At 34.1% G+C, this 68,997-nt stretch overlaps 5 protein-coding genes and 1 long non-coding RNA gene across 15 annotated transcripts; 3 read left to right on the forward strand and 3 right to left on the reverse strand.

Moving 5' to 3' along the window:
• Window positions 1-360: 360 nt before the first annotated feature.
• LOC11431193 (probable E3 ubiquitin-protein ligase HIP1) lies at window positions 361-9,448 on the forward strand. Of its 7 annotated transcripts, none has more exons than XM_039827598.1 (9): window positions 1,830-1,875; window positions 2,212-5,615; window positions 5,731-5,917; window positions 6,550-6,720; window positions 6,840-7,592; window positions 7,676-8,079; window positions 8,343-8,411; window positions 8,539-8,673; window positions 9,110-9,448. In XM_039827598.1, exons 4-9 carry the CDS (start codon window positions 6,621-6,623, stop codon window positions 9,245-9,247), a joined length of 1,599 nt encoding a protein of 532 aa, XP_039683532.1. In that variant the 5' UTR covers window positions 1,830-1,875; window positions 2,212-5,615; window positions 5,731-5,917; window positions 6,550-6,620; the 3' UTR covers window positions 9,248-9,448. The 7 variants fall into 7 exon arrangements, with proteins under 7 accessions (XP_024634330.1, XP_003590495.2, XP_039683534.1 ...); XM_039827595.1 differs by lacking the exon at window positions 1,830-1,875 and having other exon boundaries at window positions 1,882-4,503; window positions 4,583-5,615; XM_024778562.2 differs by lacking the exons at window positions 2,212-5,615; window positions 5,731-5,917 and adding an exon at window positions 361-561 and having other exon boundaries at window positions 1,829-1,875.
• Window positions 9,449-18,523: 9,075 nt separating this feature from the next.
• LOC11425603 (nuclear pore complex protein NUP98B) lies at window positions 18,524-23,390 on the forward strand. Of its 2 annotated transcripts, none has more exons than XM_039827603.1 (5): window positions 18,524-18,605; window positions 19,182-19,526; window positions 22,402-22,601; window positions 22,731-22,865; window positions 23,044-23,390. In XM_039827603.1, the coding sequence occupies exons 1-5, from the start codon at window positions 18,587-18,589 to the stop codon at window positions 23,179-23,181; spliced, it is 837 nt and encodes a 278-aa protein (XP_039683537.1). In that variant the 5' UTR covers window positions 18,524-18,586; the 3' UTR covers window positions 23,182-23,390. The 2 variants fall into 2 exon arrangements, with proteins under 2 accessions (XP_039683537.1, XP_024634339.1); XM_024778571.2 differs by lacking the exon at window positions 18,524-18,605 and adding an exon at window positions 21,714-21,974 and having other exon boundaries at window positions 19,383-21,622.
• Window positions 23,391-24,837: 1,447 nt separating this feature from the next.
• Window positions 24,838-28,122, reverse strand: LOC120576919 (uncharacterized). 3 transcript variants are annotated; one of them, XM_039827605.1, is made up of 6 exons: window positions 27,886-28,122; window positions 27,394-27,441; window positions 27,190-27,311; window positions 26,431-26,539; window positions 25,925-26,108; window positions 24,838-25,255 (listed from the first exon to the last, which is right to left on the reverse strand). In XM_039827605.1, exons 2-5 carry the CDS (start codon window positions 27,436-27,438, stop codon window positions 26,007-26,009), a joined length of 378 nt encoding a protein of 125 aa, XP_039683539.1. In that variant the 5' UTR covers window positions 27,439-27,441; window positions 27,886-28,122; the 3' UTR covers window positions 24,838-25,255; window positions 25,925-26,006. The 3 variants fall into 3 exon arrangements, 1 of the variants encoding a protein (XP_039683539.1); XR_005643023.1 differs by lacking the exon at window positions 26,431-26,539; XR_005643024.1 differs by lacking the exons at window positions 26,431-26,539; window positions 27,394-27,441 and having other exon boundaries at window positions 27,190-27,332; window positions 27,886-28,121.
• Window positions 28,123-30,708: 2,586 nt separating this feature from the next.
• Window positions 30,709-31,552, reverse strand: LOC120576196 (uncharacterized). Its single transcript, XR_005642297.1, has 2 exons — window positions 31,233-31,552; window positions 30,709-31,138 (listed from the first exon to the last, which is right to left on the reverse strand). It is a non-coding gene; the product is annotated as an uncharacterized lncRNA (long non-coding RNA).
• An 11,534-nt stretch (window positions 31,553-43,086) lies between these two features.
• LOC11434140 (albumin-2) lies at window positions 43,087-43,755 on the forward strand. Its single transcript, XM_003590457.3, has one exon. The coding sequence runs from the start codon at window positions 43,087-43,089 to the stop codon at window positions 43,753-43,755; it is 669 nt and encodes a 222-aa protein (XP_003590505.1).
• Window positions 43,756-45,549: 1,794 nt separating this feature from the next.
• LOC112418602 (uncharacterized) lies at window positions 45,550-46,087 on the reverse strand. The gene is made up of 2 exons (XM_024775017.2): window positions 46,056-46,087; window positions 45,550-46,009 (listed from the first exon to the last, which is right to left on the reverse strand). Exons 1-2 carry the CDS (start codon window positions 46,085-46,087, stop codon window positions 45,550-45,552), a joined length of 492 nt encoding a protein of 163 aa, XP_024630785.1.
• Between the last annotated feature and the right edge of the window lie 22,910 nt (window positions 46,088-68,997).

The raw sequence follows: 68,997 nt of genomic DNA on the forward strand, positions 1-68,997 counted from the left end.
TTTTCGTTTTAGTCTTTTAAAAAAATTTCTTCAAGTTTTAGTGTTCCAAAAAAAATTTATATTCACTTTTGGTCCCTCATTTAAAGTAAACTCAACGTAGAATTCATATTTTTGAATAAATTTTGCAGAAAAATGTATAATATTATAAGAATCTCTAAAAAAAGAAAAAAGAATTTTTAACAAAAACATGAATTAAATATGAATTTTTATATTTTTTGCGGTAAAAAATTCGTATTTAATTCATGTTTTATTAAAATGAAAAATATTGAAATTGGAAGTTGAGTTTGTTGGACCATCTGATTTGGATTAAACGATTGTCGCGTGATTGCGTGCTTCCCTTGCACAGTAAATGCATGAATGCGCGTGCTTCCCTTGCACAGTAAATGCATGAATGCGCGTGCTTCTCCCATTGTTTTCTTATTTATTTCTGTTACAAAATTCCACACCTTCATTCTTCTTCTTCTCCTCCTCCACCTGCAACTACAATCTCGCTGCGACTGTTTCCGGCGGCGTATGAGCGATCGTCGCTTCACCGGCACCGGACCTTAACCGATTCCCAAGGCACGTTTTTCTACCCGATTCCATCTCATTTTTCCAAATACCTTTGATTCTAATGGATGATCGAACTTTTACTAGCTCATTTTCGTTCATTTTTCTAATCCTACCGTTGATTATTCATGATGTATGCATCATCATCCTCTCCAATGCGTGTCTGTTTTGTTTTCCTTTTCATTTTTTGCAGTTTTGATCATACTTTTTCCTTGCTAGCAATGATTTCACTAATATTTGTTTCGTTTTTCAATTTTGGATTTCCTATGTGAAGTTATGCGGTTTATGAATTTGATTTTAGATTATAGTTCATTTTTGTTCTTTCTGAACATAATTTACAATCTCATAACATGAAGCAGTGAAATAGACATCAACACGACGGCACTGATACAACCGTAAGAATTTGAAAAGAAAAAAAAAAAAAATGAAATAACGTGTCTGACACCGGTACACCTTCCAAGTTCCGTCAGAAATGTCGGTGCTACACATATATCAAATGTCTAGTAGAAATGGTGGAAATACATGGTTAATCTTAACAAAATCACACGTACTATTTTATTTTAAGGAATAAAAGTAACTATTGAAACATGGGAAATAAAGTTTATATATAAATTGGTCAAATCTGGTATGATTACCGACACCTCTGATTGGATTTGTGTCTGGTGGTGAGGCATGGACACATGTGATTACATTCTATCATTTCATTTTTTCAAATTATTACTGATGTCGGTGTTAGTATTGTGTTTGGTGTCAATGCTTATAGATAATGTGTGCAAGTTGTAACTGTGTACCCTTCGGTGTACCTCTATAACCAAATCGCTCTTATATTATAAATTTATAATCTGGCTGTTATTTGAAAGAGTTCCTTTTTTTTTTTATGGATTCCATGTTTGATGTCCCTCGTAAGGTCTTAGATTTAGTTTTGTTTATCATTGTCATGCTCTTTAAGCCCTTTTCTGTGTTGGAATGGATTCTTGTTAGTTATTAATATTATAAAATGTACAGTTTGTTGAGTATGTAGTTCATATACTAACAACGAGTTTGATTCTCTGTCCAGAGTTCAGACCTCGTGAAAAGAAGCGAAAATATTTTACTATTCTGTTGTTCAGCTTTATCTCATTTCTCTTGTCTATCTATACATGCTGTTTATTTCGATATTTTGCTCTCAAACAATAGTAATTACATATCACATGCATTACGGTTTGGTATATTGGTTTCTCTGGCATGTATTGTTTCTCTGGTTTGGTATATTTAGGTTTAGACGTTTTTTATCATGCAGGTTTCTTTTTGCTATTGGTGAATATATGCTTACATCCGCATGTACCGGTGAGATATGTTTGCATTGGAAATTCTTCTTCATTGTCTAGCTTCCTTTCCTTTTACAATTTATACTTGGGTCAAAGTTTTAGTTATACGACGCCTCATACCTTTGGGTTCATATTAGAATGATAAAACAGCAGTATTGTTATTTATATTATGCCAGTAACAACCTGTTTTTACCTGGAATCAGCACTGTATAGGTTATGGAAGTGACCAAATTTCTTCATTTGGCCTCTTTATTATATTAACTGAGTTACAGATGATGTTGCAGCAGAAACTATTAAATCTTAATTTATGGGGTGATCGCAGAACTGATTACTTTGACATGTTCTGTTTTGTCAGGATTTATTAGCCTAATGATGTGCTGCCGTTGTGGATTGTTATAAACCAAATTCTATATAGGAAGGAGAAAGTGTATTGGTACCAAAGATCCTCCTTTAATTGGGATAAAGATTTATGTAGGGTTTTTTCAACTAGAATATGGCCATCATATCAAATTCATATGGTATGCTTAGTGAAATGGCCTATAAATTATGTTGAGGATTTAGCGGCAATAGATCTCACATTCCAATCTTTAGTGAAGAAAGATGTCTGTGTTATTGTTACTAGCAATCTAGAGAAGGGTGTGTTACTAGCAATATAGGGAAGGGTGAATAAATTTTTTTTTTGTTAAGGTCCTCCTAAAAGAGGCTCTGAGATGCAGAGTTGTAGATGATTGTAAACCTTGATAGTAATTTCCCTATGACATTGATTTGTAATTATAATATTATTATTCTTTTTCTGTCTTATCTCTCTGGTTTTATTACTTGATATAGCATCCTTAGATATTCTTGTTGTTTTCTAATTTCATTTTTTCAGATATTATCTCTTCCATATATAAATACATACAATCTCATCTTTACCCAAAAAAAAAGTAATCTGTACAATATCATTGTATATTTTCAATATAATTCAGAAAATTTCAGGCTGGTACTAGAGCTTTCTGGTTGACCCCCTTTCAGTTTTCTTCTTCCTCAAGTGTTGTCAGTTTTTAGGTGTTCAGTCGTTTTGAATTTGGACAGTAGAATAATACAAGATTATTCAATCTTTATTATCCCTCCATTTGCCTTAGATCCCACTGACAGCCATCCCTACAAGCACCATCACCAGAGCATGTTTTATTTTTGGATTCTACAATGCTCTCATTACTTGGATTGGTGCGTGTTTGATGATGTTTTATTTTGATTTTGATCCTGTGGATTTGTTGACAGTGAAGCCATTCAATAACCAGGTGTTGGTTCCACTTATATTCCTAAATGTCGAGAAATGAATGGAAACTAGTGTCAAGTTGTTAATAGCATAGCCAGAAAGCTGAACTTTCTGCCCTTTGCTTTACCCAGTTATTGGGGTGGAAAATTTTCTTTTTATTGGTGGAAAATTTCTTCTTTGTTTGAGCATATTCATCCTAATTTTTTTTATTGTTGTGTCGAAATGGATCTTTTTAAGGCAAACCTCAATAATTTCTTTTCATGTACAATTGGATATTGAACATGCTTTGATTGTTAATATTCCAGTAAAATGCAGTTTTTATTTTTTATTTTTTATGTGGAATTGGTCATGCTATTCAGTTTGAATTTTTTCATCATATTCTTAATTTTAAACTTTTTAAAATATATTGAACTTTTTGTCCAATGTAAAATCAACATACCACATGATTACAGTCTAAAATAGACAGATTCAGAAATGTGCTAGTATAAAGAAAGTACTTGCATATTATAATTTAATCGCAAACTTTCTATTTCAGAAGTGTGTGTGTGTGTGTGTGTGTGTGTGTATTATGACTATCTATAGCTAATTATTTGTCTTAGTCTTCAATCATAATTCATTATTTTGTAAGATACCTATGTAGACAGAGTGATAACTATTTGCCATCAATGATGTGACAAGTTGGAATTAACTGATTGAGGCTAAGCAAACCTTTCTTGAACAAATCAGTTTGACTTATACTATGGTACAATAAAGTAGAGCCTTGGCGCAATAGTTAGAGTTGCTGCCATACAAACAGAGATTACAGATTTCAGCCGTGGAGTCAGTCTCTTGCTAATGCAAGGTAAGACTGCATAAAATGGATCCATAATGGGTCTGGACCCTGCCCTTGATGGAGCTTAATTTTAGCATCAAACAATAGAAGAAAAAATGGTATATTATGGTAAAGTATTCTCTATTGTGGTAATATTGCTTTCTATTTTTAGTAGAATTTTTTTGGACTTTCATGTGCTTTTTTAAAAGATTAACATGGTTAGTTTTTGTGGTTTTACCAACAAGTTTACCTGATAGCTTTTCTGATAAGGTTTTCATCCTTAGTATAAAAAAGAACTGTCAGGTTTGTTTTGTAAGCATAGCTGACTTCACAATATGCTTTTCCCCGGTCATTCTCCGCTTCAATAACAAATTGTCTTTGTAGTTTAATTATTCTGGGTGCATTGGATTTACTTAAATTTTTTGTTGAATTTTCTCTTAACTAATTACAAGGTGCATAAGGGAGTTTGCCCTTTTTGTGCCTGATTGTGGGCATAGTTGATTATCTTTTTCAAGTGCAGGAATAGAATAGCAAATGATAATACCTGCTGAGTGATTCTTTGTAAACCTGGCCAGGTGAGTCTGTTGTTGAGTCATCCTATTTCTAACCGTTCCTCTTTTTATGTGGTATCTAAGCTCTGTCTCCTACATACAGTGAGCTAGAGTAAGGAAACATCATCCATCTAATTTAAGTATCCACCTTATCAACTGTTCTCCTTTGCATGGGTTTACCACTTCCTTTTTTTCCCCATCTTCATTTTCTTACCTCATACTGAATTGTGATCTTCAACACTAAGCCCTTACCTTTCCGCCTGAGTTTTGGATGTACTTACGGAACACATCCAAGATTGAGCACCAAGATGCATGCTGTTTGCAGATGATATCATTCTACTTGTAGAGATGAGGGAAGAATTAAATGGGAGGTTGGAGACTTGGAGACAAGTCTTAGAAACATATGACTTTTGCCTGAGTAGAAGCAAGACAAAGTATATGGGATATAGTTTTAGCAAGAGGCGAAGCGTTTCTAGCCTAGAGGTGAAAGTTGGAGATCATAGCATACCACAAGTTACACAGTTTAAATATCTTGGGTCTATGTTACAAAACAATGGAGAAATAGAAGGAGGTGTAAACCATCGAATCCGAGCTGGGTGGTTGAAATTGAGGAGTGCCTCAGGTGTTTTATGTGATGCGAAACTAGACTTAGGTGGTTTCGGCATGTCGGGAGAAGACTTGTGGATTCTGTAGTAAGGACAGTAGATCAAATGGAGGGGAGTCAAATCCCTAGAAGTAGGGGAAGACCTAAAAAAACTATAACAGAAACTATTAAGAAGGATCTAGAGATTAATGAGTTGGAGAAAGACATGGTTTTTGATAGACCACTATGGCGTCGTTTGATTCATGTAGCCGACCCCACTTAGTGATCTTCCAAGGCTTGGTTGTTGTTGTATACTGAACTGTGATCTTCCTTTGTGAGTGGAGAGTCACATTCTATGAGTTTGGCTTCAAGTGATTAGACTTGGTGGGTTTAGAAGATTACGAGTGGCATCTCTTTAGTGTTTTACAGGCTAGTTTCTGTCGATTTATTGTGAATTCCTTAGCTTTATTCTGATTCACCTGATATGTAACCTTCACCTTTCATGCAATTTGGTGGTACTTGGAACAGTAACAAAGATAATATAGTTTATCCTGTAAGTATTGGTCTATTGTCTAATTATACACATCATCATGATATACATTGCGATCATATATCACATAGTTACCTATTATTTACCCTTTCGATCTTTTCTTTGGTATTCTTTGCAGCAGGACATGAAATCTCAAGCTAGGTGGTCTTCTTCTGTAGGTCTTAAACCTTTTTCCCTATAAAGGATTGAATGGCTAATGATGAAAACTGATGAATAATATATCGGTAATCTAAGGACTTTATCTATTCATGTAGACATGTGGAAGTTCTAGTGGTGGTTGTATATGCTCCAAGTGGAGGAGGAAGGTCAGGCTAGGTGTAACTGTAGGAGTACTTTTGCTCTATTGCTAGTAAAACTGTTTATACCAAAAATGCTGCCTTACAAGACCATCTGAATTATCTCCAGGATTCAAACTCATTACTTTCGATTGCTGATTATGATAATAATCATAATAAATTTTTATAAAGGTTTAATTATTTGAGTTGTGACTTCCAAGTTTTGGTTCTAGTTCTAGTTATAGTTCATTTTGCTTCTGCTTGCATAAACACATCTGTTGTTTTCTCCCCTTTTTCCCTCATTGTAAATATCTTCAAACGACTAGTAAGTGAGGTTCATTCTCAAGTATCTCCAAATGACTAGTAAGTGAGGTTCATTCTCACTTGAAGTGTTTAAATTGACTTTGGCATCCAGCAAAGTATTTTGACGACACAACTTGCAGTGTTTACAGTATATTTTGACATGACAATGGGGGGGGGGGGGGGGGGGGGGGCACTGCAGTTTCAATTCAATGGATCAGAATTAGAATAAATTATATACAATACAAAAACTTAGTATTTATTTCACTGTTGTGCTAATTTTCTTGCTGAATTTATGGGTAACTTCTGGTCTCTTACAAATGTTAATGCAGTTTGATTTCAGATGCTCTTTTGCCTTGCAGGTTGTAAGTAATTTGCTAGTCTAACTTCACACACTGTCTATTTTGAATCCTGAGATCGCAACCAGTAGGATATGGGGCATAGACATTTTTATAGTGCATCTCCAATGTTTGAGAGTGATCCTGACCAGAACTGGAATCATATGCAAACTCAACAACATTATATGCACCTTGGTATTGTTACTGTAGCCAAATTTCTCTTGTGTTTTTGGTTCATTTCCTACATTTCAATGGTAAATATTTTATTTTTCTCTCATCAATGCCATATTGATTTGATTAGTTATCTATTGCAGGTAGGAGTGGCACTTCAGATAGTGGTTCTTTTTGTTACCCTTTGGAAAATATGTCCACAGATAGCATTTCTTTTCCATCTCATTGGAACTCTGCAGCAAGGTCAAATGGATATGCATCATCAAGTTTAAACACTGAAGCACTCCGTCATCAATCATATGCATCAGGAACTTCTCACAATCATTTTCTGCATTCATCAAGTGCTGGAACTTCCTTCGAAGTGTCTGGAAATTATGTACCCCAACCTTCTAATTCTAATTATCAGAGACAATCATTTCCTGATGTAGATGGTGGTTTTACTCATCGTACACTAACAAGTGGATGGGGGTCTCACAAGAGGAAGGGCCCTGGAGTTCCTTCAATCTATGAGAGTGGCAGTACAAGCAGACATGTCAATGCAGGAAGTGCATCTGATCTTCCTTCATCTTCAGAATCACGTCCAGAGAAGCCATACATGGATTCTCAATATATGCCTTGGGATCATGTTTCTATGACCCCTTCATTTGGAGGTAGTGGCCTTCCAATAAGGGGTGAGGGTTCTTCAAGGAATGTGAGGCGTCGTTTTGGATTTGATTTGGAATCAAACCCGCAAAGAACCCAATTGTGGAGTAATTATCCTCACAACTCATACCCTACTGGCATGCCAATTAACCATTCTGGACCAGTTGATCTTTCAAGTCAAACTTCTAGCAATTGGAAAAGGGATTGGTGCCAAACGAGTATAAATCCTGCTCATGGAAGGGTATTACCATCAGGTTTGTTTTTAGTTAAAATTAGTAGAAACACTCTTACATTCTCCTTTACTTTATGTTAATGTGATTGTTGAATTAAAATGCAGATTCAAGTGGTTTTTTTAGCCACGAGACAAGTCATTTTCTTGTTGGAAGGCATTCTAGTAATGCTCCTGTAGATGTGGACCATAATGATTTTGGTACAAGAAGAAACCCCCCTGCTCCTCAAATTTTTCAGAATAATCCGACTCAAACTACGTGGGGAGTTCATGGTAACTATTCTCAAAGACCCATCACAACTTTTAGCGCTTCTTCAAGCTTTTGCCTGGGACATGCGGCACCTTCAGAAGATGGATTGCATATACTGGCTGAAAGTGGCTCTGCTGTAGATCCATGGCCGTTAAGCTCTGTTGGTTGGCAGAGTAGTGATAGGAATGGGACAAGGATGTATAGTGATAGATATTGCTCACTGTCTGACGAGGCTGGTCGCAGTGATCAATTTTTTCGTGAGGTATCTATATCTCAATTCTCTGAAGTTCTATTCTTGTGTTTTCCGTCTTAGCCATACCATTAAATTGAAATGTTCAGCTAGCTAGCAAAATTTAGGCATGTTTGTTCCAATTTATGAACTGGATTAATTGTGATGCTCATGATTATCAGCAAGATTGTTGATTTCTGGCTTTATAACTACTGCCAGACTTTTTTAGTGGTATACAAATCAAATCTGGTTTTATTGTTCTTACGGGTTTCATGATTGTTGATTGTGCTTCACAGTACGGTTCTCCTAATATACATGATCAGCATAGGGACATGAGGATGGACATAGACAACATGAGCTATGAGGTAATTATTTTTGTTTCATGTGTTTTTTTTTTTGAAGAGTTTTGTTTCATGTGTTATAAATTATAATTAATGATATTTCTTTCTAATATTTGTTTATTATTTGGATTTGGATGCTTTAATCAACCAGGAACTACTTGCACTTGGAGAAAGGATCGGCAATGTCGGCACAGGATTATCTGAGGGTTTGATTTCTAAGTATTTGACAAAAACATTGTATTGTTCAGCTGAGCAAAGTCAAGAAGGAACTTGTGCAATTTGTCTGGTATACTTCCATTTGCCATGCAGAATAAACAATACATCCATATTTTGTCACTGAACATTCAATATAAACTATTTAAACAATCATTCCACATAAAAATGTTTTTTTGTTTGTTTAAAATAAGATAAATCTTGAGTGTCCAAGGATTTGTGTGTTAAAGTTGGTTTGGTACTTCCATTTTTTGGTGGAAATGGGTAGGACAAAGCTTGATGCGAAATTTCTTTTTTCTTTTCCTGTTGTGTAGAGTCAAACAGTATTTTTGGTAATTGATTTCTGTTTATACGTCATCTTACTATCTGAGGTTGCTTTGTTATATTATATGCAACTTTGACATCTTTTACCAACTGTATTGTTTTTTAACCTTTGAAAACCTTGGGGTGCTTTTGGATGGTAAATTGGTAATAGTCCGGTGCTTACTGATCTTCACTGAAAATTACAGGTAGAATACAAGAACATGGACGATGTTGGGACAATGAAAACTTGTGGACACAACTACCATGTGAGCTGCATTAGAAAGTGGTTATCTATGAAGAACATGTGTCCCATATGCAAAGCTTCTGCTTTGACTGATGAGTGATAACATGATGGGTAAATAATTTGTTCATTCAACTTTAGTTTATTGAATTGTACATATGTTTGGATAATCCTCAAAACGATGGAAACAAACTTCTTTCTGAATATATGTTGGAACAGGAGTTCAACTCTGTTAATAGATTCGATGGTTTTGGCTTCAGTCTCAACCACATGAAATGGTTGAAATTATTGCGCTTTCTTATTATTTTACTCCCTATAACTCTACCTGTTGAATCAAACATTTTTTCCCCCTCCAATCAAACACTATGTTAAATTCTCCTATGTTGTTCAAAACCTCATTATTTATCCCATGTCTTGAAGTGTACAAGTACAAGCATGTGAAGTTGCTCAAGAACTTTTTAGGACCAAACCAACAAAATCAGGAAGCAAAATAGGCAGTTCGGATGATTTTCATTGCTGATATGAAATTTCGATAGAGAAATTGGATATAGCTAATCAGGCAGTAGTGAAGTGAGATATGTGGTTCATGGTGGACCATTTGTTATTCACCATCAAGATCTAACCGAGCGCCCTGTACACATTATCCATTCCAAACTCTTTCCACAGCACCTCTTCCACTCTCCATCCACCAAAACATCACCACAAACACAAGGGCACCACCACAAGAAGAGTTAACACATGCCCCACAAAATCTAGCTTCATTCGGCTATTTGTCAGGTAATGTGTGATTTTTCCCATGTATGTGGCGCCCCACGTTGACTCACTTTTTCCTATCCTGAATCATTTCTGTTTTCCTAATCCAGACAGGCATCATGGCCTCAAATCATGCCCCCGTGAAGATAGCCGCTTTAGTTAGTGGCCCTATACGAGCAAAACACTGAATTGTCAAGTTCCACGTGCCTTTGAATGGTCCCAACCTCCTATAAAATTCGTGAACCTTAGTAAACTTGATAAAGAATCGCTTATCACTCATTTGACTGTTTTTAATTCTGCTATTTTTAGGTGTAAACTTCAGGGTTCATTTGCTATATGTACCAAATAATATAAATTCATTTGGTTTTCCTCATTCAATCATGTTATTTTTTTATATAAGATTAGATCAATCATGTTGGCTTGATCTTAGTAATGTTATCTACATGACATGTAAGAAAATTGTTCTTTGATCATTATAACAAAACATATTTATAAAATAGATCAAACAAACCATTATGATAGAACACTATGACGTCATTTGATCCATGTAGCCGACCCCACTTAGTGGGATAAGACTTGGTTGTTGTTGTAGATCAAACAAACCATTATACTTCAAAGGCTTAAATATGTGTTTCGTCCCTGCAAATAGGGCTCGTTTGAATTTTCGTCCCTATACTTACTAATCCTCCCAAACCTTCCCTGCAATTACTAATCATTTGACTTTTGGTCCTAATTACATCTAAATGCTTACGTGGCACGTGATTAGTGACTCTTTTACCCTTAATGATCCAAGACATAAGTAAAACGACCATAATGCCCTTGATTTCTTTCTTCTTCTTTCTTCCCTCTCTCTTCTTCTCACCCGTTCTTCTTTCCTTCACCAACACCAACACCAGATATAATTCCACCACCACCACCAACATCATCGAACTCTTCAATCAACACAACCAACATCGTCTATCTCTTCCATCACTAACACTCAGATCGCTGTCGTCGTCGATGCAGATAGAATCACTAGTCAGCTTTGAATCCTAAGCATAAGAAATTGTCTCTTGTTCGTAGCTTCCATTACCAACTTCTGCTGTGACCTTCGTGAGCACCGCCGCACAGGTTTACGGTTCCACCGTCAATAGAATTGATTCCCACATGAAGGAATTTTCTGAAAATATTGTTGTTGTTGTTCTATGATGTTTTGTTTGAAAATAAATTAGTGAGTGGAAATGTAAAGTTTCGTTTGCAGCCATGGAATGAAAAAAAAAAACCAAAAATGAAGGAATAATGGAAATAGATTTGGGTTGAAAGAATGAATGAAGGATGTTGGGTTTGTTGTTATATAGAATGAAGGAAATTTGGAAGAAGCAGAGCGCAATGATGAAGAAGGGAAGAAGAAAAAAATCGAACAGTGAGGTGGAAATGGGAGTGGGTGGGTGGTGGTGGTGGTTGTGGTGAAGCGGAAGGAGAGGGAGGGGGAGAGGAAGAAGAGAAGGAGAATGAAGGAAGAAGATAGGGGTCAGTTGGTAATTTTGCACATGTCTGGAAACAATAAGGGCAAAAAGGTCAATTTACCTGATATTTGTTGATTCACCCACTAATGACATGCCACGTCAGTATTCAAACGAGATTAGGATGAAAATTCAAATGATTTAATATTTGCAGAGGTAAAATGGAAGGATTAGTAAGTTCAGGGATGAAATTTCAAATGCCCTATATTTACAGAACGAAATGCATATTTAAGCCTACTTCAAATTTGTCAATTTTTTTAATAGGATGTTGGGTAATTTGATCATTTTTCTGTCAATGAATTTTTGAGGAGTTAGGAAAAGAATGGCATTTGCTATATGGCAGTGGAAATAGTCACTAGATTTGCTTTAACAAATCAATAAACCAACCATTTTTTTATTGATGGTCGGAGTCGGTTAAGAGAATTTTAACAATTTTCTGGAATTCATTTCATACTTCGGTTTAAAGTGTGCTCCAAATCAATAGAAGAAAAAAAAAACGGGTCAGGACTCTGCCCTTGGTGGAGCTTACTTTTAGCATCAAACAATAGCAAACAAAAAATGGTTCATTAAAGGGAAAGGTATCCGTTCATGTACCTCTTTAAAAGATTAAACAGGGTTAGTTTCTGTGATATTACCAATAATTTTACCTTATAGCTTTTCTGATAAGGTATTCATCCTTGTATAAAAAAAGAACCTTCAGGTTTGATTCTTAGCATAGCTGACTCCACAATAAGCTTCTTCCTGCTAGTTTTCCACTTCAATGACAATTTGTCTTCCTAGTTTATTATTTAGCTGCTACATAGAATTTACTGAAACTCTTTGTTTAGTTTTGTCTTTCCTACTTTAGAAGTCACATAAGGGTGTTTGCTCCTTTTGTTCTCATGCTTCTCTTTAATTTTGTGCTTGGTTGCCAAGGGTATAACATTTTTTAGTAAATTGACAAATTTTTTAGTTAATCAAACATGATACTTGATCATGTTTGATTCAACAGTAATGTAGCTCTCATCTTTCATGCAAATTGGTGTTAATTGGAATAGTAACAGTCTAACAGATAATATCGGAAACTCGCCCAAACCAGTTATAATAATTTGAGGAAATGATTCAACGGTAGTTTTTCTGGGTAAATGGTAATTTTTTGAAAATACTATGAGTATTTAACTATTATGTTGCATTCTTCTTGCGGCGAACATTTTCTATTCCAAAATATTATTAGTTCTTAAGTCATAAACTGCATTATATCATTGTTGGAGCTAATAGTTTCTATTTCAAAACACTATGAGTACTTAGACTGCAATATTCTTCGTTGGAGCTAACAATTTCTATTTCAAAACACTGAATATTTACACTGCATTCTTTTTTCGTTGCGGCTAACAATTTCTATTCACAACACTGAATATTTAACTCATAGGCTATGCCTCTCATCGTTGCAGCGAACATTTTCTATTTAAAAATACAGAGTACTTAACTCATAAGTTGCATTATCTCTTCCTTGCAGTGAACAATTTTTATTTCAAATCACTATGAGTACTTAACACATAAGTTGGATTCTCTCTTCGTTGTAGTTCACGAAAATCGTCTTTAATTACTATCAACCCTCAACTTATAGGTTGCGTTGTCTTTTCGTTACATCGAGCAACTTACATTCAATCTCTTACATCAATAAAAATTTCACTTTAAGTATTCGAAATCAAGTATTTTACATCAATAAAAATTTCAACAACAATCACAACTGTATTTCATCTCAAATGTTTCATAATTTCAAACAAACTATCAGCTCAAAGAAATTATAATTATAGCTTGAGATAGACAACTAACAACATAAGTGCTAAGGTATAAAAACAAACTGAAATCAACAATAGTCTGCATCAAGTGTTACAGGATATGTATGTCTATCACTGCCGGTACTACACACAATCCTGTCATATAATTCTTAATTGGTTAAAATCTCCCCTGCATATTCACTGACAAAGGATCCCTTGGGGAAATATTCTAGTGTTCTAACGCCCCAGCTCTTTCCTTCTTGAGTCAAGAACACCTGAAGAATAAAAGATAAGAAGGTCTCAATCATAGATCAAACACAACAAGTTTAGCAACAATAACGGCTTGTAATAATAAGAATCACCATTTTACGGAATTTAACAAACAATGTGGCAATTGCAGCAAGGTGAACAAACTAGTGATCCAAAAAAAAAAAACATAGGAGATTGATACAACAAGATCATTCCACAAACTTAACTATTTTAATCTGTTATTCTGAATTTCTAACTTGATTAGGACATCTTCATTATACTATAAAGGTATGGAATGTAAATAGAGGATCAAAGACATAAATGCTTCCTTGAACATATTGCATTTGTATTTTCCATAACTTCATCTAACATAACAACATAAAACTAACTAAGGTAAAAAAAGAAAAATCAACAGATAAGTTCCAAGAGTATTCAGAGAACAGTTTTAAAGAAATAGTTGATCAAAGACATAAATCCTTCCCTAAACATATTGCAAATCTCATTTGCCTTAAATTCATATACCAACCATAACAAAAATTTAAAACAACCGAAAGTAAATAAAACTCTCATCAAATAAGATTTGCTGTTTCAAAAAAAAAAAAAAAATCTTCAAATAAGGTGCAAGTTATTCAGAGAATAGTTTACCTGCAATTTACGGCTTAAACCTCGTTGCACTACCCGATTTCCACACTGCATGTCACATCCACATTTCCTCCAGCACTCCTTTATAAACTTCCTAACCAGATGCCCCTTGCATGCATGGTTCAGGTTTGGTCTCATTCTTAGTCCTCTCAATTGGGCACTCTTTACAATATACATAATGATGATGCTGGGGACATGCAATCTGTTAAAAACTTTTCTCTCAACAAACTTTTTTTTTTTTGGTGAAATTCTCTCAACAAACAAAACTTGTGAAGTGTAAACAAACTCTCCACCAGTTTCTTGAGAGCATACAAGCAAAGACAGTCGCCTGAACAATCGGAGCATCAATCCTCATCCGCAATCCGGGCAAGTGAAATATTAACATTTGCACTTTGATACATTGTGTTACATGGAATGTAATTAAATTTTGGAAAATCCTCACTGTTGGTTTCGTCTAATAATGATATTTTAATGTTTTCCTCAGAAAGAGTTTGCCTTGACCCATTTCGATTTAAATTCAAGCCAGTCCTTAATGCAGCATCACAATTTAAAGAAGATTTAACTTCTCCCAAGGGTGAAGAAGAACCAACTGATTTCAGGATCTCCACTACTAGTATCCTACCATTCAGACAGGACAAATGAAAGAAAAACTGGAGACCTTTCAGGACTCAAATTGATAGAAAGTTCAAATCATAATTGTTGTAACGACAACAGAAAAAAAAAGTAAAAGACATTGTTAGAAAGACTATCATATCAAAGAAACAACATGAAAAAACCTAAACCCCTAAAACAAACAAACAAACAAACAATTTACATCGATAAAGAGGTTTCGGGGCTGTAATTGTCACCTTAAGATTTTATACTCCTTTGTTTTAAAATGAGTATCATTTTAGAAAAAAAATTGTTTTAAAATAAATGTCAATGTAATAATAACTTTTTCTTTTTAATCGAGTCATTTAATTAATACTATATACACTATTTTCAATGTATTATTTTTTTCTTTAATGAAAAATAAACCAATAGTTGATTATGATAATTTGGTAAAATAACATCTCTCTTTCTTTTAATTAATACATTTCCTACTATATGTGTGAAAACCAGGGTCGACCCTTTAAATTTGGATGCCTTGGACGAATCAGGTGAGTGGTGCCTCTAAAAAATATATCCACAAAAAATGATAAGATTAAGAGAAATGAATGGAAAGATTATGAAACATTTCATTTGACATTGTGCTAGAAGAACACAAGTATGAATCTTTGAAATGTGAACCAATTAACTCTAAGCTAGGATCCATGTTCAGGAGTCTAGGCTTCACTTGACAAGTTTAATTAACTAAATGCAACATGTTTATCAAAACAACACACAACGATCATAATTCAATGTTTATATTATTACAACATTTCATAATTCAATGTTGATTCCTCAAAAGTGAAAATTCGTTTGACGTAAATGAATTGTTTGGCAATTGCAATTAGCACCTTCTCCTATTTTATGAAGTTATGATCAATGGGTATATGACACTTATGCTTTCGGTAATTGATTATTCCTGTGTTAATAGTTGCATAATTGAGATGAAGAGATGTTTTTTGTTTACAAATCAAGATGGAGAAATTAGTTGTAGCGAATAAGAATTCAAAAGAAATGAGACTCATAGACTAGTAAAATATTGTGACGTTTAATATGCAAAAGCAAAAAAACCCGACTCTTTATTATTCATAACATTCCATATCATTATTTTAATTTTAGTGCCTCAATTTGATTATTCACTTGCTTTTCACTCATGACTCATTGGTTTAGTTGCTAAAATTATTGATGTAATTAATATTTTTTGGTACATGTAGTTGACTGATTTTATTTTATAATCCATTTCATTTAGTCATATCATTTATTAGTTGAGTTTGTAGTGCCCTTGTAATTTTGTCAGCAACTAGCATTTTACATTTTTTTTTATGGGAGTATACATACATACTTACATATATATAGGTAGTAAAAATATTTTTTTTTCGTGTCCCTAAAATTATGGTGCCCTGGACTACCGCCCCCTCGGCCCGTACTCAGGGCCACCCCTGGGGAAAACCTTAATTGACAATCATTTTGAAATTGAGGGAGTAGAATAAAAGAAGAATTTTGCTCTTCCCCTGCACTTTTCGCTCGCGCCCTGCAGCCTTGCCTAAAATACCCATGCATTAGTAAACTAACGCAAGTGTAAATTAATGCGTTAGTTAACTAACGTTGCGCTACTTAAGTAACGCATGTGTAAAGCACTGCGCGAGTTAACTCACGCAACTCACGCAACCATTAGCACTTGCGTGAGTTAACTCACGCACACTCTGTGCATAAAACCAGAAGAGGCATAAACCTCTATTTTCCCTAATTTTTCAATCCTTCTTTCATACATTCATTCAAGCATATATTTTTCATCATTCATTCAAACATTCATTCAATCAACGAAAAATAACAGAATAAAGCAACGGAAAAAGTAACGAATAATGTCATAAAAAACAACGCTAAAAAGCGCAAGTGTAATAGATTTACAACCAAATCCAACAAATTGTCATAAAAAAAAGCTACACAAGTCATACTGATCCTATGTTTCACCCTATGTTTTCTTCAAAACTGAAATATAAAAACAAAAAACAACAAACAACACCGTTAAATAAATAATAATTAAAACAAACATTAAATATATGTTGACATAAATTTTAATTCTAACATTAAATAAGTAAAATAATAATTAGAATAAGTTGTATAAATAGTAAAAGAAGTAAACTAAACATTTAATTATACTTACATCAGCATCGACCCATATCCGGCATGCCACATGTCCACCAAAGTGAGATAAAAGCGTGAGCTCAGAAGGCCCCCCTGCATAGCCGTCCGGTCCGGCCTCGTACACACCCTCGATACCCCCTGAAAACGAGCCCCACCATCATACTGCTGAGGCTGCTCAATATAATCCTGCTGCTGAGGTTCCTCAATATCAGGCTGCTCCTGCTCAATACCAGACTGCTCCTGCTCAATACCAGACTGCTCATGATGATCCTCATACTGATGATGCTGATATGCATCAAACTGATACTGCTGAGGCTGAGACTCCTGAAAATGATACGCATGATCCTGCGCCTGCTCATACACCTGATAATCCTGCTGATATTGTGTCGGGTTCACCGTTTGGGATGGACCCGTCTGTGACATTGACCCCCGTGCAGCATCAACTCTAGCAAGTCTCGTGCCTCCACCTCTCCCTCGACCAGCTAAAGGAGGAGGACATACTGCTCGCATCTCCCTACGTGCACTACTAGTAGGGCCTTGCCTCCCTGCCCTAAGTCTGTCACTCCTATCCTGAGGCGGCTCAGGCGGTCTCTGAGACGTATTCCTCCGAGGCATATCTGCACAACATTTAACAAAACACAAATTCAATGATACATTTTCACATGGACATTGTGTCATTTCCAACAATTCAACAACAACACTAAAATTCCAACAATGTCATTTCAATCCGTAAACTACCACATTGCAGTCAAACATATTATAATCAACATTAACAAACCATATTCTAACTAATTTGATAATTCACAATCCAAAAAAATAAAATAGTTATCATTGAGACATTTTACCAAACACATAGTGTGCAATTTTCAAACAACCAGGTCATCTAACAATTTGTAAACCCTAAACTACCACATTGTACTCTAAACAACAATTCCTAAGTTAATTCATCACTAACAATCATCGAAACTAACATGCAACCAAAATTTATAAAAACCTAAAAATGTTATATTTCTTCAAAAAAAAACTAAAATTTCTACAAATAAAATGGAATTAAGTAGGGTAATCATCACTTACTTGATATTTTGGAAGAAATTGGCTTTGAATGGCGCAAGAATGATGAAAATCGGATATCGGGGAAAAATTCGAAGTTGGGAAGTTTAAGTAACGCTGCGTGAGTTAACTCATGCCGCGCTACTTAAGTCACGCATAGGACACAACGTGCATGGGGAAGAGCAAAATTCATAAAAGAAGTTCTCATAGCTTGATCTTGAGTTTTTTTTTTTTTTCTTTCAGTTTTAGGGGGTGTATTGGATCATGATTCTAAGCGATTTTAAAAGATTTTTTTATCATGTAGGTTAACAAAATAAAAGGTTAAAATGCATATTTGATCTACCTATCTCATCTTAATTAAAATTTTAACTATCCAATTTCCAAAACTAGTTTTTTGGTTCACCTATTATATATTCTATAGATTTTTTAGTCTTTCACGGTTAACGCATATATGAATTAAATCCTATAAAAAATTGCAACTTATTTTGAGTTTTGAATAAATATTGTGACGTAAAAAATAAGCGGAATTAGCAAAAAATAAAATAAAATCATTCTGACTTAAAAAAATAAGCGGAAAAAGAAGGGCTCCAACGGAGATTTCACGCTATAGAATGCAGTATATATATATAAACAAAGAACACTTTAATCGCTTGATTTTAAAAGCAAAAAGAGAAAACGAACGCCAGTGGCTGAATCTTTCTCTCCAATACTACAATGCAGATTAAACTATATCGTAAGAATTTTCCCTTTCTTTCTTAATTAATATATTATTATCGTTTCTCTCTCTCTTTTGAGTTTTGTTTACTCGTTTAATTCATTCTCCATTCTTGCGTTCTAAGTTACGGCCTCCTTTCTGTTGTTGTTTAGGATTTATACGTACATATCTTGGAAGTGTAACTTACTGAATGTATCGAAATTACAAACGCATCCACAAATGTCTCTTAAATCAATTGTTTTGGTTCTTGAATATGTTTTTAAGTAGTCGGTTTAGTTCTCCAATGTGTTTTTTTTTAGTCAATTTAGTCAATAAAATTACTAATGAAAGAGGCACTAGCAATGTGTTTGCGAAACAATTTTTTTCGCAAAATTGGAACTCATTGTTAAATGGAGAGAGTATTATTTAGATTTTAGTGTCAACTTGATTATAGAAGGTGGTTCTCAAGTTTGAATTGATCATTTAGTGGACAATAGTAGTTTATTATTATTTAGCATTGTTTGTTGTTGTTACCATAAGTATAGGGAAGAAACTTTGTTCACTGATTATCTTCAATAAACTATTTATTAATTAATATATGGAATTTTTTGACAGCTTTTAGCCAGTCGTCGAGCCCGCCTAGCTCCTCTCAGTTAGTGTTTGAGCAGCAGAACAATTCAAGTAACAATCTTTTTGCTCATAAGCCATTTGGTAGTCCAACTCCATTTGGATCGAAAACGGATATTTCCAGGGATACTTCCACAGGTGTATTTGGCACAGCTCAAACACCGTCTCTCTTCTCTTTCAATACTACTGTTGGCACTTCATCTTCACCAGCTTTCGGTGGTAGTTCATTGCCTGCATTTGGCGCATCTTCAACTCCTGCTTTTGGTAGTTCAACGCCTGCATTCAGGGCATCTTCAACTCCGGTTTTGGGTAATTTATCATCATCATTAGGTGGTAGGTTTTCTATTGGAAATTTTGATATTTTCCCATTTTATTAATTGTCTTGCTCTTGGCAAACTGTCTTCATGGAAGCCTTTGAAACCAGTTTATTGGTAGTGCCAGGTGATTTGTGAGAAGCACAATAGTTTATCATATTTTTTAGTACTTAGCTAATGCTTTTAGGAAGATTTTGTTTTTATGAAGGATTTGCAAACAAATTGTCTAGCTTTGGTTACTTTGAATTTACTATTATTGTATTTTATTTCTTCTTTAATGAAGTTTTCATGTGAATTAATGGGTGTGTGTATGTGTGCTAAATCCTGTTTATCGATTTGTTCCGCCTTTCCCCCACCTCCACAGTCCACCTTGTAAATTGTTTTCACGTACATGTAAGTATATCGATATCATGGGGAACAACAAGAACACTATGAAGGAATGTGATTTCTTTCAGCTATATCTACAATCCTTTTTAAAGACCTAAAGATTACATAACGACTAAGATATGTGTTAGCTAGTTTATGTCATCTTTCTTTTGTTAATATCTAATAATGGTAATCATTAGCATCTTTTGGCTTAGTTTTCTCCCTTTTTTATTGTTATTATTATATTTTGCGTTTTCTAATTCTATTTGAAAACCGACTCTCTTCCTTCCCAGGATCATCATCCTTTTGCCAGGAGCCTTCTTTTGGAGGTTTTGGCTCGATGCCTACTCAGATAAGTCCTTTTGGATGTGCCATACAACCATCACAACCAGTATTTGGAAGCAACATATTTGGTTTAACAGGCACCCCTGCTTTTGGTGCTACGAGCACTCCAACATCTTGGTGCTACCAGTGCTCCCCGCAATTTGTGCAAGCAGCACCCCTGTTTTTTTTTTGTGTTTAACCTGCCCACCTATTTTGTTTAGGGTTTTATACACATATATTAAGGGACCATATAGATAGACTTAATTAGAGTGTATAATTGGAAGAAAACAAATATCATGTTCATTAAAAACTGAAAACGACATTCATTTTGAAACAATTTTTTTGGCGTAAATGGCACTCAATGAAAATGGAGGGAGTATTATTTAGCATTATGTGTGAGCTTGATCATAAAATGTGATTCTCATGTTTGAACAGATAATTTATTGGACAATAGTTGTCTGTTATTATTTAGTACTGTTTGTTGTTATTATAATAGTGAAGAAACTTTGTTTGCTGATTACTTCAATAAACTTTATTAATTAATATATGGAATTTTTTTGACAGCTTTTGGTCAGCCGCCTAAACCATCTGGTAGTCCAACTCTATTTGGATTGGAAACATGCAATTCCATGTCTAGGGGTACTTCCACAGGTGTATTTGGCGAAGCTCAAACACCGTCTCCCTTCTCTTCCAATACTAATTTTGGCACTTCGTCTTCAACTCCAGCTTTTGGTAAGTCATCGAGCCCGTCTAGCTTCTCTCAGTCAGTGTTTGGGCTGCAAAACAATTCAAGTAACAATCCTTTTGCTCCTAAGCCTTCTGGTAGTCCAACTCTATTTGGATTGGAAACATGCAATTCCATGTCTAGGGGTACTTCCACAGGTGTATTTGGCGAAGCTCAAACACCGTCTCCCTTCTCTTCCAATACTAATTTTGGCACTTCGTCTTCAACTCCAGCTTTTGGTAAGTCGTCGAGCCCGTCTAGCTCCTCTCAGTCAGTGTTTGGGATGCAAAACAATTCAGGTAACAATCTTTTTGCTCCTAAGCCATCCGGTAGTCCAACCCTATTTGGATTGGAAACATGCACTTCCATGTCTAGGGGTACCTCAACAGGTGTATTTGGCGCAGCTCAAACACCGTCTCCCTTCTCTTCCAATACTAATTTTGGCACTTCCTCTTCAACTCCTGCTTTTGGTAAGCCGTTGAACCCGTCTAGCTCCTCTCACTCAGTGTTTGGGCTGCAAAACAATTCAAGTAACAATTTTTTTGCTCCTAAGCCATCTGGTTGTCCAACTCTATTTGGATCGGAAACAGGTAATTCCATGTCTGGGGTTACTTCGAAAGGTGTATTTGGTGCTGGTCAAACACTGTGTCCCGTCTCTTCCGATACTAATTTTGGCGCTTCGTCTTCAACTCCAGCCTTTGGTAATTCATCGTCTTAATAGTGAAGGAGCTTTGTTTACTGATTACTTCAATAAACTATTTATTAATTAATATATGGATTTTTTTTGGACAGATTTTGGTCAGTTGTCGAGCCCGTCTAGCTCCTCTCGGTCAATGTTTGGGCAGCAAAACACTTCAAGTAACAATTTTTTTGCTCCTAAATCATTTGGCAGTCCAACTCCATTTGTATCGGAAACGGGTAATTCCATGTCTAGGGGTACCGCCACGGGTGTATTTGGCACAGCTCAAACACCGTCTCCCTTCTCTTCCAATACTAATTTCGGCGCTTCGTCTTCAACTTCGGCTTTTGGTAATAAATCTTCGTCATCTCGCGGTAGGTTTTTCTATCAAATCCTTTTTATATTGTCATGTGATGTGTGAGAATCACAATATTTTAGAGAAGTAAAATACCACTGACTCCGAGCTTTGTTCTCTAATGAAGTTTGTGTGAATTTGTGCGTCAATTTCTGCTATATCATGTTTATGGATTCGTTCCTCCCTTCCCATACCTGCACAGTCCGCCCCCTATGTTGATATCATTGAACCACAGATTACATAAAGACTAAGATTTGTTTTTTTTTTTTTTAAAAAGCATAAAGACTAAGATTCGTATTAGCTAGTTTATGTCATCTTTCTTTTATTAATAGCTAATAATGGTAAATATTAGCATCTTTTGGCTTACGTTTCTGCCTTTTTTTTATTGTATTATTATATTTTGTAGTTTTCTAATTCTATCTTAAACCAAGTTTGTTCCCTCCCAGGATCATCACTCTTTGGTCAGGAGCCTGCTTTTGTAGGTTTTGGCTCTACTCCTACTCAAACAAGTCCATGTAGAAGTGCCATCCAACCATCACGACCAGCATTTGGAAGTAACGCTGGTCATGCTTCACTGTATGGTTCTTTGAGTATACATGATCAACATAGGGACATGCGGATGGACATAAGCGGCATGAGCTACGAGGTAACTATTTTTTGTATCATGTTTGTAATTCATAATATTGGCCGACCCCACTTAGTGGAATAAAACTCGGTTGTTGTTGTAGTTTATAATTAAAAATATTGCTGTCATTTGGATGCTTTGATCGACCAGGAACTACTTGCACTTGGAGAGAGGATCGGCTATGTGAATACAGGATTATCTGAGAGTTTGATTTCTAAGTATTTGACAAAAACACTGTACTGTTCAGCTGAGCAAAGTCAAGAAGGAACTTGTGCAATTTGTCTGGTATGTGAATACAAGATTATCTGAAATGTTTGCAATTTGTCTTTTTGCTTTGTCGCATGCAACTTTGACATTTTTTTCACTTTCTGTAGTGTTTTCTAACCATTGAAAAACTTGAGGTGCTTTTGGATAGTAAATTGGTAATAGTCTGGTGCTTACTGATCTTAACTGAAAATTACAGGAAGAATACAAGAACATGGACAGTATTGGGACATTGGAAACTTGTGGACATGACTACCATGTGAGCTGCATTAGAAAGTGGTTATCTATGAAGAACTTGTGTCCCATATGCAAAGTTTCTGCTTTGCCTGATGAGTGATAACATGATGGATAAGTAATTTGTTCATTCTACTTTAGTTTAGAGAATTGTATATATAGGTTAACAAAAATGGGTGTATTTGGTATATAGTGTGACTTAATACATTTATTTTTATTGATCTATATTTTCTTTTAAAAAGAAACAGTATTAGAGTTGTGGAACTAGGGTTTTCTTTATTTATCAAAACTAGACCATCCACCCGTGTTGTCGCCCAGGTCATATTAATTGGAAAAAAAAAATGCAAATATATTGAGAATAAAAAGTGCTTGCGGTACAAAATAAAAAGTTTACGATAAAATTACAATAAAAGAAGACATTAGGTTGGTAGATTGCGGAAAATCTCCTTGTAAACTACATTCGAAGTGTTATCCATGCTTTTGCCATTCTCATCGGTCATTAAAATATTCAAAACACTCCTGGAGGTCACTCTGGATATTGCGACATAAAGCTGACCATGAGAGAATACGGGTTGAGGACGATATTAATTGAAAACAAAACATGCAAATGTATTGAGAATAAAAAGTGCTTGCGGTACAAAATAAAAAGTTTATGATAAAATTACAATAAAAGAAGACATTAGGTTGGTAGATTGCGGAAAATCTCCTTGTAAACTACATTCGAAGTGTTATCCATGCTTTTGCCATTCTCATCAGTCATTAAAATATTCAAACCACTCCTGGAGGTCACTCTGGATATTGCGACATAAAGCTGACCATGAGAGAATACGGGTTGAGGACGATACACAACCACTTGTTTGAGTGATTGTCCTTGACTCTTGTTGATTGTCATTGCAAAACATATAGATAGAGGAAACTGTCTGCGTTGGAACTTAAATAGTATCCTTGTATCCGACGGTGTTAGCGACAGCCACTTCAATCTGATTTTTGTTCATTAAAAGAGATGTATAAATGCATTCAACAATGGCTGCAACAGGATCACCTGAACGATGCCTCATATTAGTGGTTAGAGTTAACACTTACAGTGATTCTAGAGTGGTGAAGAATTAATGCTAGCATGAAGGAAATTGGAAGCATATAAGATGCTCTAAGTGATTTTGAAAATGGAAGCATATAAACAGAGAAGGGTGTTTTGTAAAATGCACTAATAAAGAAAACCTTCATGAGTTATAGATTAACAACCCCTATCTATTCCATATTTTTTATTGGATCACATTAGTGACATAAGAATAATCACCGCGTTTTACGCATATTAGCCTAACTTATATAAAGAAAAATTTATATAGAACTGAATTCTAACTACTAAAATGAATAAAAAAGAATATAAGTTAATAAGGATTTCCTAAAAAAAACCAAGTCATGTAAGCTTAAAATATCCTTTTTAAAGATACTAAAACAGAAGAAATGTTCTATTCAATACAAATAGCATACGTGACATAAATTCCAATTTGTTGCTATATTGTAAAGTTACTACTAATCCCATAGGTGGCATATGCATGAACACCGCGATTGATGATTATATCTGTAAATAACGAAGATGAGTTGGCATTATCAATACCAAGTATCTATACACCTGCATTAAGATACAGGAGTGAAATGCTTTTAGAAAGATCATGTCATAAAATCGAATAGTTGCGGCAATTAACGGTGGTATGGTGCCTTATAATGATAAAAGACATTCACTAAATGAGTTAAATACTTCAAGAAACGATAAAATTCGAATTAAACAAAATAAGGATATGAAATGTCATACACCATAACCGGCGCTTAAAGGAAAACGAACAAATAGTACTTCAAGAAACAAAAACAATAGAGAAAAATACATAAACAAAAATTTCTAGGCAATTGTAAAATTAATATAATTAAGGGACTGCATCATGACACTCATCCTAATTTTTAGGCTCAAGCTTCACACACTTCAGCTTGATAGATTCTGTGGCAGATTCGTCCCCATCCAACTTATAAGCTGTCACATCTGAAACACCTTTCTCAGCTGATCTTTTCCATACAACTTTGCTGCAAGGCGTCTATTCATCCTCTTTCTCACGATCATTAACCTGGATGACATCAGTGTCCTTTTGATTAACGGCAGACTTGGATGAATCAACGCCCTCAACCTTCATGATACAATAAACAACATTCAATTATCATGAGCAGCTTGGAATTGAAGGCGTAGGACGCACAATATAAAACAATTATTTTATAACTGCGGTTATTTTAGAATAAATAAAAAACATTATAGAAATTAATTGTTTTTATGCAAATATTACTATAAGACAGAACTTTACAAATAAATATATGATGCACAATTATTAAATTTACTAATGAATTTCTTAACATAAATGCTACATGAATTACAGACGCACATTTTTCTTATTAGTTTCTCTATACCTTAAATCTTAGATTATATAATATCATAGCAGTTAAAAATAAAAAACTATTTGAAAGTGTTTCTGTAACATTAAATAAGCTCCGGATTTAATAGCAGTAAAAGTAGAGTGAATTGATCACAAAGTAAACACGGTTGGAATCAACACTATAACATAAGATTAATGATGCTTGGTAGCCGTAACAACAAAATAGCGGTGACATAGTCCGCAAAAAATCAAATCCTAAACTGGTTCATCTATTTTGCTATCATTGTATGTATATGTTTATGACTGCATTTTTAAAATCAATATACCTGAGTTGGAACAGTGATTGACTGCATAAAATAAAAGCTATGATTATAAACAGTGCGCATAAACTGTGATTATTAGAATAAGGATATGGTATCGACATAGCACCTTGATATTATGAAATACCATGAACCTTTTTATCATATCCACATCATCCATCATCAGTGATTCGCTTCACCACATAGCTATGTCAATTATGTATAAGATTTCCCTCAGCTACTTCAACTTTGAACAACATATGTTTCCCATAGAAAATATCCAGCTCGGAAGGGAAATCACTTGCATTGTTTTGCTGCATATAGACAGGAATAATGTTACACATATGGTATTAGATAACGATATCAAAGACACATGTAAATTAGTAGAAAGTTTAGTATTAGTTAAAATTATAATCACCGCTATTTAGCAGCACTTGGTAACAAATAACAGTGATTAAACAGTGACTAATATTGCAAGATTTTAAACTGTCATTAGTTAAAAATCAATTACTACATGCATATATTAAATAAGTTTGTTCTTATGAGCATGTGCTTCTATACCTGCCTTTGTTAAAAAAAATGAAAAAATAATTTGCCGATGTAGCCATAATAAACATTAGATGCTTCGCCACATACCTTTGTAGAGTAGTAATTCCCAACTTGCTTCTTCTCTGCATTGAACCGGACACCCTTTGCAGTCGTAGAATTGCATCCTCCACACCATATATTATAAGGCATCTCAAACCTGAAAGAATGATCATTATATAATATGGAATAAAAGGTAATAAAATAAAATAGCCCAGATTGGAAAAGGAGGCCAACTGGTTCAGCTCTTTCAGGTGTACACACAAATCTAAATTAAAGCATGCAGTGAAATACACAAACCATATAACACGCCAGTAAGTAGCAGCCCTACGTAAGATCATATAAAGTAGACTATCCCTTTAGATCATAAGGGACCATTAAATTGGTCAAAATTCATAAATCATGAAACATATCAAATACTTTTTAGATATGGGAGACTATGATACACGGAGTATTAATATTATAAGAGATCCCATACTTTAATTGTTGTCACACTTTGTTTGTCATGAAACACGGAGTATTACAACCAAAGTTCAGTATGCTATTAGCGGAACATATAGAACAAATTATTAGCGTTCAATACTTTGTTTGTCAAGCAGTTTATGGACAAACTTTGTCATCCATCTTCATTAATGTGATATGTCAAACATCCTATATTAAACTAAAAACAAAAAAATCACCCGTAGAAAAATGATGGAATTAAACACAACAAAAGTCACACAAAGTATCATTTTCAGTTAGAATATCATGTTGGAATTCCAAATCTAAGTGTCAAAAGAAATTGAAAAGGAAAAAGGGAGGTTCTCAAACCTCACAAAGGTCTTGCTGCTTTTTTGTCTGCTCTCGTGGAGCTTCCACTTCAGCTCGTCGGTGACACATGACAGGAGAATTTGTTGTGAGCCGAACGTGCAGCAAAAACTATTATTCCCTATCTGGGAAATGGATTTGAAACACTGTCAAAAAGTAAACAAAATTTATTAGTTGAAGAAATGTGTTCATCATGAGAGTTATTACCTTTTCCTTGACTTGATTAAGAAATGCACATAGGAGAGGTGTCATATTCTGAAATTGGAGAAAAAACAACCCTAAGTTAATTTTAAATTCCAATCATAATGAGAGTTATTACCTTTTCCATGACTTGATTAAGAAATGCACATAGAAGAAAATAAGAATGTTGTACCAAAAAAATAAAAAATAAGAATGAGGATTGCCTCAAGTAAGTTCTTGTGATCTTTTTATCAAACAATTATAATGCAAAGTAGATTTCATCAAACTGAATGACTCATAGTTGATACTAAACATTCTGAAGAATTTTGGTTGAACTAAACAGAGCCTCCGTTCTTTTTACCACTTTTTATTCTCAAAAATACCATTGTTTGTTCAATATAACAACAAAATACAAAATTCACTTAATTTAACGTTAAATCAAATAAACTTAAATAAACCCAGATATTTAATTCTAAAATTAATAAATTAGCATACATCAGATTGGGATAGATTGAATACCTGGAGAAATGAAATTAGGTCAGCAAAATCAATGTATTTTCATGGGTTAAAACCAACAGATCGAGATGCAGAGGATTTCGAGATCTGGATTTGATGCGAGATGAATATGAATATGTTCACTCTCGACTCACGGTCTCGTGGTGGTTTACGGAAGGTGGCCGGAGCTTGAGTCGATGAGGATGAAGAGCAGAGCATCGACTGGGAGAGGAGAAGAGCAGAGCATCGACTGGGAGAGGAGAAGAGCAGCATCGAGTGGAGAGGAGAGGAGAAGAGCAGAGCATCGACTTGGAGAGGAGAAGAGAAGTGACTGGGAGAGAATGAGGGAGAAGAACTGTGTTTTTTTTTTTTTAGTTAAGAGGCATTGAGTGTGTGATATAAGGATAAGGGGAATGTAATGCATTGGAACCGCATCATAGATTAATATTTGTTATTTACGATGTTACTTGGAACTGCTTTATACACAACCATGTAAAATGTACATGGGAAATATGTAATGCTTTAAATGCATACAGTGAAGGGATTTGAAATTTGAAAATGGCATTAAGTGAGGTATTAGCAAAATTTTCCCGCTCAAAACATAGGATTAGGGTTTTAGATGTTTTGTTTGCATTGTAGTTTATGATTAGATAATAAGGATAAGGATTAACTAGACCTTGCACCCGTGCTGCCGCACGGGTCATAATTGTTGAAGACATAACATTCAATTAATATAGAAAATAATGTTCATATGGTGCAAATACAATGTAAATCCATGCGAAAAAATACAATAAAAAAGTAGTTCACATCGGTACATATAAAATTACAATTAAAAAGTGGTTCATGCTGGTACATTGCGAAAAAATTCCTTGTAGACAACATTTGATGTGTTATCCATGCTAACTCCCTTGTCGAAAATCACCACCTAAGACGACATTTTTTCCACCAAAAGGGATATCAAGTCTGTCGTTGTTGCGATGTCTTAGAACATCTTTGAGTGTTCGATCAAGGGCCTCGAAACAGTGTTGGTGCATCATAGGAGTGAGCAGTTAAATTACTGTTAGGATGTATGGTGCAAGTTGAGCACTCGTCAACAATTAATGGAATTGCAAACCTAGAGTGAGCAGTTCTTCCACCAGGTATGAACAATGCAGCAATACCACTCGAAGCAACTGTCAACACAATATCACCTCTAGATCGAATTGTTGATGATAAGCTCTCCATATGAAGGTCTTCCCTGTTCCACCATATCCATAGACAAAGAATAATAAACCTGGTAAGTTTGAATCAACCCTTGAAATGATGGTGTCGTACACATGCTTTTGCTCTTGAGTCATGGTGTCCATCAATCTCTTGTGCTCATTTTTCAAGACGTTACAATCATATCTCATCTCATCTCATCATACAACATCATATTGTGTGACTGATGAATTAAAGAAACATCTGGCAGAGGCATCATAGGATAATCATCCTTCATGGATTTTCCATGACATTGCAACAACTGTTCAATTTCCGCAAGTGCATAGCTCCGCAATTGTGTATAATCCAACACCAAATCTGCAATATATAAACAAACAGTTACTTCTAAGATATACGAATAAGCATAAATTTAGGCCTGAACACATGATATAATTGCAATTAGTATAAATCTAATATTACTGTTTTGGTTAAGGAAGTAATAAGTAAAATAGAAAATTGTAGTATATATTAAGCTATGAAACCATACTGTATAAAACAATCATAAATTGCATGCTGATACATATTTACGATATACACATATAGTTATGGTACTGGTAACTTTGTGTAATTGCAGCAACCGTAACATAAATTGATATTGATTCATTTTATTAAGTTTAGAGCATATACAACTAAATAGTGGTGTTACTACAATTGATCATAAACACCGAGATAGCAATAAACGTCTAATTTTATAGAGTACATCATGTTTTAGTTACTTGTGAAATAGACATAATCAAAAAACACAGACATTGCTTATAACTATCTTTCTAAATAGCGGTGATCCTACTTTGCTCAATTAAACAGGACAGACACAATTCAATAAATTGCGTTGTCTATAAAATTGATCCTATAATAAGCATTTTCACCGAAAATATTAATGCTTCTGATCATATTTATCATTGACACTGAAATAAAAAATGTCAATATCAGAAGTCACCGCAATTCAAAAACCTTAAAAACGGTTACACGCTGCATTGAGCTTAGTTCAAAATGGAGCTTTATATACTGCTAAGAAAAATTCGACAGAATTATCCGAAAGTTGTTAAAAATAAACATTTAGAACAATACATCACCGCAATTTAACAAAGCTTCCGTCAAAAAACACAGACATTGCTTATAAATATCGTTCTAAATAGTGGTGATCCTACTTTACTCAATTAGAGAGGACAAACACAGTTCATAAATCGCGGTGTTTACAAAATTGATCCTATAATAAGCATTTTCAACGCAAATTGTAATGCTTCTGATCATATTTATCATTGACACTGAAATAAACAATGTCAATATCATAAGTTACCGCAATTCAGAAACCTTAAAACGGTTACACGCTACATTGAGCTTAGTTCAAAATGGAACTTTATATACTGCTTAAAAAAATTCAACAGAATTATTCGAAAGCTGTTAAAAAAAAAACATTTCGAACAATGCATAACCACAAATTACAATGCTTCCGATCATATTTATCATTGACGTTGAAATCAACATTGTCAATCTCTTAAGTCACCGCAATTCAAAAACCTTAAAACGGTTTCATGCTACATAGAACTTAGTTAAAAATGGAGCTTTATATACTGATAAATTAAATTCTTATGAATCATCCAAAACGAATTGAAAATACACATACGATTTTGACAAATTCTGATGCAATACAAATAAATTCAGTAGAATATAACAAAACTAATCACAGCCATGGCGACATCTGTGGATCAGGGCATATCACTCGTCTTTTCTCGTTAGATTGAAAATGTAAATAACGGTTCAACATCTATTGATTCAGTCAAACAAACTACTAACTCTAAAAGTGACATAAAACGAAGTATTAGCTCCAACAGTCGGTGGACCAATTTTGATGAATGTCCCCGCAGTCACCTTACGGCTTAAACAGAATGCTTCCATTCACCCTCTATTTTGTAGTGCGGTTCCTGGAACGGACAGAAGCTTGGGTGCAAATCCACACGTGACCCGCATGATCTTTCAAATAGAAGTCCTTGGTGTTTACTGGCATAACAGAGTTCAGAACTCTGTCATATGAAAGGGTCTGAACAAAAACAAACGCACAAATTAGTGACATTTATATAAACAACTGTTTATACATTCGACAGAAATCACCACAAAATAACGTAGCACCATACCAGAAATCATTTGTCCGCTTCATCAACACTCAACCATTTGGAGGAAAAAAAAGCATCATTGGAGCATAACAGAAGCCTGCTAAAATGGAATTGCAGTTGGCTTATTAAACAATGAGATTTAATGTTAGACGGTCTATGATGATACGTCCACAGATCTATGCGTTATCACCGATGCAACAGTTGTCATGACACCGCGATATAGTACATGTCATCTCTATGAAAAGCATCTCAATCATTGAAATGGCAGCAATTGTTACGACACTGCAATATAGGAAATAGTTACAGCCACCGCTTTTTAAGGGGTTTAGACACTATATAAGCATATGAAGTGGTCTTACAAATAATATGTCAGAAATATACACTAAAATATAGTGGTGTAAATAAAAAAATGGCAGACCATTCCTTCATGTGCCTACAGACGCAAAAAAAGCTTCAGAATGAATGTTCACCGCAATTTAGGATATTAGGTGGACTTCACTCATATAAAACATGAATGAAGTTAATTGAATAATAAGGTAGTATATACTATATTTAATAAGATTCTTAAGATGATATTCATAAATATCAGCATATGGCCAAGAACTCTCATACACCTTAAACAGCGGTTAACAGGAAACGAACATAAAGTAGTTGAAACAACAAAAACAATTGCGGTAAACACGGAAATGACAACATCCATAAAAAAATTCAAAATAAATTAGTTGATGCAACATAGTAGCTGAATAATTGCGACATGAAACGTTCTCCTATTCCTGAGGCTCAACTTTCATGCATTTGAGCTTCACCGCTTTGACAGGCTTTGTGGCAGATTCCTCACCATCCAGCTCATATACCGTCAGATCTGAAATAGCATTCTCAGCAGATCTTTTGCCCACCGCTTTGCTGTAGGGTGTCTGCTCATCCTCATTGTCACGATCAGAAGAGTCCTACAATTCGCTTGCTTTTTCTTTAACAACAGAAAGTGATGAATCAACGACCTAAACAATCTATACATGACACCAAAAGATTGTATCAGCTAAAAATCATAATATTTTCAAGATCATCGAGATTATGCAAAATGAATCGGATCAAACTCTAATAAGCAAAATATACCATCATTCCTTGTGATGAAGAATCTGCTATAACCATAAAAATAACAGAATAAAATGAAATTGAAATTTGGAAATGGATTTGTATTTGAATTTGAATTGAAAATCCACGATTTGTCAATGGAAGAGATTGAGATGAATTGTTGAAGTAAATTAGAGTGAAGTGAATATTGTTGTTCTGTTTCTCCGTCTATTTCCAACGGAAATTCCTTTTGTTGAGAAGGATTTGGATTATCCATTGCTGAAAATTTTCTGCTGAAGATTAGATTATAGTTGAATTAGTTCGAAATGGGTTTGGAGAAGAGAGAGAGAGAGCGGAGCAATATCCCCTATTCAATGTTAGTTTGTGGGTTTATGGGTTTGTGAAGAGAAAGATTGAAATGGGTTAGTTGAACATGGAAGTCCATTAGTATTTGGCACCTTGGAAAGACACCAACATTCAATGTTCTTGGAATACTGAAAGTTAGTAGGTGCACTTGGTTCGTTGCAACTACATAGTGGGGAATTTGAATTTCAAATTTGAGAGTAAATGCATTTAAAGCAAATTTTTCCCGCTCAAAATCAAGGATTAGGGTTTTTTAGGTCTTGTGTGCATTGTACATTAGGATTAGAAAATAAGGATTGAGGATTTTTTTTAGGCAAAAATAAACTATTTGGAAAGATGTAGACACAAAATGAATTAATGATGGTGAATTATACCATCATCAAGTGAATCCCTCCATCATTAATTATTTTATGATTTATTTCTTAAAATTTATGTGTCTTTCTCTTTCTAATTTGAAGAAATGAAAATGCTGAATAGAGAGGTTCCTAAATTCTCTGTTTAAGTACTTTGTTGTTTGTGTTCTTTAATTTTGAGAGGTTCCTAAGTAACTATTTTGGTTCCATATTTTTGAGTTATTTCGGTTACGAATATCTGTTTTTCTTATAAATTTGCATACTGTTGTGTATTGTATGATGATATATCATGTATGTTATTTGAAAATTTATTATTTTTTGGCAATTTATTGGATAACCAAAGATATGCAAGGCAATGTGAGTATTGACACATAAGCCAAAATAAATAAATAAATGATTAAAAAATAACTAAAATGACCTCTTTGAAGTCCTTTATTTGCATTAAGTGCAAGGATCGTAGGAAAGAAATAAAGGTTTGAATTAATGTGACTTCATAGCTATGATTATACGCAAGAAAGAAAAAAAAAGGCTTTTGAAAACACTAAATATCGTGTCTTAAGTTTTGGATTTTTTTTGTATAAACAAAATTTTAATAAAGCGAGTAGGGTACTCGAAACCCATTACATGAAGTTCAAAAATTACACTTTGGAGACATACAATTGGGTTCAATCATCAAATGAGAAAAAAATATATTTTTATTATGACCCTCCCCACAAATGAACCTAAACCGTGATAGGCGATTTATGCTAATGATCTCTCCATAGGAATTGGCGATTGCCGTTAAAATGAACATTGCGCTTCTGCCAAATGCATCATGCCGTCGTTAACCACACAAGGTGAGTCACCTTTTTTTGCCTTTGCAAACATTGTTAAAACGAAGAAAATCGACACCACTCCACCCATGGAATTGAACATCCATCCATTTAAAAATTAAATTTTGCACCTCCAAAGTCTTGGGACATGTTGCGAATAAATGACTAACTGATTCGATTTCATTGAAACATCAAACACAACATTGTTGATGCACATCTATTATAAAATCTCTCCTCCATAATTCTATCCTAGTTGAAAGTCTATATTGAAGTAATCGCCATCCAAAGAAAACTGATTTTTGACGGGACGGCAGTGATCCATAGCGCTTAGCAGTTGATGCAAAATCTTCGTCAAAATCTGCAGTAGAACACAGTCTCTACAAAACTTTATAGCATGAATTTACAGAAAAAACAACCCCCGAATCCGGCAACCAACTGCACGTATTGGACGCTATAGGTCGTGGGATGGTGCAGCTGCAGCTGCAAAAATGCTGTAGAGGAAGCCTCTGTAGCTGTCAAAACATGAGTCTGGAACAAGTTCCAGTGCCAAGAATTGTCCTGCCAAAATCTCGATTCCACAACTTTGACGTCTTTGTTCTCCGCAAGCAGAAAAAGCTGAGGCAACCTTGAACACAGAGGTTGCTCCCCTAACCAAGAATAATTCCAAAACAAAATGTTTTCACCGCTCCCAACCTGTTTTTGAGTCACATTGGAAAACCAATTTGTATCCAAATTATCCACAGATAAAATTGAACATAAGTCACGGCGGTCACGCCACCACAAAGAGTCGATCCTGTTAGGCATATGATATGAAATAACAAGTAGTTGGTTAGTTAGAAGTTATTTAAGAGTTTACTTGCGGCACAAGTAAACTAGTTTGTTAGCTTACTTTCACTATATATGCCCTGTATCATTGTTAATAAGTAATAAGAATTCACTTTACCACACAATTGGTATCAGGAGCCCATATGGAATCCTGTGATGTTTTTTTTTTTTTTTGCAAAAAAAAATCATATAAAAAAACACAGTTTTTGGACGAGTGGTGTTACAACCGTTTTTCATTGCAATTCAACGATATCTTCATCAAGACCCTTCTTCAATCTATCTCGTGAATTCTAGAAGCTGATTCGAAGATTCAGCTATGGCAGATCATCATCCTTTCACGCCACCTAAAATTTCCAAGTTTGATGGATTTTATGATCATTGGACAGAGTTAATGGAGAATCTGTTATGATCAAAGGAGTAACGGGGATTGACCGAAAATGGTGTCATTATAGCACCACAAAATCCAACTCCTGAACAAGTCAAAGTTGTAGAAGATAGCAAGATCAAAGACCTCAAGGTAAAGAATTACCTTTCCCAATCAATTGATAGATCAATTATGGAAACAATTCTTGCGCACAATACTTCAAAGGATATCTCGGATTCCATGAAAAAGAAGTTTTGAGGTTCTACAAAGGTTAAACGTGCACAACTTCAAGCTTTGTGTGCTAAATTTGAAGCACTTTCTATGAAAGAAGATGAGTGTGTCAACATTTATTTTGCAAGAACTTTGGCAATTGCAAATAAGATGACTTGCACATGGAGAGAGAAAGGAGGAAACACTGATTGTTGGAAAGAAACTAAGAATCAATCTGTATTTTAAAAATAGATTTTTGATGGAAAAATTATTCTATTCATATCTTAACATAATTTCAATTTCAAGTAACAATTCCGTCTTTATATTTTTTTTTATATCATTTTCTTCATTTTGATCAATTTACATATGAATTTTTAAGATTCAAATCTATAATTCTCTTTTGATTTTGATAGGAACTCTTAGTGTTCAAGTATATGGTCCTTCAATCATGTTTTCATATGAATTTTAGATTTGCTGCTTGAAAATCTATATGCAAACCAATCAAAAGGACAAAAATCACGTGGATAAAAAAAGATTAAAGGACGAAAATGTTACATGGAATTAAGTTAAGGAATGACAAGTGTAATTTGACCATTTTTTATTGACTAAAGTGCACTTTTCGCCCCCTAAGTTTCAAAATGTTGCGATTTTGGTCCCCTATTAAAGAAAATGAAAATTTTACCCTTTAATTTTACAAAACGTTGCAAACCTGCTTAGAAGATGCCACGTGTCTCAAAATAGGGGGGCCAAAATTGCAACTTTTTGTAAAGATTAAGGGTCAAAAGAGCTTATTTCCCTAAAGATAGAGGGTTAAAAGAGCATATTTTCATAAAGTTAGAAGGTCAAAAGAGCATATTTTTCTAAAGATAGAGGGAAAATTTTTCATTTTTTTAATAGGGGGCCAAAATCACAACATTTTAAAACTTAGGGGGCAAAAATAGCACTTTAACCTTTTTTTTATTTACGTGTTCCTTATTTTTCATCACTGAATATAAATATGTGCGCGCACACGCACCTCCACCTATTGTCTAAGGGTAATTTTTAAAATATAAATTTGGAAACTAACAATAGTTAAATAGAGATTTTTTAACGAAAGAGGGTAATGCTTGATCTTTTAGTACATTGATAAGTCTTAATTTATGGTGTTTTTAGCCATTTCAATTCAATAATATTTTACTACAAAACATTAGTTTTCATTTTCAGGACCAAATAATGAAGAAAAGGATGAATTTTCAAATGGTGAAAAAATAGCATGAACGTGCGCCCCAATAAGCACGACCGTACATTTTGGCTAGTATATGGTTAAAAATTGGCAGAGAAATACGCACGGGCCGTGCAGATCACAAGCACGATCATGCGTTTTTGTAACTTGGAATCTAGAAGGCTTGGAAAGTGCACGACCTAGAGCAAGACCTAACAAGCACGACCATGCACTCTATGCAATCATAAATGTTTATCTGGGGGTCTTAGGCTATAGATAGGCCTCCTATCAGAGAAAAAGCATGATCTTACACACTTGTAAACTTGCTACAAAGTGGAAATCAAAGTTCTTAGAATTTCTTTAAGCTTCTTGTTCTCTACTTTTATGTACTTTACATTTTCTTGTTTACTTTTCTGCTCTTTATAATTCTGCACTTAATTACATTTCCAATCATTTGTTTTTATGCCTTTTATTTTCATGTCTCTTTACTTTAATCCTTAGTTTACAAGGATCATGAGTGAATAGATTTTTCTAGTCTTGATATTGTTAGAATAATCTGATGATTGAATCATATTCAACCCAAGTCTAGACTCTATTTTATTAAAATTCATTTTCTAATCTAATCTCATTGTTGTTTAGTTTATATATAACAAATATCAAACGAAGGATCGAAAGGTGAAGTTTGATATTGTTATTTCATCATATCTCAAATATCAAACGAAGGACCGAAAGGTGAAGTTTGATATTGAATCAAATGAGATTAGATAAGATGAACAAAACATGAAAATAGTTTTGTAAGTCTTGAGACAATAATATTTGCACTCAAAAGGTCTCAATAATAATCAACCATGTAAGTAGACTTGATTGTTATTGAGATACATTCATGTATTCTGAAAGAAAACATGAAACACTAAAGAATTATCTTATATTTTGAAATGAATTTAACAATAAATAGAGAAATAGATATGGAATGTTTAGAGTTCTTCATTATGATTAAACCACAATCCTAAGACCATTTTATACCATCTGAAATCTAAACCAAGAAATCATAAACTCAAACAACTTATTCCTTTTCAGCTGATCAAAATTGAAAATTAGACTCGTAATTACTTCATTCCTTGTGGATCAATATTTTTACTATTTAATAAAACCGTACATTTGTAGATTCGTATCATCCATGTTCAAACAATATATGTTTAATTTTTCTTTAACTTTTGTATTTTTGAATCACTTTTTACAAACATGTTTGAAATATTATAAACGATCTACCACATATATTTATATTTTGGCAAAATTACACTTTTAGTCCCTTAACTTAATTTCAGGTAACAGTTTGGTCCTTTATCTTTTTTTCATTTCAATTTGGTCCTTTTTGTCCATTTTCATATACATTTTCAAGCTTCAAATTAAATATTCTCATGTAAACATAGACAAGGATCATAGATTTGAAGACTGAAAGACCATAAGAAAATAAAATCATGAATTTTAATCTTAAAAATTCATATGTAAATGGATCAAAATGACAAAATTGAAATGAAAAAAAGATAAAGAACAAAACTGCTATCTAAAATAAATTAAGGGACCAAAAGTATAATTTTGCCTTTTATTTTAGACCAAATTATATTTTTGTTTTTTAAGTTATTTCAAAGTTTTACTTTGGTCTAGACTTTTTTCACATCATATTGGTCCCTTAAATTATAAATGTCAGACACTTTGTCCTTTATGTTTTTTTTTTCCAATTCATTTTGATTTCTTAAATTACAAAAATTATACATTTTAATTTCTTAAATCACTAACCGAAGACAATTTTAGTCCCTTAAGTTACCTTTGTCGAAGTGGATATTCATACAAATTGCACAACGGATAGTGAGAAAGAAAAAAAGAGAGGTATAGAGTTATTATAAATAGAGTTACTTTTAGTTTTCTTCACCACACCATCTATAATCTCTTGGGTGTACCTGCGGTTTGAATTGTTGTGCGTCATGACATAGTTTGCAAGTTTTATGTACAAAAATTATAATTGTGTGAAAGTTAAGAGATTTTGCAATTTTGTCCAAAAATTTTAAAGAGGGTTTTCAATTTTCTCTTGTAAAAAGTTGCAGGGTGAGTAATAATTTTTTTGTTGAGAGATTGTACATGGATGTAGATCATGAAGTGTCGAACCATCATCTTAAGTTATTTTTGTCTTTTTTACTTCTTTTGTGGTTGTGCTTCCGCTTTGTAGAAATTTTCTTTTGTGTATTTTCCGATAACTGACATGCAAATATTATGATCAAGGGTGAAATAGAAGTTGCGTTAAGCCATTCATTTGAAGAGAGATTAGTTGTAACGCCCTAGTTGTTATAATTAATTATTTTAATTTATGTGGAGTATATATATATATTTATATATGATGTTTGGTGATTTATGCGGAGTATATGCTTATATTTATATATATATATGTGTGATTTTGGATGATTTATGTGGTGAATTATTTTATTATATAGTTATTTAATAATAATTAGAATAAGTATGAAATATTAGTTATTTTGGAGTTTGGGGAGTTATTTAATAATTATTAAAATTAATGGGGAGCTAATGGAAATATTAGGGAGTTAAGTAAGAGGGAAGTTGAGAAATAGTATCAGAAGCAGTTTTACGTGAAAAACCAACCTTTGGGAGAAGAGGGAGAGAAGAGCAAGTTAGAGCCAAGAATCATTTCTGCTGTACATTTTCTGCAATTTCTAAGGTAAGGGTGAGGTTTACTTCAATAGTGTAGTTACTGATTTCTGATTTTGAGTTTAACAGGTTTTGGTGAGGAATTGGGAATTTGGGGTTTTATAATAGAATGAGGATTTTGAAGTTGTAAGCATGTTTTTGATGTTAGAATTGGTTTCTGGTTGCATAGAACACTTAATTTTGTATCTGTAAATTGATTTGGGGAGTGATTGGAAGAAAAATGGGATTTTTGGGTAAAACCAGTTTTCTGCCCGTACAGAAGTTCATCGCTCGCCTCGCGAGTAGCTGTGCTCGCCATGGCGAGTGAGCAACTTCATAGCTCGCCTCGCGAGCAGTCCAACTCGCCATGGCGAGTAGCCCAGATCAAAACTTGATTTTTGAAAAGTTGTTATAAGATGTTTTGGGGATGGTTTAAGGTACCTAGATGATTTTAATGATGAATGGTGGAATTTTTAGGTTAAAAAGATGAATAGGGAACTTAGAAATGAGTTTTGAGTGAGAAAATGGCATTTTTCCCGAGAGCACCTGATTTTCACTCGCCTCGAGTTCGCCTTGAACTCGCCGTGGCGAGCTAGTGTTTTTGTGAACTCGCCATGGCGAGCAGATGTGCTCGCGAGGCGAGCTGCACAGTTCCTGAGTGTTATTTTGCTAGCTTGAATAGTGGAGGTTGATGTTGTTGTATTTGAGCATGGTTATATATAATTATGCATTATTTTGGTCGATTGAATTGCTGGATTGATGATTATTGATGATGGTTGCATGTATGTTATTTATTGAATCATACATATTATTATAGTGGAGTCGCATGGAGTTGCATTGCATGGTCAGTTGTATGTAGATATACACAAGTAGGTCCATTGCATATGCATAAAACAGCGGTGAGGGCTTCGGTCCTGGAGTACTAGTTGCTCAACAGCGGTGAGGGCTTCGGTCCTGATGAATGCTTTAACCATTCAAAAGCGGTGAGGGCTTCGGTCCTGTTTGGTACCACATGCATATTGCATTTCATTAAGAAGTCTAAGATGGTGTCTTAGCAGTGGTCATGTCATTTGCATGAGTCTTGGTTGTTGATTTCAGTTATTATCTGATGGATGATGTTGGTGTTGAATATGCATTTATATATATTCATTGTGATCATGGTGTATTGTTGATGTTGTTGTTGCTTGTAACTTATACACATATATATGTTTACAAGATGATGTGTTTGATGATTAGGGTGTTAGATTCAATTGAAGATTTTAATATCTATATTTATTGTTGTGAATCTCACCCCTTCTGCTTGAAAATGTTGCCCTTCCTATGGGTAACTTGCAGGTGATCCTGAGTAGTTGGTGGTGGCTCAATGTCGTGTCTAGGGCTCTGATACGTGGGATGAGAACTATTATTTATATTATTTGTTGTTTCTTTTCCATGTATCAAATTTTGGAATTGTGATGTGGAGCCTTTATTGTCTTTTGAACAATGTTGTTGAATTATGCTAAGGCCTTTAATGCCATAGACTGTTGTTGGATGTTATGAGGTTATGGATTTGAAAACTATTCCGCTGCTATGTTTTCATAAATAATAAGTTGCTTGATTAAATAGTTTTATTTTCTATTTAAGAAATTTTGAAATGACGTGTAGCATGCCCGTTTGTGGATTACTCAGATGTATAAATGTTATTTAATTGCTTTTAGGTAACGGGGTGTTACATTAGTTATCATCTAATTTGTTATTTTTCTTAGATAGTCTTATGACTACTTTAAAGTTGGATGTTCCTTTGTTTGATGAGAGGGCGAGCTTCTCCTTATGGCAATGCACAAGTCCAAAAATCAGAGAGGATTTAGTAAAAAGGTTAAGAGTACTCCTTCTTCAACTACAGTTAATCAAGAGAATATTCTTTCAGACGACAAAGTGAAATTAATTGGAAAATAAATTAAGAAGAATTTGTTAATTTTTTTGGTCATTCCTTATTATCTTTATATTGAGCAAGTTGGATTTAACTAGCAATTTATATTGGCCTCTTAACAAATTGTTTACAGAGAAGACTTAGTTTGTTTCCCTAAAAAAAAAAAAAACTTAGTTTGTTAATTTCCTTAGTCATTCTTTAACACGTAACCAAGTTGGATTTAACAAATTTATCTTGACGACTTAATAACAAATTGTTCAGAGGGAAGACTTAATTTGTTAATTTCCTTGGTCATTGACATTCAATTATATAGTAGTTATTGTATTAAAAATTGTGTAATCAATTCATAAAATCTAAAAAAAATTCATTTTTAATCTATAATTAACTTCTTTTTTTGGTATCCTTAACTAGTACTCTGAGAGCACCTGTTAACATCACCCTTATTTAAAAGACCAAACCTTGCATTATCCCACATTTTTATATTGGTCACAAGCAAATTGGTCACATGCAAACGTATACCCTGCTAATCTCTCCAATTAATTATTGGCTTTCAAATATCTACTATTTTGGATTCACATAACAGGTAGGTAGACAGTAATATGTAGTAACTTTAATATGTACCTTAAGTTACAAATATTAAAGATTTTGATCCTCTCTTTTATTGTCTAACATTTGTAACTCAATGGATCAAAGCATCTGAAACTAGAAATTTAAGGGATTAAAATGTCTAAAGTTTGCAACTAAAAAGACCAAAATGAAAATAAAAAAACATCAGGGGCCAAAGTGCCAGGCCTTCATACGTGTTCATATCGAGCGATTTGCTGAAAGAATGAGGCAAAGGCTCCAGAGTGGTTCTTCTAGAACACGGGCGGCCATTGAACAAATTTTATTTGCTGTTAGATTATTTTAGAGAGGTAGAGACGCGCCGTCTTATTTTTTCAAAGATGAGCATTTTCGTGTCCTACTCCTTGAGCCGTGTGATGGGGAATTGCTCTCACCTCCTCCGTCCGTCGTGTCACATTAGTATATAGACTATGAGATTACACTAATTAAAAAATATGGGTGAAACCTTACTTATTATAAAAAAAATATATTCAAAATGATGGATGAAGTGCAACACAAAAACTTTTTAAGAAATTTTATCCTAGTATCACTCCTTTCTCATTCACTCTCAACGATAGAGTTTTTATGGGATATTGTGAAAATGAAAATGAATGCACACCACATCTTAAAATAAATGGGCTTTATTTGTTGCATTAGTACACCACCGTATATTACAATGAAATTGGATTAACTACAGGGTGGTGCTAACATGTGTCCTTAGGATATATGATAATGTTTTCATAAAAAATTATTCAATAATATGAATGTACTATTAAATATTTATTTGTACATTTTTAAATAGTTAAAAAAATAACTAGGCTTAAAAGTGCCTCCAATTTTGTTATTGTTAATTTTTAAAGAGTCTCATTTTAAATTTCGATTTAGACCTCTAGATTTATTGGACTGAATTAATATTGGTGAAATTAATTGGAGAATTATCATTAAGACTTTGTTAATTTCCTTGGTCATTCTTTAGCATCTATCAAGCAAGTTGGATTTAGATAATCTGTATTGCTGACTTAACAATTTTTTTTTTTTTTTAAAGAGAATACTTATATTTCTAAATTCCTCGGTAAATTATTCCTCTAATATGATCAATTGAGCAATTTCAATTTAACTAATTTATTTTGATGACTTAACAAATCTTTTAAAGAGAAGACTTATATTTCTTAATTTTCTTGGTAATTCCTCTAATATAATCTATTGAGCAATTTGAAGTTAACGAATTTTCGGGGATTTAACAAATTGTTTAAAGAGAGAAGACTTTATTTGTTATTTTCCTTGGTCACATGCAAACGTATACACAATTAATCTCTCCAATTAATTATTTTGGGTTCACATAACCGTTAGGTAAGACAGTACCACATAACATCTATATAAAGAGAGGCATTCTCGACTCAAACACATAACAAAAAACATTTCAATATCCCTTACATTGAATAAAATAAAAACCCTCCAATAACAAAAATGTCAAGCCAAGTCATTGATACTGCATTTCGTTCATCTAAGCTCAATGAATGTTACGTGTTCAAGAAGAAAAGGTTTACGGTTGTGAATTATGCTCCGGGAGCCAAGAAGGATCGTGTTGTTAAAAGGCCGATTCATACTTCTGATGGTTTTCCATTTCTTGATGAAACACCATTTGAAAAGGTAGTAGATTGTGCCTTTGAGACAGAAGGCACCGAAGCGATCATCTTCTCTGGCAATAAATGTGCCAAAATAGATTTCGCTCCGGATTCAGATACAGAGTTAGTCGATGGCCCTGTTCCAATCACTACCATGTTCCATTGTCTCAAGGGAACATTTTTAGAAAATGGAATAGACGCTGCAATTAAGTGGACCGGACATAATGTTTTCTTATTCAAAGGAAATGAGTATGTTCGTATGGACTATCACAGTAAGACTATTGTGACTCATTACTCCATTCGTTCTGGTTTTAAGAGTTTGCTCGGTACGGTCTTTGAAAATGGAATTGATGCAGCATTTGCTTCTCATGTTCCGAACCAAGCTTACGTTTTCAAAGGAGAATACTATGCACGTATTGATATTTCCAACGAAGGCGACTGTATTGTCAATGGTAGAGTAAAGCTGTTCCATGATGAATGGCCTGCTCTTCAAGGTCTATTGAACTTCTAGATCTAATTGTATGTCACTTCTAGAAAATATAATTAATGACCAAGATTAATGATTGAAAAAAATGAAATTTCTCTCTAATTTATTTGTCACTAAATTTAGTGACAGAATTAGAAAGAGATTTCATATTTTCTTTCTAAAATTTACATCATTAATTTTTATTCTAGAAGTGCTTACTTTGGTTCTGTATATGTTCATGCTCATCACGCATACATGTGGAAACTCATGTTATTGCTGTTTACTTTCTGCTCCCCAATGTAATAAGTGTGGTATGCTTCAAATGCATACTTGTGGAAACACATCGTGTGCTTTTTTTTTTCTTCTTCTTGTATCAATAACTTTCAACACATCAATATAAGATGTGCGTGTGTGTTAGTTTCTTTTCTTTTCTTATAATGTGATGTTATAAATATGTGACCCTATCTGTTTTTTATTTATTTTGAAAGGACCCTATCTGCTTTCTATTTAGTGGGATTAATTTTCTTTTTTAAGCACTAATCGTACGATTGAAGGAATAAAGGAGATAATTTTTTTTTTTTTGAAGGAGGAATAAAGGAGATAATTTTTTTTTTTTTGAAGGAGGAATAAAGGAGATAATGAAAGTATAAACTTATTAATGAAATGTAATGTTAAACAATTTAATGTCGCAAATGGAATGTATGTCTACATATGTACACTGCTTGGGCAATATCTCAAACTCAATATATAACTCTACCAAAAAAAAATGTGTTTAATTTTTTTCTCTTTCTGTGGATCCAATCATTGAATAGAAACATTTTTTTTTATTTTTTATCATAAATCATTTATGTAGTTTTCTCTTCGAATAGTTTGATTTTCCCATCAAAATCTTCAAAGTACAACACTGTTGCAATGAAGTTGCCTAGGATTTGAGTAGTTTTCCTTTTTTATTTTTATTTTTTACATTCAGGGCAGCATGCATGCTTATCTTATTTCTCTTAAGAAACATCTAATTATATTGAATGCTTTCAGATATTTTGTTAAATTTGAAAAATGTTCTTATATGTGAAATGCATGAAAGGTATCTACATTAGTTTAGTTCTACAGATGAGTGAGAGCCACGGTTGGACTCAAAGAACTTTTGTGTCAAAGAGAAAAAGTGTTCGAGGTATGGACTTTTTTCCCATAAGTCCATACTAAGTGTTAGGATCATGCTATGAGGTAGTGGTAAAAATTCTTGTTGTTAGAAAAGAAACAAAAAGATAATAATTAAAGTATATTTTCCGTCAAAAAAAAAAATTAAAGTATATTTATTTAAGTAGTAAAGTCTGGATTTTTACGAAGTTTATATATGATAACATGATTTGAGGTGATATGTGATGAATGTTAGGTTTTTACTTTTTACTATGTGTACATGATGACATAAATTCTATGTTATTTCTGATTAAATTTTGAATTGTTAATATGTCTGAAAGCAACGATGTGGGTTTTGAGAATGCAAGTTCTGTTATTGTATATTGATTTACTCTTTGTTTGCCTAAGTGGTGGCTACTTTATTTGACTAGGTTTGTCTCAGTGGCAGGTTAATATCATATTTCTTTGTGGTGTTTAAGTGGCGGGATTTAATTTTCATTTTCATGATCATGCATGATATATGCATTTCTGTGTGGTGCCTTAGTGGCAGGTTTAAAAATCAGAAATTCCTTTGTGGTGTTTTAATGCTGGGCTGATTATATCTTGACCATGTAATCTTTAGGAGGATGCATCTTTCACATAATATCATTTTTTTTTTGTCACAAGGCTAAAAAAGAAAAGCAAACAACAAAAAAAAGAAGAAAACTAAGCTCTAGGGAAATAAGTTCCCATGGCATCGTTCTTGATCAAAGGAATGAGGTCTTCTGGCGGAGTAACATAAGTAGTAAACTCTTCATTAGATGTGGCTCCTAGCTTTGCAAATAAATCGGCACACTGGTTCCCTTCTCTTAGACAATGATGGATGGAGAAATTTCTTGTTGAAAAGAGGTCTTTGATGTCTTGAATTAGAACAACATAGGCATGGAAATTAGAAGCCTGTTCAGTGACAAGTTTAATGGCGAGCATAGAGTCCGAGTAACAAACCAACTCCTCAATACCTGCTTCCAAAGCCATTCTAAGACCGTGATGTATAGCAGAAAGTTCTGCAAACAAAATGTTAGAGGTTGCTGCAAGATAACCTGAGAATCCCGAGAGATAAAACCCAGCAGAGTTCCGGATGATGCCCCATAACCAGCTCGAGTAGGAGATCCCAAACATCTCCCATCTACATTTAACACAACACAATTGTAGTTATTGCTGTTCCAACGAACCTGACAGTCTGAATTAAGAGCAGGCGCGACATGGAAAAAGTTGTCAATAGAAGAAGCCGTATTTTGAATGTGACAGAGGATCGTAGTGATGGACCATGTATCATGGCTAAGGCACATCTGATTACGGTGTCTCCACGACCACCACAGACCAGCGAGGAAGGTGGAAGAGTGCGCACCAGTTGCATTAACTTTGAGCCAGCTGTGCGCAGTTCCTTCAAAAAAGGGATCTTGGGCAGTAAAACCGAGCTTGATCCATATGATTTTAGAAAAATTGCAGTCTTTTAAGCAATGCAGTAGAGTTTCATCATGTTCCCCACATCTTGAACATGTTGCAGAGGGAGCAATGTGGCGGTGGTGAAGCAAATCAAGAGTAGGTACCAATTTAGATAAGGAAATTGATCCTTACAATAATATAATCTAGGGAGTAGTTGATTAGAATAATTTGGTAAAATAACATATCTCTTTCTTCGTTGATGATAGGACATTCACAACTGCTTGTGAGCTTCTTTTCCAATAGAAGATGTGGTTGCAAAAGACACCTTGACGGTCAAATCAGGTTGGGTGCTAGAAGGTAGAAGATAGGTCAATTAGTTTTATATATTAGGTAAAATAGAATTAAATTAAAATTAACATGTTTATGTTTTTGCTAGTGTGTGTATCAATATATATATATATATATATATATATATATATATATATATATATATATATATATATATATATATATAGGGTAATGTTAGAGACCACACATCCATAAATGAGAAGGGTGTTCATTAGCATATCACACCTAGTTGTAAAAGAAAAAAAAACATTCTCTTTCTTTAAAAATAAGTGAAGACAAAAGGGTAAGATTGTAATCTAAAATTAATTACTAAAATATTCTTACTTTCCCTTTTCATTTCCCGCTTTACCCTACCCTGTTTCCAAATACTTCTTAAAAAAAAAATGCTTCCAAATAAAATAAAATAAATTAGATTGAGTTAAATAAAAAAGCCGATATTTGTAAAGAAAAATAAAATAAAGAGTATTACATTAGTGCCGATCAATAGGAACACAAATTTTATTTTTAAAAGTCAAAGCCATTTGTACCAAAACAAAAGTCAAAAAATCACAAGAATTTTTTTCATTCTTTACAAAGGCAACAAAATGATCGGTTGATAGCAAGAGAGAGAAAAGGGATGTATGTATGTGATGAAATATCTTTAAGAGTCATATCCATTCAATCACTAATGAAGAAAGAGAAATTGTTTTTTTGTCTTCTACATCCAAGTGTCGTATGCTAATGAACACCTTATCATTTATGGGTGGATGGTCTCTTTTTTTTTTTTTTTTTGACAAGTGGGTGGTCTCTAGCTTTACCTGTATATATAAAATTGACGTATTAAAACTAAGGTAGTGGGGGTGTGTTTATTTCTTTTTCTGGTACATGGTGTTTTTTTCTTGTAACAAATTAATGGAGATTATGTGTACTCTTTTTTTTTTTTTTTTTAAAGATTATGTGTACTCTTAAAAACCCTATTTGTTGCAACACGGGTCCAATAAATCTGTAAAATTAATTGAAAAAAAATCACGAAGACTTCTACCTCAGAAAAAAAAAAAAAAATCACGAAGACTTTATTAGTTTACTCGGTCATTCTTTAACATTTATGTGTAAGGTGGAATTAACTAATTTATATTTGCAACTTAACAAATTGTTTAAGGAGAAAACTTAATTTGTCAATTTCCTTGGTCATTCTTTTTTTTTTTTGTCAAGTAGCCTAGTGGCTAGAGCTCACACAATTTAATTGTGGAGAAGTGGGGTGTCCGAGGTTCGAACCCCAACCCCTGCATATAATCTGCAATATCCCTACTAACTGAGTTAAGCTTACGGGAATTCCTTAGTCATTCTTTAACATCTATTAAGCAAAAGTGGGACATAACTAATTTATATTGACAGCGTAACAAATTGTTTAAAGAGAAGACTTAATTTGTGAATTTATTTGGTCATTCTTTTATTGGGAGTTTCTAGTTTGCAAGGAAATTGACTTTTTTGAAAAAGTTAATTTTGATTTTAATGTTTGATTCATTTTTAAATTGTTGATTATTGATTAATGATCAATAGTAATTCATCTAGTAATGTTTGCAACATCTTGGACTTACATGTATTATTTTATCGTTGAAATCTTTAACATGCAAACAGAGTTGATGATATTATGTGATAGTTAAGTGTTACACTTTACGGGGTGTTATGCTTATAACAAGGCATGATAAAATTAGATTAAGTGTAGTCTTGTTAATATGATGAATTGATGATACTATGAGGACTGAACTTTTGATGTCATTGTACAAACAGTAAGGTGTTACTCATTACATTTTTGATGTTATAGTGTTAACTTCATCAAAAAAATCATTTTCATAACTTCACCATTTATATATTGGTAACTTCGCAATTGTTTAAAGAGACCAAACCTTGCATTCCCATATTTTTATATTGGTCACATGCAAACGTATACACAATTAATCTCTCCAATTAATTGTTAGCTTTCAAATTTATTTTGGGTTAACATAACCGGTAGGTAAGACACTTGATATAATTCAGAAGTACTTCTAGCTCAACTAATAAAATGTCGTAATTGTTAGACTGAATGCCATGACCAGAGTTTGAACCCCGATACCTCTACTTATGTGTGTGACTTTATTATTGATGGCAGAGTAAAGCGATTCTATGATGATTGGCCTGCTCTTCATGGCATATTAAAATACTAGATCTAATCGTATGTCACTTCTAGAAAATTAGAATTAATGACCAAGATTGTGATGGAAAATTGAAAATTTATCTTTAATTTCTTCGTCACTTATAAATTTAGTGACAGATTTAAAATAGGGATTTCATATTTTCTTTTTAAACTAGTTACAAACCCGTGCTTCGCACGGGTTGAATAACGTATCTTGTAAAAAAATTGTTCCAAAGGAAAAATGAGCAAATTAATGAATATTGCACAAACTCGGATATTCTAAAAAATCACTTTTACTGTAATTTTAAAAAACTTTGTTATAAAGGAGAAATGAGCAAATTAAGGGAAAAGGCTACATTTTTCTATGAAATTGTTGTCGTTCATAAATGTGAAAATCAAGCAAGCATATTGCACAAATCTCAGCTATATGTACATTTTTAAAACATTTACCAAATCATTATAAAGATTTGCTGTAGGAAAAGAGCATGTTCTATTTGGTTCAAGAGATTAGGAAAACAACATTATAATTAACATGATACTAATTGGAACCAATGAAGGAACCAACAATGTGCAGATTAATGTTACATAATAGTTAGGTTTATAAAAGAGACTGCAAGTGTCATAGACTAACCAAAAAGAGATTTTTTTTTCCAATATTTACATCAGACAAAATGAATAGAACAAATGGCATCCCAAAGTCAAGATAGGTTACGATTATAGTCCAAAGAGATACGCCAAAATAGTAGAAGTTCAAATAGTTCAGCAGCAAAGATATATTTTGGAACAGCTCGAACGTGCAAGTTCTTCAATAACTTTTCGAGATCAAAGATGAGCTTACCACCTTCTTCCATCACACGTTCTCTGAAGAAACTGAACCACTGCACACCTAATTATTTTTCATAGCTTGATCTTTCGGAGGTAATGAGGCGACACTTATACTTTTTCTGTGTCTGGTCATCAATGAGAGTGATTGTTTTGCGCTTTTCTTTCAGAATTGTTCTTAACACATCGTTTGGGAAATGCTAAAGGGAGATAACTGCAATATTAGTCTAATGCATATTAACATGGATAAGATGTATGTGAATATAGTTACATATAATTTATAAAATGAAGGTAGCATAACTGATTTTAAGTTAAAGAAAATGTACCATGACTTCTAATTTATCTTCCTATTATATTCCTATAAAGTCTAGATATATGCATGCATGTGGATTATATGTACCCTGTTGGCCAATTAACATTGTTGAAACAAATGGAAATTAAGCATCACTCCCGCATGTGCATTTATAGCTAACACCATTTGACATTGATGTCTTCGAACATTTGATGCAACTCTCATAATACCATCCAAACTGGTTAGGATTGAATTTAGTTGTTTTCCAAATAGTGATGCAATATGTATCCTAACACAAATTATGCACATGAAATAAAGAATAATGCAATATGTATTTTTAATTTGTGCATAAAAAACTTAAAGCATGTTTGTGCATAAAAAAAAGTAAACCTTGACTAAGTTTATAAATTCAGCAATTGGCCTAACTTGAGACAGATTGGAAAAATCGTTGTATGAAGTACGTTGAGAAGAAGCCGAACTCTGACTTAAGTTCTGACTGTAGCTTTGACTCTGAGCTTGAGAAGTGTTAATGTCACGATAACAATTCAAGAAACATGGTCAAAAAACAATCAAATCAGATTGTGAAATAATAAGTTACTCTAACACTGTATTGTGAAATCATAATGCAAACTTACTAAGTCTTAAACTTCTCACCAACCGGATGATGTAGGTTGATGAGCAAGCTCAAACCTGACCAATTGTTACATATATTTGGGTTGCCATTGACTACAAAATGGAAGCAAAGAACTCAAGGTAAATAGATGGTAAATGATAAAGCTACGAAGTATTTTTCCCATAGTGTTACATCAGCCATATTCCCACTACATAAGGGAATACATCTTTCAGGTCATTACCAAACTTATACAAAATCCTATCATCTGATGCTGACAAATTAGAAAATAATACCTTTTATTTTTCAACACAATGTTCGTACACGGTTTCTTTCCAATTCCAATTGACGTTGTCTTGACAATCTCATGAAGAAGCCTGATGATTTCTTAAAAATAAAATTACATCTATAAGAACATTATACTCGGTGAAAACACAGAAATAAATGAAAGCACATAACTATACCATATAAAACGTCAGTTTTGAATTTTCCATCTTGAATTTCCCTAAATGGCTTAAAGCGAAATTCATGAGTAAGAACGTCAGTTAACTTGTCATACTTCTGCACCTTTGTACCAGAACCAAAAACAACTTTAAAGGGATTAAATGCAATGTCATTATCAAACACATGACATTTATACAAAGTATAAGTCTTGTTTTCCTCGATCAAAGCCTTCCAATGCTCCAATTCTCTATATCGAGTTATTACATGAACTCGATCACCCTAAATCCGAGAAAGAAACCAAAAAATATAAATAAATCAAAATGTACAGTAATAAGTAACATTGATAAATCATAAAGGAAATTACAACAAATCTTAAATAACTCATCTAACCTTTGCATCACAAATAATGAGCTTCATGTGTTGATTCTCATTACTACCAGTTACAATCCAAGAATCCAACACTCCAAATCCTATTTTCCAAATGTCCAAATCATTTTTGAGATCCTTAATGTAGTCATAATCCCTTGACATTGAAAGTCCTATATGAAAATACAATAATACATCATTTAATTTTATTCCCTTTGTTCATTCAGATATCGAAAGAAGCTAACATATTTCTATGTGACCAAATTTTGTATCATCAAATCAACCTGATCTTAAATGCAAAAATTTCTGTATCAACAACTTTCTGGACCTCAATGATGTGACCAAAAGAAATTTACACCAATCAACTTTCATACGGCTCAATGATATAGGAAAGAATAAACCAAATATGAAAACTGTTACAACTTTAGGATTACTCACAAAAACTAAAATAACCCACATGCATCAATTTTTTTTCAACTACAGTACCAGAAGTTAAAATAACAATTGTGTCAAAACCTTACCATGAGATAAAAATCAATCATCATGACCTCTACTATACTCCACATAACAAAGAAAGATTTTTCTACAACCATGCAACATAACAATTTCTGTTACATAATCCACTAACAATTGAAAAAAAAAAAACAAAAAAAAAACCTTAAAATGCAAAATCGTGAAAAAAGGAAGAAAACCACCTATGATGAAGCAAAAACTAATACAGTGTCGAAAATGAACCCCTCAAGCCATAAAAATCAGTCAACTCAAGTCATGCATGGTCTCAGAACCATGTAAAAAGGAAGAAAATGACCTCTTATGAAGAAGAAAGTGTAACAGAGTTTCCAGCTGAACTTAGATACCGTTTGGCCAATGTTTTTTACGGTCTAAAAGTTACTTCAAAACAAAGTTAAAATAAAGGCCTTTAAGAAAGAATCTAAATTTGTTTGGTTTCTTTGTTTTTTTAGTTTTAAAGATATTTTTAAGTTAAATGTTGTTTGGCAAAATATTGTACAAACTTTGGATTTTTTTTTTTTATGGTGTCCGGGTTCATACCCCGGACTTTGCATATATTTATGCATTGTTCCTATCAGCTGAGTTAAGCTCACGAGGACAAAACTTTGAATTTATTATGAATTAACATAATAAATAAAAAAAATTTTAAAATATTTTCTGAAGGCTAAAAATGTTAAAAAAAAATAAAAGTTTTTTGTTTTTTACAAATACTATATTTACTCAATAATGTTTATTTTGTGTAACATGAATGCAAATTTGTATCATCATATAAATAATTTGTTAAATATTTGAATAGGAGAAACAATTTAAGGAGCCTGAAATAATAACATAAATAATATCAAAATAGTTGTTTTTTTTACTATTTCAATTACATTCTATAAAAAATTTCTTTATAAGAATACCATATTTTTGATGTCATTTAAAAATATAAGAATTTATATTATATGATATTATATTTGTTACATTGTTGGTGTCATGGAAGCAAATATGTTTAGTTTTTTTGAATAAGAAAAGATATGCATAATTTTTTACAATATAAAGGTGATATATATATATATATATAAAAGTATAATTTTTTTTAGGCATCTATACCTTTTTTGAAGAAAAGACATCTACAATTTTTCTTTTAATTAAAATCATAATTTTATAAAAATAATCATACGCATTATGCAACGCCAAGAAATATTATACGCATTAGCGTAACAAAAAAAACAGACACACACAAAGTATTACTCTAAACGCTAATATGTGTGTTTGTGTGTTAGCGAGGTTGAAGAAAGAAAAAAAATAATATTTTGTATCATTAAATGACAGCGTGAATAAAAATATTTGTGAGGTTGTGATGATTAAACGATATCGAAATTCAATATATAAGTGATAAAAAAGTTAATAAAATTAAATGGAACCTCCTTAAAAAATTAAATGGAACGGTTCAAAAAAAAAGTTAAATGGAAGAAAAAAAACATATTGAAATATAATATTAAAAAATAAAAGAAAAGGTTCCCAAGGTGAGTTGAAAAGAGGTGCTTGTGAAACAAATTATCGAGAAGTAGTTTTTTAAAGTAACTTTCAACAACTTTTGGCCAAAGCTCATTCCATTCAATTTCAGGCATTAAAAAAAAAAGTATTTTTTTAGTAAGTATTTAATTGATATTGTGTTTGGCCTAACTTCTGCTTAAAAATATAGAGAAGTTGGAAAAAAGTCGGGTCAAACAATACATTAATCTCCCACAACGACAATGTAGAAGCAATTGAATTTAAGATTATTTTTATTCTTATAAAATAAATATAAAATAAAAAAGAAAATAATATATAATAAATAAAAAAGAATAAAAAATAAAATAATTAGAAAATAATAAAAAATAAAATAATTAGAAAATAATAAAAAATAAAATAATTTGGATGAGGTGGCACTCTCCAAGGTTAAGGAATTATGGAATTACCAAATTGCCCCTCCTAGGGGCAAAATAAAATAAATATAAAATAAAAAAGAAAATAATATATAATAAATAAAAAAGAAAATAATTAGAAAATAATAAAAAATAAAATAATTTGGATGAGGTGGCACTCTTCAAGGTTAAGGAATTATGGAATGACCAAATTGCCCCTTCTAGGGACAAAATTGGAAATTCATAAGGCATCAATTTTAATAAATAGAATAGAATTTTAATAAATAATTAAAACAGACACACCTTTAAATCATCCATCATCGAATTCGAGTGCATACCGCTTTGGATTAACAAAAGCAGACTCCATTTGTACCCTCATCTAACAACAAATTTCACACTCCAAATACTTCTCCACACACCTAGCTTGGGTTGTGACCAACACTTGAAGAAAAATATTTAGCTTTGAGTAATCTAGTCATCCAATTATCTAGATTCATCATTAACTTCCATGCATGTTTACCTACCAGTCATCTACTATACTATATAGGAAAGTTAATGTCCCATGAATTTACCATTTTGCCCCTATAAGGGTCAATTTGGTAATCTACTTATTGTTTAGTTTTTTTTTTGAACCATGGCCTATGAATTTCCATTTTTGCCCCTAACCAATTTTTTTAATTATTTTCTAATTAACTTTTAATTATTTTTCAATTTTTATATTTTTAACTATTTTTCAATTTTTTCTCCCAAATTCAGTTGCTTCTAGATTCTTTCGAAGAATTTTTTTTATGCAGTGATTATCTAAGGTTATTATTTTACCTTAGATAAACATTAAATGTAAAAGTGTGGAGGAAAAAATTAGGTTAAAATTAGAGCTGACATTTTGCATAAATTAAATCTAGAGTTACTATAGTAAAGTCACGCGAAAAAATAGGTTAAATCTAGGGTTAATATTACGTCACGGGTTAACATTTAGAAATAAGAGATGACATTTTGCTTAAATTCAATCTAGGGTTAGTATAGTAAAGTCACACGAAAAAATTAGGTTAAATCTAGGGTTAATATTGCGTCATAGGTTAACATTTAGAAATAAGAGATGTCATTTTGCATAAATTAAATCTAGGGTTAATATAATTTGTTTAGTAAAATTAAAGAGAAAAATTAGGAGCGATTTGTTTATTTTGATTTCCCTAACAATTAAAGTTAACATTTTGATTAAATTAAACAGTGTTAATTAAATATGGTTAATACAGTAAGATTAAGCAAAGAAGTTAGGTTAAATCTAGGGCAAAATTTTGCGTTCGGGTTAACTTTAAGAAATAAAATAGGCTAAGTATAGCAAGACGGGTTAACATTTATAAATAAGAGATTAAGTTAAGCATAGGGAGGCGGGTTATTGGTTATTCCTTTCCAAAAAAACAGCATATAATTGGGAACATACTTTTATTTTACTTTAGATAAACATTAAATGCAAAAGTATGGATGGAAAAATTAGGTTAAAATTAGAGATGACTTTTTGCATAAATTAAATCTAGGGTTAATAAAGTAAAGTCACGCGAAAAATAGGTTAAATCTAGGGTTCATATTGCATCACGGGTTAACAGTTATAAATAAGAGATGACATTTTGCATAAATTAAATCTAGGGTTAATATAGTAAAGTCACACGAAAAAATTAGGTTAAATCTAGGGTTAATATTGCGTCAGGGGTTAAAATTTAGAAATAAGAGATGACATTTTGCATAAATTAAATCAAGGGTTAATATAGTAAAGTCACACGAAAAAATTAGGTTAAATCTAGGGTTAATATTGCATCACAGGTTAACATTTAGAAATAAGATATGTCATTTTGCATAAATTAAATCTAGGGTTAATATAATATGTTTAATAAAATTAAAGAGAAAAATTAGGAGCGATTTGTTTATTTTGATTTCCCTAACAATTAACGTTAACATTTTGATTAAATTAAACAGGGTTAATTAAATAGGGTTAATACAGTAAAATTAAGCAAAGAAATAAGGTTAAATCTAGGGCAAAATTTTGCGTTCGGGTTAACTTTAAGAAATAAAATAGGTTAAGTATAGCAAGACGGGTTAACATTTATAAGTAAGAGATTAAATTAAGTATAGCGAGACGGGTTAACGGTTATTCCTTTCCAAAAAAATAGCATATAATTAGGTACATACTTTTATTTTACTTTAGATAAACATTAAATGCAAAAGTGTGGAGGGAAAAATTAGGTTAAAATTAGAGATGACATTTTGCATAAATTAAATCTAGGATTAATATAGTAAAGTCACCCGAAAAAATAGGTTAAATCTAGGGTTAATATTGCATCACGGGTTAACATTTAGAAATAAGAGATGACATTTTGCATAAATTAAATCTAGGGTTAATATAGTAAAGTCACACAAAAAATTAGGTTAAATCTAGGGTTAATATTGCGTCACGGGTTAACATTTAAAAATAAGAGATAAGAGATGACATTTTGCAGAAATTAAATCTAGAGTTAATTTAGTAAAGTCACACGAAAAAATTAGGGTAAATCTAGGGTTAATATTGCGTCACGGGTTAACGTTTATAAATGAGCTGGCATTTTGCATAAATTAAATCTAGGGTTAATATAATTTGTTTAGTAAAATTAAGGAGAAAAATTAGGAGCGATTTGTTATTTTGATTTCCCTAACAACTAACGTTAACATTTTGATTAAATTAAATAGGGTTAATGCAGTAAAATTAAGCAAATAAGTTAGGTTAAATAAGTTAGGTTAAATCTAGGGAAAAATTTTGCTTTCGGGTTAACTTTAAGGAATAAGAGATTGCAATAGTTATTATGTTATTTTTTATGTAGTGTTTTAGACTCTGTGTTGCAAATTTTTGGTTTACGCAGCTTTGATTTTCACATTTATAAATGACAACAATTTTCTGTAATTTATAAGATTTCTCCTTCAAAACTAAATTTAAAAAAAATACGTTATTCAACCCGTGCAAAGCACGGGTTTGTAACTAGTTGCATTATTACAACCACTTGGACTTCAAAAACCCAAGCAACCTTCTCTCTTGTGCATAGACATACAATCCCAAGAGAACCAACGGATGTCTTTTGATTGTTTCCCAATAAGCCCCATCAAAAGGAATTCATCATCTTCTTAAATTATTCTGCTTGCTTGAGATAGACACTTACTACTTAAGATATTCCAAACTCCATCCTTCATAAATTTAAAAGTATCTTTCCTATTTCTGCCAACCATGAAGGGTAATCAAAGGTATTTTCCTGTACGCAAAACTTGGAAGGACATTTTTGCCACAATAAATTTCAAATTGTTGCAAATTTATAGTCTAGCCTAAAGTCGCTTCACAGATAGAGAGAATATTCTTCATCAGAAACGCCTCATTCTCCAAGGGTCTATAAAATAATTACCTATGAAAAGAAGATGAGTAGTTATTGGAGAATTTCTACAAATACTGATATCGTGGATGTCACCTCTATTTTTAACTTGTCTAATTAACAGGGAGAGATACCCTCAATACGAATAAGGAAATATAGGGAAACGATGATCATGATGATGAAACCCTCTATCTAAAATAATAGGGCGCATCATGTTGCCATTAAAAACCATCGATAAACCACAATATCCAGACAAATCATGATCCAATCTACCCACTTTTGATAGAAACCCATTGTTACCAAGACATCTATTAGGTACTCGAAATCAATTATGTCATAAGATTAATTATCCCAAACTTAAAGCCACATCACCAACGTTTCCTCTTGTTTTAGACTTCATAAAGTGCACACTCCTGATTGTCGCCATAGCATTATTCAAGATAGACCTCCCAAGAACAAAGTTGATTGATTATCAGCAATACATGTTATATATCTTGTTTGTTGGGAAGAGGCTGCTGCACTTGAAACCTGAAATGTTTAATGATCATGCATGTAAAACTTAAAGCGTATGGGGTTGCCACACTAACCTTTAGGTTCGATTCGCCCCCACCAATAAATGTATATTGGATGCAATAGGAATGACCGGCGAATCCCCTTCAGGATACTATGAGTTCCTTGACGTGTATTGCACAACCACACCAAGCGTATCTCCTAACAGTATTTTACAGATTTATGGTTCCAGCAATTCACTCATGCATTAGAGAATTGATGGATGATTTAGAATAATAGAATGGTGAAGAATTATGTTGTTAATGTAACAAAATTCTGTCCAAATTGTGTGTAGTTGTGTGGTTTTTGTATATTCAACTAATGCCCAAATGTCAAGCATTTATAGTGCATTATATGACTCTTCACATGAGAGAAAACACCTATTTAACTTGAATCAATGCCATGATTCATTAAGCACCCTTTTGCCAAAGGTTATAACCATATATACTTGAATCAATGTCATGGTTCATTATTAATAATAAATAATAATGTTCCAATGTATATGAATGGTTCCCATGAAGAGTTACAACTTTTGGTTCTAAAGTGATTCCATTATTTTGGAAATCACCAACAATCCCCCACCATTTTCAAAATACTAAATCACATAAATCCGGAAATTCCATGCCTTCAGATAATGGTATCTCGCGATTTGAACCATTACTTAGTAAGTTAAGTTTTCGCTCATTCCCAAATAGTATGGTAGGCAAGCTTTGAACCAACTATCTATTAGAACAAGTGTGCATAACTTACACATAGAATCTCGGTACCATTGATAAAGAGACTTGTAAGATGACACATTAAGAAGGCCTTGTGTCATATATCCCTTTTCATGAGAATTTAAGAGTCAAGCCCTTGAACTCCGTGAAGTGGCCAAACTTCATTCTCACATAGGTAGACTATATCGGGAATGCCCCATAAGTATGCATTCCAGCAAATATATGCTATATGTCCATTAAGAGGAAAACCTCATCCTACCTTTTTTCTTCTTATGGTCCAAGTACTTTTACCTTTGGGATGTATCTATTGTCAAGTACTACAATTACTCTAATAGTGTACTTTCACCATTGAACCCAAGACTTGATGCTACTCAAGTGTGGGTTGAGTTTCCACTATTGGTAATCAATTAGATATGGGCTTGAGTCCCATCCCCAATGATGTCTTCAACACCATATCCTTTGTCAGACCTTTCGTCAAAGGATCTGCAAGATTCTTCTCTGTTCTTACGAACATGATGGAAATTATTCCATTAGAAATCAAGTCTCTTACATAGCTATGTCTTAAACCAATATGCCTTGATTTCCCATTATAAACTTGGCTATAAGCTTTTGATAGTGTGGATTGACTATCACAATGTATGGATACTGGCGCCATTGGCTTTTGCCAAACTGGTATGTCATACAATAAATTTCTTAGCCATTCTGCCTCTTTACTCCCTGCAGCCAATGCAATAAATTCTACAGCCATGGTGGAGTCGGCAATGCATGTTTGTTTCTTTGAACCCCAAGAAACTGCACCTCCACCAAGGTTGAAGATCCATCCACTTGTGGAAGCATGATCTTCAACATACGTTACCCAACTAGCATTTGTGTATCCTTCCAAAACAGAAGGGTCTCCACTATATGTTAAACAATAATTCATTGTTCCCTTTAAGTATTTTAATACTCTTTTCACAGCGTGCCAGTGTTCTTTACTTGGATTGCTAGTATACCGACTTAACCTTCCAACAACATATGCTATGTCAGGTCTAGTACAAGTCATAGCATACATCAAGCATCCGATTACTTTAGAATATTCAAGTTGTGCCACAGGACAACCTTTGTTTGGTTGCAAACTGACAGTTTGGTCAAATGGGGTAGAGATCGGTTTACAATCTAAATGATTGAATTTCTGAAGCACCTTTTCTATGTAATGAGATTGGGATAAACCAATATGGTTACCATCTCTTATGATTTTAATTCCTAAAATCACATCAGCTTCTCCTAAATCTTTCATATCAAAATTGTTGGATAAGAAAGCTTTAGTTTCTTCAACCTCATTTATACTTGTACCAAAGATCAACATGTCATCTACATATAAGCAAATCATGACACCTTTTCCATTTTGGAATTTACTGTAAATACACTTGTCAGATTCATTTATGATGTATCTGTTGGCTAACACAACTTGGTCAAACTTTTGGTGCCATTGTTTGGGTGCTTGTTTCAACCCATATAAAGACTTAGTTAATTTACACACTTTATCTTCTTGACCTTTGATCACAAACCCTTCCGGTTGTTTCATATATACCTCTTCATCCAACTCTCCATTTAGGAAAGCAGTTTTAACATCCATTTGATGGATTACAAACTTATGGATGGATGCCAGTGCAATTAGCATTCTGATTGATGTAATTCTTGCAACAGGTGCATATGTATCAAAATAATCAATGCCTTCTTTTTGCGTAAACCCTTTAGCAACTAGTCTATCCTTGAATTTATCAATGGTACCATCCACTTTCATTTTCCTTTTAAAGTTCCATTTACAACCTATCGGTTTGGATCCGGGTGGGAGATCTACCACTTTCCAAGTTTTATTACCCATAATTGAATCCATTTCTTCTTGAATAGCTTCTTTCCAAAAAGCTGAATCTTGAGATTTTATAGCCTCTTCATATGTTACCGGATCACTCTCAAGGTTAAAGCAAATTGGTCCATAACTATTTATGGATTTACCTGTTCCTTCTACAAGAAACATGAAGAAATCAGATCCAAAATCTTTCTCTTTCCGGATCCTCTTACTTCTTCTAAGTTCTGAACCATCCAATGTATCTATATCAGATTCATTGTTTTCTAAATTTTGAACATTAGAATGAACAATATCCTTGGGATAAGAAATTGAGTTAAATCTATCTTCTTGAAAAATTGCATCTCTTGACTCAATTACTGTATTAACAGAATATGAGTCATTCGATTCAATAGTCAAGAATCTGTATGCTTTGCTATTTTCTGCATAGCCTAAAAATACACATTCAATTCCTCTTTCACCCAATTTCTTTCTTTTTGGTTCAGGCACTTTCACAATTGCTCTACAACCCCAAACTTTCAAATAATTAAGAGTAAGCTTTCTTTGTTTCCAAAGTTCATATGGGGTTATTTTGTTCCTTTTGTTTGGAACCCTATTGAGGATGTAACATGCTGTTAGCATTGCTTCACCCCAATATCCTTTAGATAATCCATAATAGGACAACATGGCATTAACCATTTCTACCAAAGTTCTATTCTTCCTTTCTGCTATTCCATTTTGTTGTGGGGTGTATGGTGCAGTTACTTGATGCACAATACCAGTGGATTCAAAATAACTCGGATGATAGAACTCTCCTCCCCTATCACTTCTAAAGCATTTAATGAAAGTTTCATGTTGAAGTTCTACTTGTGCTTTAAATATTTTGAATTTATCTAAAACTTCATCTTTTGAATGCATTAAATAAACATAACAAAATCGAGTGCAATCATCAATGAAAGTAACAAAATACTTTTTACCACCAATGGTGGGCCAACCATGTAAATCACATACATCTGAATGAATTAAATCTAGCACCCTAGAACTTCTTTTAACACTTTTAAAAGGTTGTTGTTATACCCTGTTTTTGGACCTAAAAATACTGGGCCCAATTTCATTTCAAACTTTGTCAAATGTCAAATTTCAACTGCACAGTTCAAATTGTCTCTGCCTCGCAGTATTTTCAATCACAATTTTACCTATGTTTTTCTTGCATAAAACCTTTTGAAATGTCTTTACTTGTCTTGTAAGTCGTTCAAAAGTGTCTCTGAATCATTACATTGCTTTTTCTACAGTTTATTTCAAAATTTGCAAAAAAAGTCATACAGAAGGGTATTTTGGTCATTTCCTGCAGTGGGACCCATTTTCATCCTTGTGACTGTCTCTGAGTCTTTTCGGATTACTTTTAAACATTTCATCAGTAAACTTTGTTAAAATTCATTTCAAACTTGCATCTGAGTCAGTGTCAAGTCAATTTGATTCAGTTTAGGTCGTTTTTAACCCTAGGGGCATTTTGGTCATTTCACATGAAATTTTGGCATGGGGAGGTTACTTTGAAGTACCTCATTTAAGCCATTGGTTCGTTTTAGTCCGTTTTGTCAGTTTTATTTTTGTTTCACTTTACGTTTGGTCAAATTACGTTTTTTATTCAAATTTTATTTTTAATTGCATTTTGGTCCCTCAATTGAGGTCCAAAAATTGCATTTTTGTCCAAACTGTTTTTTTATTTCATTTCAAGTTTTTAATTTTGCAGTTTAGTCCTCAATTTCTTTGTTTTTGCAGAAAGGCCCAGAAGTCCAAAATTACAAGGCCGTGCCAGTTTTCTCCATGTCCAGATGTCACAAATCCATTGGCTCAAGTGTACACATGTCAGCTATAAATACATTGAGTCAGATTTCAGAGCCATTAACTACACGCCAACTCATAAACACAAATTCAATTTTCTTTTTTCAGCAACAGAATCAAAACAGAAAAGTTTCTCAGATTCACCAAGAACACAAAACCCTAACCGTTTTCCAGAAAGCAAGAATCATCAAAATTCATTGAATTTCCCATTGATTCTCAGAGATTCCTGAGGAATCATCATCATAGAACCAATTCCTCTGCAATTCAAGCGCAGCTCCGTCACCGTTTGGCAACGAATCCAGGCGCGATCACAGAGACAACAGCGAGAAGAAGAAGAAGAAGAAGGTGAATCAGTGAAGAAACACCGTGTTGTTTCCAGTTTCAAAGCAACAAAGTCACAAAAGAACCAGATCAAAGTTTCCAGAAGCTCTTCCTACAGAGTCTCCGAATCGAAAATCACAGGTAAACAACTTCAACATCATTTTCTTTGAAAAAAGCATGAATCAGTGAAGTAAAACAAACCGAATCCAAAGATTTCCAGAATTCAAAGCCAAGGCCGTAACCGTAAACACAAAACCTAGATCCATAAGGATCTAAGTTTTGAAAGCAAGAACGCGTACCAGAAAATCAATCAAACGACGAAACGATGTAAATCTTTAAAGATCTAAACGTTTTGTTAAAAAAAAACAATCAAAAAATCATTTCAAAACCGTATGAGTCTTTTCCCGATCTACGTCGTTTCAAGAATCGTTTGAAAACCAGTGCCAGAATCATACTTAGAATAAGAAGACGAATCAGAAAACGTAGGAATCTTAGAATTCTGGAAATTTCTTCGCCGGAACCCTAGGAGGTTCATCGGAGAAGATGAAGTTTCCGGTCACCTTCATCTTCTCCGGCGACATAGCCAGAAACCGGTGGAGGTGAGAGAAGAGAGAAGAGTGAGTTTAGAGAGAGAAGCTCTGAGAGAAGAGAGAGAGAGAATTTGTAAAAAATGAAAAAAACCGGTGCTAGCTTGTTTATATAGGCAACTGAACCGGACCGGTTCAAGACCGGTCCAATCCCTTCAATCCTGAGCGTTGGATCTAGGGTTTCCCCCTCTGGATCAATCCAACGCTCCCTGTGCATCCGGATCTTTTGGTTTTTTGGGCTTGGGCTTTATTTCTTTGCTTTTTACGTTTTTGTTTACTTTTCTGCTATTTGCACTGTTTTTGTTTGCTACCTGCACCTATGTCTTGATTAAAATTGTGATAAAATTCCTAGAAAAATTCATACATGTTTCTTGATATTTTCTTATTGTTTTTATGACATTTTTGCACATTGAGGATTCATGAAATTTTGGTATGATTAATTCATAGCATTTTAATTCTCTTTGAATTATTTATTATGGATTCTTCTTCACACATTTGTCCTTGATGTGAGAATATGTGATAAAACTACTTGATGTGTTAATATGAGAAATTTGTGCCTATAATCTCATGTTGATTTGCTGTTTTGATTTGGTTCATAAGTTCTTGATTTTATGAACAATATATGCCTATTTTGAAAGATATAAAATGCCAAGTTTATTCTAGAAAATATGGCATGAAACCATGCTTGCATATTTCCAATAATTCCATGCTATAACTTGAGATAAAGAAAACTCTTTCAAAATTTGTTAAAGCATGAGAATTAGAGGCCAAGAATGCTTTAGGTTTCATACCTAAGTTTTTAGGGTTTAATGTCATTTTGTTAACTTTTTGTGCCATCTTGCATGCTTTTATTTCTTAGTACTTGTTATGTTTTTTTTCTTTTCACTAACAAGTTTATTTCCATGTTTCATGCATCTCATTTAGCATTCCCTCCACCTTCTTTAGTCTAGCATTTATTTTTGCAAGTTTTAATTCATTTTAGAGATGTAATTTACCATTGGTTTGTAGCTTGGCAAAGAGGCCATAGAATGTATTTAGGAGATGTTGTAATATGGACTATGGACACTATGGCGCACCGACACGCACACACTCACCTTAGATGTATGCATAGGATTGTATGGTTAAATAAGCGTTTAGGTTTTAAACACTTAGAGAAAATCCATCTTTTTTCCAAAAAAAAACAATTGAACTTCACTTCAAAAAATTTCATAATAAATATGAAGTCAACACTTCATTTTTTTTTCTTTTCTTTTTCTTAAGGAAAATTCAATTCATCTTAACCATTTAGACTTTCTTTCTAATCACTAATCAAACCTCACTTTTTTGCTAAATCTAATGCTCATGAAGCCTCCCAATCTCCTTCTTCAAAACCATTTTCAAAACTTAAAATCAAACAATTAAAACAAAAACAAATTTTTTTAGCAAGAACTACGAACGGTTTTGATCCCTTAAAAGGGTACGTAGGCAATGAGTCAAAACTCATCCAAGCCGAAATAAAATCAAATTCTACTTCTTCTCACCCCCATTCTTCACTCAAATAAAACTTCTTTTCTTTCAATAAGTAGGCAATAAAAATAAAACGTAGAAATCGACTTAGGAAAACGGCTCCTATAGAGGACTATAGTTACTCCGGGTGCCTAACACCTTCCCGTAGTAAAACCGACCCCCGAACTTAGAATCTAAGGGTTTTTTCTCAATTTTTCCCTTCCCAAGAAAAAAGAGAGAAATCAACGGTCGAAAGGTACAAGTCCAATTAAATGGCTTGGCACCCAAAAACCATGATAACAGAAATGGCGACTTCACTGGGGATTCTTTTTAGCGGGTCGCGCCTAGTTTTCCTTAGTTTATATTTACGCTTTGTTTTATTGCTTACATATGTGAATACTTGTTTACTTTCATTTGACGTGTGGGGTGAGAATATCAAAAGTCCTATACCCGGGCTGAGTGAACTTATGTTTAGGTAGAGATATAATCGACAATTCGATCCGGGGGTTGCCTCGTGTATTGGATTATGCGATCAATCTCACATAGCTGAGGCATTTTGAAGGTGATATTGTCGGCGTGTGTTGTCATGCTTAGGCACTTCACTTTCAATTGTTCGACGAAGCTATGAACCGTAGTTACCAAACCCATCCTAGCCTTTTTAGGACGTAGTGCGGTGGCTAAATTGAGTGTTGTCTCAAACTTTAGTCGTCACGCGATACTACACTCAAACTAGACCTTCTCACAAATAATCATGGAACGGGTGTCGTCCTGTACTACCATGATATATGTGAGAGAGGTTGCAGTTTGGGAACTGTGTTAGAACCTTGGTTACTACTATCCAAAGCCTTAGTTCACCGGACGCCGTGTCCATCTGTTACTTTGAATCTCAACCCACCCTGTTCTTTGTAACTAAACAAAACAATCATGCATACATGCATTCATGCATAAACATTTTTCATGCATTCATCGAAGGGTTTAAACAAATGAGAATTTTTGTAAATAATCACAGGTATGAAGAAGACTAAGTGCTACAAGTTCAAGGAAGTGGATTTGGTTAGCTTGAGAGAGTTGGCACTCAAGGTCAAGAGTCAAACAGGGTTCCGACTCCGGTACGGGGGATTGCTTACTTTGCTCCGAACCGATGTGGACGAGAAGCTGGTGCACACTCTGGTGCAATTTTATGATCCGAGCTTCCGCTGCTTCACTTTCCCGGACTTCCAGTTGGTTCCTACTCTCGAGGCTTACTCCAATCTAGTGGGTTTACCTATAGCCGAGAAGACACCTTTCACCGGTCCCGGGACTTCTCTTACTCCTCTGGTTATCGCTAAGGATCTCTACCTCAAGACTTCCGACGTCTCCAACCATCTTATTACCAAGTCTCACATCCGGGGGTTCACTTCAAAGTATCTTCTTGATCAGGCTAATCTCAGTACTACTCGTCAGGATACACTCGAGGCTATTCTTGCTTTGCTTATCTACGGGCTCATTCTCTTCCCGAACCTCGACAACTTTGTGGACATGAATGCTATCGAGATCTTTCATTCCAAGAACCCAGTTCCTACTTTGCTAGCGGATGCCTACCACGCCATTCATGACAGGACTCTCAAGGGCCGTGGGTATATTCTTTGCTGCACATCTCTTTTGTATAGGTGGTTTATTTCGCACCTTCCGAGTTCCTTCCATGACAACTCGGAGAACTGGTCCTACTCTCAGCGGATTATGGCTCTCACTCCTAATGAGGTCGTCTGGCTCACTCCGGCCGCTCAGGTAAAGGAAATCATCATGGGTTGCGGAGACTTTCTCAATGTACCTCTTCTTGGTACCCGTGGAGGAATTAACTACAACCCCGAGCTTGCTATGAGACAGTTCGGTTTCCCTATGAAGTCGAAGCCCATCAATCTTGCCACATCTCCAGAGTTCTTCTTCTACATGAATGCTCCCACCAGACAAAGGAAAGCTTTCATAGATGCTTGGTCCAAGGTTCGAAGGAAGAGTGTGAAGCATCTAGGTGTGAGATCTGGTGTCGCTCATGAGGCCTATACTCAGTGGGTGATAGATCGAGCTGAGGAGATTGGTATGCCTTATCCAGCTATGAGATACGTGTCTTCGTCTACTCCATCTATGCCTCTACCTCTACTCCCCGCGACTCAGGATATGTATCAGGAGCATCTAGCTATGGAGAGTCGTGAGAAGCAAGTGTGGAAAGCTCGGTACAATCAAGCCGAGAATCTAATCATGACTTTGGATGGTAGAGATGAGCAGAAGACTCATGAGAATCTGATGTTGAAGAAAGAGCTAGCTAAGGCCCGGAGGGAACTAGAAGAGAAAGACGAGCTGCTTATGAGGGATTCCAAGAGAGCCCGAGGACGACGAGACTTCTTTGCCAGATACTGTGATTCAGATTCCGAGTCCGACGAACCTCCGACTACTTCCTATGCTTGAGGGCTTCATGTGTTTATCTTGTTGAAATTTCAAAGTTTTCCTGTTAAAGATACTATGTAGTTTTGATTATTTGCAAGATTTCTAATTTGTTTTAAAATCCTTCGATGAAAAAATAAGTCTTTTGCATTCGCATTTGCATATCATGCATCATATGCATCATGCATTGGTCACAAAGGCTTCCAAGTGCTTACTATCTCCTGGTTCCTCTGCCGCAGTGTGAAAAGTGGCTCGTGCTCAGAGAGTTTACGAACCAGATAGAATTGATCGAACCAGAGAATACAGAAGAAAGAAAAGGGCTATGGAAGAAGAGAACGCTCAGCTTCGCACCGAGTTAGCCTCTCTAAAGGAGGAATTGGCTAAAGCTAATGACGTCATGACTGCTCTACTAGCTGCTCAAGAGCAATCAGCTACAGCTATCCCTACAACCACAGCTGCACCAGTAACTACAAGCGTGCTCCCTACCACTTCTGCAGACAATCGCTTTACTATGCCAGTGGGGTTTCCGTATGGGCTTCCACCGTTCTTCACTCCCGTTGCTACAGCAAGCACCTCGGGCACTGCTAACAATGTTCTGATTCCTGCAACAAATGCCGCCTCCATCGTTGCTACTTTGCCACAAACAACCGCAGCTGTCACTGAGCCTCTGGTACACATTCTGCCTCAAGGTATTAACATCAACACACAGCACAGAAGCATCCCCGTAACCAAGACTATGGAAGAAATGATGGAGGAACTTGCTAAAGAACTCCGTCACGAAATCCAGGCCAATCGAGGGAGTGCAGACTCTGTCAAAACTCAAGACCTTTGCTTAGTGTCAAAAGTGGATGTTCCTAAAAAGTTCAAGATTCCGGACTTCGACCGGTACAACGGGCTAACTTGTCCCCAAAATCACATCATCAAATACGTCCGGAAGATGGGCAATTACAAAGACAATGATTCCCTTATGATCCACTGTTTTCAGGATAGTCTGATGGAGGATGCCGCAGAGTGGTATACTAGTTTGAGTAAGAATGACATCCATACCTTTGATGAGTTAGCCACCGCTTTCAAGAGCCATTATGGGTTTAACACTCGACTGAGGCCAAATAGGGAGTTTCTCAGGTCCCTATCTCAGAAGAAGGAGGAAAGTTTCCGTGAATATGCGCAAAGGTGGAGAGGGGCGGCTGCCCGTATCACTCCTGCTTTAGATGAGGAAGAAATGACCCAGACGTTCTTAAAAACGTTGAAGAAAGATTATGTTGAGAGGATGATCATCGCTGCCCCGAACAACTTTTCGGAGATGGTCACCATGGGAACCCGTCTTGAGGAAGCCGTAAGGGATGGAATCATCGTGTTTGAGAAAGCTGAATCCTCTGTGAATGCGTCGAAGAGATATGGTAATGGACACCACAAGAAGAAAGAAACGGAAGTGGGGATGGTGTCAGCTGGAGCCGGGCAATCAATGGCTACTGTTGCTCCTATCAATGCAGCTCAAATGCCTCCGTCATACCCGTATATGCCGTATTCTCAGCATCCGTTCTTCCCACCGTTTTATCATCAGTACCCTTTGCCGCCGGGCCAGCCTCAAGTGCCCGTCAATGCAATTGCCCAACAGATGAAACAACAGATGCCGGTTCAACAACAACAACAAAATCAGCAAGCTAGGCCTACTTTCCCTCCGATACCGATGTTATATGCTGAGTTGCTTCCAACTTTACTCCAGAGAGGGCATTGTACAACTAGACAGGGTAAGCCCCCACCTGATCCGTTGCCTCCAAGGTTCAGGTCTGATCTCAAATGCGACTTTCATCAAGGTGCCTTGGGTCATGACGTCGAGGGGTGTTATGCTTTGAAGTATATCGTGAAGAAGCTCATCGATCAAGGGAAGCTGACTTTTGAGAATAATGTCCCACATGTCCTCGACAATCCGCTACCAAATCATGCCGCTGTGAATATGATCGAAGTGTGTGAAGAAGCTCCGAGACTTGATGTCCGCAACGTCGCAACTCCTCTGGTACCTCTACACATCAAGCTGTGCAAAGCTTCTCTGTTCAATCATGATCATGCCAAGTGTCTGGGATGTCTCCGTGATCCTTTGGGTTGCCATGCTGTTCAAGACGACATTCAAAGCTTGATGAATGATAATCTTCTGACTGTCAGTGA

The sequence above is a fragment of the Medicago truncatula genome, chromosome 1, assembly GCF_003473485.1.
Source record: "Medicago truncatula cultivar Jemalong A17 chromosome 1, MtrunA17r5.0-ANR, whole genome shotgun sequence".
Classification (NCBI taxonomy): domain Eukaryota; kingdom Viridiplantae; phylum Streptophyta; class Magnoliopsida; order Fabales; family Fabaceae; genus Medicago; species Medicago truncatula.

Excerpts from the sequence above, each read along its gene's own strand:
- LOC11431193 (XM_024778562.2), top strand. The coding sequence starts at position 6,621 with ATGGGGCATAGACATTTTTATAGTGCATCTCCAATGTTTGAGAGTGAT. Across the intron at positions 6,721-6,839 it reads ACAACATTATATGCACCTTG|GTAGGAGTGGCACTTCAGAT; the intron begins GTATTGTTACTG and ends TATCTATTGCAG. Across the intron at positions 8,412-8,538 it reads TAGACAACATGAGCTATGAG|GAACTACTTGCACTTGGAGA; the intron begins GTAATTATTTTT and ends TTAATCAACCAG.
- LOC11425603 (XM_024778571.2), top strand. The coding sequence starts at position 20,827 with ATGTCTAGGGGTACTTCCACAGGTGTATTTGGCGAAGCTCAAACACCG. Across the intron at positions 21,623-21,713 it reads GTCTTCAACTCCAGCCTTTG|ATTTTGGTCAGTTGTCGAGC; the intron begins GTAATTCATCGT and ends TTTTTTGGACAG. Across the intron at positions 21,975-22,401 it reads TAAATCTTCGTCATCTCGCG|GATCATCACTCTTTGGTCAG; the intron begins GTAGGTTTTTCT and ends GTTCCCTCCCAG.
- LOC120576919 (XM_039827605.1), bottom strand. The coding sequence starts at position 27,438 with ATGACACCTCTCCTATGTGCATTTCTTAATCAAGTCAAGGAAAAG. Across the intron at positions 27,312-27,393 it reads TTAATCAAGTCAAGGAAAAG|ATAGGGAATAATAGTTTTTG; the intron begins GTAATAACTCTC and ends TCCATTTCCCAG. Across the intron at positions 26,540-27,189 it reads AGCAGCAAGACCTTTGTGAG|GTTTGAGATGCCTTATAATA; the intron begins GTTTGAGAACCT and ends TCATTCTTTCAG.
- LOC11434140 (XM_003590457.3), top strand. The coding sequence starts at position 43,087 with ATGTCAAGCCAAGTCATTGATACTGCATTTCGTTCATCTAAGCTCAAT.
- LOC112418602 (XM_024775017.2), bottom strand. The coding sequence starts at position 46,087 with ATGTCGCGCCTGCTCTTAATTCAGACTGTCAG. Across the intron at positions 46,010-46,055 it reads CTCTTAATTCAGACTGTCAG|ATGGGAGATGTTTGGGATCT; the intron begins GTTCGTTGGAAC and ends TGTTAAATGTAG.